The sequence below is a fragment of the Bos indicus genome, chromosome 28 (genome assembly GCF_029378745.1).
Source record: "Bos indicus isolate NIAB-ARS_2022 breed Sahiwal x Tharparkar chromosome 28, NIAB-ARS_B.indTharparkar_mat_pri_1.0, whole genome shotgun sequence".
Taxonomy (NCBI): domain Eukaryota; kingdom Metazoa; phylum Chordata; class Mammalia; order Artiodactyla; family Bovidae; genus Bos; species Bos indicus.
The window spans coordinates 81,553-153,641 of NC_091787.1; the positions used below are offsets into that span (position 1 = coordinate 81,553).

Sequence of the window (72,089 nt, forward strand, 5' to 3'; positions counted from 1 at the left end):
TGCGACGGGTATCTCTTGGAGCCCATTGAGTGGCCTAAAAGGAGTCAAGCCTCCTGTGGAGTTTTAAGAGAGGACTCGGGATTGCTCTCTAGGCCCTTCAGGAAAAGAAGGGCCTCATCTCGCGATGATGGGCGAATCTCATGGTTTTTTCAAGCTGCAGCGCGAGTGTGGGATTTCACACGAGTTACGACAGGGAACTCAGAGAGCTTCTCGTGTGGCCCCAGGGAAGTTCAGTTTCCATTTGAATTACGAGGGGTAGCGCGGCTTTGCTGTCGAGTCTCGGAAGGGGAATCGGTCCTCAAGACGCATTCAAGAAGGAATATCGCGGTGTTTCTCAAGTTTCGGCAGGAAACCCTGGGTTCTCTCGACTTGTGCCGGTGACCTCAAGGAGCTTCTCAGGGTGCCTATGAGAAGTCAGGGATACTGTGGAGTTGGGAGGGGCCTCTCGGGACTCCACTGGGTTTGGTGCAATGGAAGAGTGTCTCATTTCGAATTGGGGTGGGAACTCAGGTTTCCTCTGCATTTACACTTCGATCGCAGTGTCTCTGCAGAGTTGCAACAAGAGCATCAGGCCTCGTCTTGTGATGAGTTTCGAACTCCACTGGCCTCTCTAGCTGTTCACTGGGTGACAGGCCACTTGTCGAGTTGTATTTGGAACGTGCAGCTGTTTCTGGACGATGCAACTGGGGTGTCAATGCCCCTTCATATTGTGACTTCATCCTCAGGGTTACATTCGAAGAGGTGTCCAAGCATCGGTTTCTTATCAAGAGTGGACGGGGAAATCGGTGTCTTTTGGAATGTGGCATGACCCACGATGGTACGTCTCGAATTTCTTTGTGAGACCGGCCTCCTCCTGAAGTGTGACAGGAAGGTCGGGATCCCTTTCCAGACAAAGCAGGGGAATCAATCCTCATGTCGAGATTAGGAGGGGAGAAGGGGCTCAGATTAATTGGTGCTGGGAAACTCGGTGTTCCTCTTGAGTGAGACCGGTATGTCGGGGAACTTTTGGGGTTGCATCAAGGGTGTCAAGTACCATTTCGAATTTCAAGAGGGAACGTGGGATTTCTCTTCAGATGCTGCAGTGGGAAAGGGCCTCATCTCGCGATGACTGGGGATCCTCGTGGTTTTTCTCGAGTTTCAGCGGGATTCTCGAGTTACAACAGGGAACTCCCGGAGCCTCAAGTGTGGCCCCAGGGATGTCTAGTCTCCATTCGAGTTGTGACGGGGAGCTGGGGATTGCTCTCGATTCACTGCAGGGCAAATAGACCTCATCTAGGCATCTGTCCAGTAAGTCCGTGTTCCTCTCCAGTGGCGACAGGGATCTCGGGTTGCAGTCAAGATTCACCAGGTGAGTCAGGCCTCGTCTCGAGTGGAATAAAGAACTGCGCACTCCTTTCGAGTTGCGACGGGTATCTCTTGGAGCCCACTGAATGGCCTAAAGGGAGTCAAGCCTCCTGTGGAGTTTTGAGAGAGGACTTGGGATTGCTCTCTAGACACTGCAGGAAAAGAAGGGCCTCATCTCGCGATGATGAGGGAAGATTGTTTTTCTCGAGCTGTGGTGCAACTTGTGGTGTTTCTCTTGAGTTACGATGGGGAACTCAGGGAGCCTCTCGTGTGGCACCAGGGATGTCCCGTCTCCATTTGAGTTGAGACGCAGAGCGCAGCATTTTTCTCGAGTTACGACAGTGGAATCGGGCCTCAAGACACATTGAAGGGGGAATCTCGAGGTCTTTCTCGAGTTGTGGCAAGAAACTCTGGGTTCCCTCAACTTGTGAAGGTGACCTAGGGAGCTTCTCAGGGTACCTATGGGAAGTCAGGAATACTGTGGAGTTGGGAGGGGCCTCTCGGGACTCCACTGGGTTTGGTACAATGGAAGAGCACCTCATCTCGAGTTCAGACAGGAATCTCAGGTTTCCTCTCCTGTTCTTACGTGTGTCTCGGGCTGTGTATGCCATTTCAAACAGGGAATCAGGTCTGGACATGTGTTGAGGAAAGGAACTCTGCTTTCCTCTCAAGTTGTCAAAGGGGTTTCAGGCCTCCAGCAGACTTAAATTTGGGACCTGGGGCTCTTTACGGATTAGCAACTGGGGCATCAGAACTCCCTTCATGTTGAGTTGATTCTCGGCTGACATTCGAATCGGTGCAAGGAAATCAGGCCTGATCTCGAGTGGATGGGGAAATACGTAACTTTCAAATTGTGACAAGGCCCCCAGATTCCCCTCCAGTGTCAAGTAGATACCAGCCTCCTCTCAAGGTGCTATGGGGACATTGGCATTCCTTTCTAGGTCAAGCAGGGCAATCCACCCTCTTCTCGACTTGAGGTGGTGAAAACAGGGCTCCTCTTGATTTGTGGTGGGAAACTCAGCGTTCCTCTCGAGTGGGACAGGTATCTCGGGAATCTTCTGTAGTTTCATAAAGCGTGTCGAGGACCCTTTCAAGTTCCAAAGGAAACTTGGGCTTTCTTTAGAAATGCTGCAGCGTAAAAGGGCCTCCTCAATAGTGCTGGAGAGAATTTCGCAGTTTGTGTGGAGTTGTGGCAGGAAGCTTAGGGTTCCTCTCGAGTTGCGTGTCGACCTGGGGGACCGCTCGTGTCTCCTCAGGGAAGACAGATCTCCTTTGGTGTTTCGAGGGGCACCTCGGGATTCCTCGTGCATTGCTGCAGGGGTGAATAGGGCCTCAACTCTAGTTAAGGCGGGAACCTCAGGGTTCCTCTCCATTTCTGACTTCGATCTCAGGATCTCTGCAGAGTTGGAACAGGAGAGTCAGGCCTCGTCTTGTGTTGAAGAATGGAACTCTACTTGCCTGTCCAGTTGTTCACTGGTTGCTAGGCCACTTGTCGAGTTGTATTTGGAACCTGGGGATGATTCCGGACGATGCAACTTGGGTGTCAGTGCCCATTCGTGTTGTGACTTCATCCTCAGTTACATTCGAAGAGGTGCCCAAGAATCAGGTCTTTTCTTGAGTGGAAGGGGAAATCGGTTTCTTGTGGAATGTGGCATGACCCATGAGGCTTCGTCTCGAGTTTCAATGTGAGACCGGCCTCCTCCTGAGGGTGGACAGTAAGGTCGGGATACCTTTCAAGAAAGCAGGGTAATCCACCCTAATGTCGATATCAGGAGCGGAGAAGGGGCTCAGATTAAGTTGTGCCGGAAAACTCGGTGTTCCTGAGACCAGTATGTCGGGAAACTTTTTGAGTTGCATCAAAGGTGCCAAGTACCTTTTCGAATTTCAAGAGGGAACGTAGGATTTCTCATGACATGCTGCAGCGGGAAAGGGCCTCATTTCGTGATAACTGGGGAATCTCGTGGTTTTTTTCGAGCTGTGGTGAGACGTGTGAGGATTCTCTCGAGTTACGATGGGGAACTCAGGGAGCCTTTCGTGTGGTCCCATGGCAGTCAAATCTCCCTTCGATTTGCGAGCGGGAGTGTGGCATTGCTCTTGAGTCATGGCATGGAATTGGGCCTCAACACGAGTTGAAGGGAGAATCTCAAGTTCTTTCTCGAATTGCGACAGGAACCCCTGGATTCCCTTGACTTGTGCCGGTGACCTCAGGGAGCTTCTCAGGATGCTTATGGCAATTCAGGAATACTGTGCCATTTTGAGGGGTTTCTTAGGAGTCCACTGGGTTTGGTGCAATGGAAGAGGACCTCATCTTGAGTTGAGGCGGGAACCTCAGTGTTCCTCTCCACTTCTGACTTCGACCCAAATGTCCCTGCAGAGTTGGGGCAGGAGTGTCAGGCCTAGTCTTGTGTTGAGGAATGGAAATCCGCTTGCCTCTCCAGTTGTTCCCCAGGCTGCTTCAGGGAGGGCAGAGCACCAGGCTGATCTAAGAAACCAGAAACTCAGTCTCAGCCTCCCTCAGAAATGTCATCACTGACGTTGTTTTCTCATCACAACACGGGCTGTAGGGCCCAATGGGTCAGCCTGGACCCTCGTTCCAAGTTGACTAAGAAATCTCCATAACCCCCTAGCAGAAGCCCACTGCTCCCATTTCAACCTTTTCTGTCTTCCCCTGGGGCCATCAGGAACACATCTGATAAGTCTCTGGCCAGGGTTTCATAGAGGGATGAAGATAGCAGGTGCTGCTGATGGAGCAGGCCACCTGTCCAAGCCCTTATGATTCTAGAAGCCCCAGACACCTGCTGCACTATGACTACAAAAGCCATGAAAACAACCCAGTTATACTGTTTATGCCCTGCCTATCTCAGGTGGTTTGTAAAAGGTCAGATCCCGTATATTATATTCCCAATATCTCTTTCTAGGATTATTTCTAATTTATCTAAACTCTAATGTCTATGTCACTGTGTGCATCTTACAGGTAAATGTTGGATTTATAATGAGGAGAATGGAAAATAAAAAAGCAAGCAGTTAGACTCTTCAATTGACTGAAAGCTAAGCTACAGTTAAGATTTGTAAAAATGAGCTGCATGCTCCTTGGAAGAAAAATGTTGTTTAAAAAAGGAGAGAGTCACTGGTTCCCCTCCACCACTGGTTAAGCATATTATTGAGTTCTGGTGAAGAGACAATGCAGCTTCCCCATAAGCCCCCTCACTGAAAGTGCCCAGCATAGCACAGGCTTTACCTAAATGCACTTTGCTCTGTGAGAGCAAGTGAGAGCAAAGCTTATAAGTCTACTCATGGGAAGGGCTAATAACAGGAAAAAACTGGCACCAAAGATACCCTCCAGGCCCCTCTCCCATGGGGTAAGCACACACTCCCTCTGGGAACCCCCAGTGTGGCCAGCACAGCCAACCAGGGAGAAAGGAGCCACTGAGACACCCCTGTCATGGACGAGACACTGGGCGGGGTGGGGGGGGGGGGGTTGTGCACAAGGCATCTCCTGAGCCACAGAGCCTGACTACAACCCAGGCTGTCTGGCTGTCTATCTTGCCATTAAGTGGGGACACAGTGGCCCTGAGCACCCAGCCTGAACTAACAGCGTTCTCTGGTAGAGAGGCTGTCAGAGGGAAAACCAGAGCTGTGTTTGAAGGACAACTGCCAGGCCAGTGTATACAGTCCAGCCGAACTCTGGGGAGGATCTCTTCTAGTCTCAGCATCTTCCTTTGCCCCATCGACTGACAGTGTGCAAGGGATAGATGATGGTGGGGATGGAGGGAGGACAGGAAGGTGGATGCTGCTGTCACTGAATATGGACTTGGCCATCTTCCCAGTGTGGAGAGTCGTTGAGAGGCAACTGTGTGGCCTGAGAGCGACCCTACTGTTTATGAAAGAGCTCTTGAGCACTGCTGGCCACACACAAATCTCTACAAGCATGGGTGTCAATCTAATGCTCTGAGAACACAAACGAGTCTCAGTTTTATTAGTTGGAAGAATATGCTAATATTCAACCAGATAAGAACTTTAAAACAACAACAACAACAACCATGACTGTTAAACGTTTATAAACAGATGTTAGGATTCACTGTAGAACACTGACCTTTGGGCATGCAATGGGACTAAAGAGCCCTGTAACCTGGGAAGCAGGCCATTCCAGCTCATCACCATTCTAGCCCAGGGCTGCACACGCTGCCCAACCTGTCAACTACCATCCAGTTGCATCTTCTTTGGCTGCATTGAGGGTGAAGGCAGAGAGGACAGGACCCGGAAGTTTGCAGGCAGAATCTCTGCACACGCAGCAGCTAAGCCACGGACATCCGTTGGTCTGAATTTTTTCCTCCAACAAGGTGCCCTCCTACAGCTTTTATCATCATGCTTAGAAATTACAGGACAGAAAACAAGACAGAATTTAAAACAAAGGACAAAAAGCCATCAGCCCTTTAAAATGGCTGAGTTTGCTACTGCACTTTTGTCCACGTGTATTTGACCCCATTTGTGATGACTGTGTGACTGATATGCCCAAACTGGGAACAAAGGAGCGTGGCACAGGGTGGGGTAACACACGTACTGGAACCCTGACTGGACCCTAACTGGACCACCCTCGCTACCCGGGTGGACGTTCTTCCTGACAGTTAGCAGGTTTCGCTTCTCATCTTGGAGAAATTGTCTGTTGCTATATAATACAACACATTGTCATTTGCCATGGAAACATTTTCAAGCTGTAACTAGTTCCGTCTCACGCTGGGACAGAGACAATGGATGCTTCTTCAGGTGTCTGATTCTTCTTGTCAAACTCAAGTCTCCTTAAGGTCCAATGAAGAGAAGAACTATAGTGTGGGAGTAAATAAGTCATGGTTGTGTGTCAGAGGAAATTAATGTTTTGTGTGTTTTCAATACACTTATGAAACAGTCCCCCAAACGACCCTAGAATAGGGTAAGGCCATCCAGTTGCTCCCCAAAGCACAACTCACAGACACCATTCCTAAGCAGAAACCAATGTTTAATATGAAATATTTTTGAGGGGGAATAAAACTTAAATAGCAAAAAAAGAAAAAAGAAAAAAACCTAACCCACCCTCTATCTTACTAGTGAAGACACTAGTTTTTTTAATGACTCATTTGTTGATAAAATTTTAAGAGCAAAGATTAACTTGTAAAGTAAACTTATCTCCACATTTAGAAGAGATACCCTGACTATGAGAGGGTAACAGGCAGGAAGGCCAGGGTCTCCAAATGGAGGAAATAGCCTGCAAGTGTCAGACATTTTTATCTCTCTTAAGTGGCAGGAGGAAACAAACTAGGGATAGATTTTTTTTTTTCTTCTCTATACAAATTTAAAAGGAGGTTTCTCTTAAAATGTTGTGTTGCCATAATGACACCTGGTTTCACCTGAAGTTAACCAATGCCTTTTTCTTATGGGAATGTTTGTCTTAAGCTATGCTACTGTACTATGCATTTACCCCCAAACTGTCTTCAAGTCGGTTCCACCTCTTGACTCAGAACCTACTTGACAAACCAGTATGTTATACTCAGATACTGTTTCCCTAATCTATATAAATGAAACTATTTGTATGGTGGTCTGCCCTTCTTCAAGATTTAAGTTAATAATTTTATGGCCCAGGATAAACCATTTGGTGCCAAGATTATCCCAAAATACATCTTATGGGTGAGGGGCCTGGTACCATTCCGAATTTTAAGACATTCCTTTCTTTCATTACCAGACTGCTAGTGACTATATAACATCCAGCTGAAGACTAGCAGGGGGGTACTCTTCTGCCCCCTTCTGATGCTTATGTCAGAAACTTTCACTATGTCCTTTATAGTTTAATAAAACTTTATTACACAAAAGCTCTGAGTGATCAAGCCTCGTCCCTGGCCCCAGATTGAATTATTCTCCTCCGGGGGCCAAGAATCCCGGTGTCTTTGAGTGATTCAACAACAACCTTTCATCTACATGGCTCATACAAGTGTAATAAAATAATTTACATTAAGGCAACTTTAAAAATCATTAAGCTGAAAACTTACTTCATCGAACCTTCTGTCGGTTCCCATGAAGGACTTGATGCCCTTCTTCGGGCTTTGTGCAGCGAGTCCTGGCTGCTGGTGCTGCTGCTGGGGTTACCCCCAGGGCCATTCTGAGAGCCTGTCAAGCTTCAGGGAGAGAAAACAACCTTTAACTAGCGCCCTTATGCAAACACACACCCTCCACAAGACCTACTGATAGAAACGGGCACCTAGCAACACCTGTGCCTCAACCTCGCAGCAGACAGTGGAGTCTCCCTCATCAACCACACTCCTCATGAGCAATGCAGGCTCCAGGCCACAGACAACCACCCCAGGAAGCTGAGATTCTCTGCCTCGAGCTCTTCCCCGAGGAGGGCTTGACTCCAGGGCAGCTGGTGCAGAGAGCACTCCGACCCTCCATCAGGGTCTCTGCTCAGCAGGTGATGATGCTACAGGAGAAGGCGAGCTCCCAGGCTCTGGGCAGTTCCCCCTGCCTCCAGCAGGGTGACTGCCCCCAGCCATGGCAGGAGAGTGACCGTCACTGTGCAGGGCTGCTGGTCAGGTGACCACATGTGCCATCCATCAAGTGCTGCCTGGCTCAGGACGGGACCTCAGCAGGTGGCGGTCTGAATGAGGACAGTGTAAGTCATAGGAGGGGACAGAATCTCCTGAGAGGAGACTCCTGAGGAAAAGGGAGGGACCCTTAAGAGTGAACCTGAGAGGCATGGGGCCGTCACCGTCAGGAACTCTCCCTGGGCCAGGCAGACCGCTAGCAAGAGCAGGAACAAAGCTCCCACAGGAGTCAATCCAAAGAGAGGAGGTTTTCTAAAATCACTGAGGTCACTGAGCTCTTCTCCCCCAGCACCTGAAGTTCACCACTAAACACAGGCACCCAAAACCAGTGGGATTCCTTTACAATCATTCTTGCAACTCTTCCAAGAAAAGAGGCTCAGGGCTCCTGAAACTGATGACGAGGTGTGCAGGCCCCTTATTTGTGGGCGTCCCTGATGTCCTCCTGGCTGGCTGTGTGCAGCGCCCCCATGTGCAGCCGGTCCAGCCAAAGGGACCACGGCGAGGTGGGCGTCGAAGTTTCACATTTGATGGTGCTCTTGTCATCTCGTACCTCTTCCCATAAAGCTGGCAGCTGAGTAAGAGAGGTAAGTGTAAAATTGGCTAACAATAGACTGTGTCAAAAAAGCAATCTCACAGGATTTACATTATAACCAGAAACTTATTTGAAAATCTATTAGCTATGCTATCCACCAAGTACAAAAAAAAAAAAAAAAAAAAACTTGTTCTAGCTTAATGCCATCTTAAAGGACTGTCTTTCTCAAGAGAAGCGGGATCATAGGGCAGCAAGAGCACGTGACTGAGTGCAGAGACCCTGGACGGGAGCCACCCTGCAGCTGGGCTCCACCCTCCCTGGAATCCAGTGACCAGATGGCCCCACCAGGCAGGACAGCAGAGTGACGCCAGCACCGTGAACCCTGCATGGCATGAACTGCCCCAATGCAAGGACTGTGCTCGTTGCCAGATGCTGCTCAGAAGCACCACAGCTAGAGTAAGAAACCTCTCAGCAAATCCATCCAGTCCTTTCTGTTTGAAGGTGAAAAGGACATAGCTTGTGCCACCAGACAAGATCATTTGTAGTGATGATACTGGAACCCATGACAACAAGTGAAACACAGAAAAGGTATGCAATACATCCATGCGAACACCATGTGTCTGGCTCATATTTCTCGGTAACACACAGACTGGGGGCTACACACTGAAGTGTTTACACGCTGTTTGAGTGTAATTCGCTCACTGTGGTTTACATAAAGCACTCCTAGGTCTTCACTTAGAGATGATCTTCTAACAACCTAGAGTGGTGGGATAGGGAGGGAGATGAGAGGGGAGTTCAAAAGGGAGGTGATATATGGCTACCTATGGCTGATTCATGTTGAGGTTTGACAGAAAAGAACAGAATTCTGTAAAGCAATTATCCTTCAATTAAAAAATAAACTAATAAAAAAAAAAAAGATGATCTCTCCTGGACTCCCAATTTTTCCACTGGTCCTGGATGTGAAGACAGGAAAGACAGTGGTGGCAACTGTGTGGGGAATATATTAACCCCCTTTCAGGATCCAGACAGGTCTCTGTTATAAATTCAGGTTTGTGGTTAAGCCAGGGGAGGTTTTAGGAAACACGCATGGCAAGTATTTTTATAAACAATGAGTGCGTTGTTTTAACCAACTAACCTGTGCCTTTTTAGTGGGATTCTGTAAAGAATACTGATCCACTGCAGCCCCACAGGAGCTTGGTGACAACAAAGTAACTTAGTGAAAAATACAGCTGAACTCGGTTTAACAGCAGCTGGATAAATTCTGCACCCTCTCCTGATCTCTAACAACAACCCCCAGAAAAAAGAAGGCTAGAAATTATCCATAGAACTGAACAGGGATCAATCTCAAATTCAAGTTAAAATAAGCATTTATAAAAATCAGAAAACAACAAAGAACAGAGCAGGGAAGTGACACACCTGGGTTGACTATGGACTCAATGACTATGCCTCAAAGTCAGGGATCATGGCCACGCCCCTTCCTCTGGACCTCCTCCTGAGGAAGGTCTCAGGATCCTCAGCCGGGCGGCCATCCCCCAAAATGGCAGCCCGCCCCACTGGTGCCTACATGTCCTCACTTAACAGGAGGGCAAAGCAGGCACAAAGTGGGCAGGTGGCACACCCAGGTCACCAACCCCAGGATGACGGAGCTGCTCTGCTGTGCCCAGCAGAAGGCCTCCTGGGCACTGAGCTGCCTGAACTGGAGCACGGCCGCCCAAGTCCTGCGGGAAGGCCACAGGAGTGCTCGATCAGTGGACTGGTTCACGAGAGGGACAGGGAAGTCCAGCCCTCTGGGCACTGGACTCCAACAACAGGGGCTCATCCAAGTGACCCGAGGGGAGAGGCAGAGAGCACCCTCCTGATGCTCCCTCCATCAGGGATGCTGTGATGGACACAAGAGCCTCTGGAGGAAAGCAGGCTGGACAGCACCATGGTTAAGTGCCCAGAATCAAACCAGTCTGCACAGCACTGCTGGGTGTGTGAGCCTGGGCATGATGCCTGGCCTTACTAAGCCTCAGTGTCCATGTCTGTTGAAAGGGGATAACAGCATCCTGGTCCTCACCTAGGTGTCTGTGGGATGAGATGACAGACTCGGAAAGCACTCAAACAGCGCCTGGTGCACAGAGTCTCCTGCACACTGCTACTCCTATCATTAATTTGATTTCCCACGAATCTAACATCCATGGCTCTGATTCAATCATAAAAAAACAAACAAACAAACAAACAAAAAACACTAAGCAGAAATTCCATGGTGGTCCAGAGGTTAAGACTTGACACTTTCACTGCCAGGACACCAGTCTGATTCCTGGTTGGGGAACTAAGATCCCATAAGCTGTGCAGCATGGCCAAAAAATAAGTAAAACATTTTTTCAAAAAATAATAAATACTATGTCTATTATAAATAAGCATGAGATGATTCAAAGGCAAACACGTGGCAGAAAGGCAAACTGTCACAATTGTCCCAACGAATGACCTATTTCCAACAGAACCATCAGCATATTTTAATTGGTGGGTGAGTTTCAAAACTTCCATTAAAACGTCAATTATTCACCAGTCCATAACTATACAGTGTTCATTCATGTAACGCGATAAGGACTCTTTAATACTTCACAGAGAAACAAAGGCCTGCTAAATTACTAAATAGTTTACCTTTTGACGCTGCTTCCTCAAATCACTAGGCTGATAGATGCATGCAAAGAAGTGAAGAGAAACCAGATTTATTGCGATTTTGAAGCTAAAAATTCAAGAATCAGTATAGGCAAATACAGTAAAGCAAAAATGTTGGCAAACATATAAGTGAGATTAAGACTTAGAGAGGCCCTTGGCCTGCAAGGAGATTCAACCAATCCATTCTAAAGGAGATCAGTCCTGGGTGTTCATTGGAAGGACTGATGCTAAAGCTGAAACTTCAATACTTTGGTCACCTTATGCGAAGAGTTGACTCAGTGGAAAAGACCTGGACGCTGGGAGGGATTGGGAGCAGGAGGAGAAGGGGACAACAGAGGATGAGACGGCTGGATGGCATCACCGACTCGATGGACAATAGCTTGAGTGAACTCCGGGAGTTGGTGATGGACAGGGAGGCCTGGCGTGCTGCGACCATGGGGTCGCAAAGTGTCGGACACGACTGAGTGACTGAACTGAACTGAATTGATATTGCATGTGGGTTCTAATTATTGTTCATTCTTGCCAACATTTAATATTGTCATAGCAGACATTTTAATATTTTCAGGTTGGTGGATGAGTAGGGGTACTTCATTTGGTTATGAATTCAATTCCACTTTACTAATGTGGTTGAATTCCTATAATTTAGTTATTAGTCATTTGATTTGTCTTATTTATTTGTGAAGGGCCTATTCAGGTTTTTTTTTTTTTTTTTACCTATTTTTCTATTGGGTTTCTAATATTTTTTTATGAAGTATAATACATACTTCATTCATTATGCATTCTAAATAAAATGCCTTTGATGTATGTATCATGAATATTTTCTCCTAGGTTGTGGCTGATCTGTTTACTCAGTTGGTGATGTATTTAGGTGCAGACATTTCCTTATGTTTAATGAATCAATGTTTATCAAACTGTTTATTTACATAGTGAAGTGCTTCTAATGTCTTATTTAGGATCCACTTCTTACTTCCAAAATAATAAAGATATTCTCATATTTTATGTGCTAAATTACCACAAATTTCATACAGTATTATATTTTATATTCTACTTCTTCTATTTTCAATTTGGAGTTTTATTTTCTCTTTTTATATTGATTTTTAAATTTATTTCAAACTGAAAGTAAATTTTGATGGGGCATGACTATAAGCTAATTTTATATTTTGACTTATTGGTGTATATTTACCCCAGAAATACTTATTGAGAAATTCAATCATTTTAACACTGCTCTGTGGTGCCAGAATATTCATAAAGTAAATATCAGTATATCTATAGTGCTGTTTCTGGACTTTCTGTATGCTTCTAGGTGTTTTATAATCAGAACTACCCTTAACTAATAGGCTTTAACATCAAGTTGAGCAACTCCTAAAAAATTACTCTTTATCTTGCAGAGTGTTTAAGATATTCTTTATCTTTACCTTTTAAATCAGACTTTAGAATTATTCTTGTTTAGATTTAGTGTAGAAAAACAGTAGAATTGTAGATCTATTTGCAGAGAATGATAAGTTTGCATTCTCAAGTCTTCCAAATCATAAGATGCTACATTATTATGTTTATTTAGATCTACTTCATGTTTTACAATATTATATATATATATCATACTTTTTATAAAGTTCTCACATATATATTTTATTTTTTTTTATTTTTAAACTTTACATAATTGTATTAGTTTTGCCAAATATCAAAATGAATCCGCCACAGGTATACATGTGTATTAATCTGGATATGTGATAATTTTTCATACTATTTTAAATGTCATTTGTAAAATGTATATTGTTTTTCCATTAGGATTCAATGCATTTTGGCAACTCTAAAAATATCTCTAAATAATATTATAATTTATTTGTAGATTATTTTGGATTTTCAACATGCATATCATACAATCTCTAATTAAATGTTTTCTGGATATGTTGTTTTCAATGTTTTTCCTTTTATTTTTTTCTTGTGTTTGGTACACTAGCTGAAAACAGTACAATTTTAAATAAACAGTAAAAGTGGGTATCCTTGACTTCCTCATCTAATGAGAAAAGTATCAATACTTAACATTTCATGCTTAAAATGTTAAGCAAAATTATCTCATGTATTATTTTTTGTATGTGTCTGTTATATTTTGTTTTTTAGTGAGTGAATGGTGAATTTATCAAGCTAATTTTCCTCATTTAATTCCTTTAATATTTTGATATGGTAACATATTTTTTAAAAATTTCTGTGACTATTTTGTAATGTCAGGAAAGTTAGAACTAACGGCCACCATATGATATAATAAACTTCCTGTGAATTACAACCCAAAAAATAAAAATAAAAAAAAATTTCTGATCAAAATATGTGTTTTTTCCTGAGAAAATTACTATAACCATTATCTATTTATCTCTTTATAAGTTGATCAGTTTAATGTGTCAATGTTTTATGTATAATTTAAAATTCTATGATCATTAGTAAGACTGGTCTGTAATTTTCTTTTATTGGGCTTTACTTGTAAGTTTTTGCCATCAAGATTACATTTGTCTCTTAAAAATGGTAAGAGAATATTATTCAATTCAGTGAAAATTACGTAGAAATGAAAAAGAGAGTGTGATAGGGAGACACACAAAGATGGTATTCATATTAAAAAAAAAATAACTATAAGTTAATTGCTATTCAGTTCACTTCAGTTCTTCAGTAGTGTTCAACTGTTTGCGACCTGATAGACTGCAGCACACCAGGCCTCCCTGTCCATCACCAACTCCTGGAGCCTACTCAAACTCATGCCCATTGCATCTCTGATGCCATTCAACCATCTCATCCTCTGTCGTCCCCTTCTCCTCTGTCCCTCAATCTTTCCCTGCATCACGGTCTTTTCCAAGGTGTCATTTCTTCCCATCAGATGGCCAAGTATTGGAGTTCAGCACCAGTCCTTCCAATGAATATTCAGAACTGATTTCCTTTAGGATGGACTGGTTGGATCTCCATGCAGCCCAAAGAACTTCAAGAGTCTTCTCCAACATCACAGTTCAAAAACATGAATTATTCAATGCACAGCTTTCTTTATAGTCCAGCTCTCACATCCATACATGACCAGAGGAAAAACCAAAGCCTTGACTAGACAGACCGTTGTTGGCAAAGTAATGTCTCTGCTTTTGAATATGCTATATAGGTTGGTCATAATTTTCCTTCCAAGGAGTAAGTGTCTTTTAATTTCATGGCTGCAGTCACCATCTGCAGTGATTTTAGAGTCCAAAAAAATAAAGTCTGACACTGTTTCCACTGTTCCCCATCTATTTGCCATGAAGTGATGAGACCAGATGCCATGATCTTTGTTTTCTGAATGTTGAGCTTTAAGCCAAACTTTTCACTCTCCTCTTTCACTTTCATCAAGAGGCTCTTTAGTTCTTCTTCACTTTCTGCCATAAGGGTGGTGTCATCTGCATATCTGAGGTTATTGATATTTCTCCTGCAGTCTTGATTCCAGCTTGTGCTTCTTCCAGTCCAGCGTTTCTCATGATGTACTCTGCATATAAGTTAAATAAGCAGGGTGACAATATACAGCCTTCACATACTCCTTTTCCTATTTGGAACCAGTCCATTGTTCCATGTCCAGTTCTAACTGTTGCTTCCTGACCTGCATACAGGTTTCTCAAGAGGCAGGTCAGGTGGTCTGGTATTCCCATCTCTTTCAGAATTTTCCACAGTTTGTTGTGATCCACACAGTCAAAGGCTTTGGCATAGTCAATAAAGCAGATATAGATGTTTTTCTGGAATTCTCTTGCTTTTTCGATGATCTAGCGGATGTTGGCAATTTGATCTCTGGTTCCTCTGCCTTTTCTAAAACCAGCTTGAACATCAGGAAGTTCACGGTTCACATAAATATATATAATAGCAGTTATTAATATCTCTGAAAGAGTAACTTATTTATCTTTCATTTGAGGTTTTATTGTAGTCACTGTGTTTTCTTACTCAGTTCATGTATTTTTCTATAATTTTTTGAAGAAATCCATGAAATAGGCTATTGAGGCTCTATCTCCAGTGATTTAGAAGAAATTACCTTCTTGCAAATTGCCACATAAAAAAGTATTCAAGCTATTTTCTGGATGTGGGATATAAAAGGAAATAGCTCAAGAAATACTCTCTGTGGTCTAAATCCTCAAGGTCATGGAAGCATAAATAAGCCCTACATTTTGTTCATAGGAATCACATTCAGCTTCCAAATCTCTCTCTCTTTCTCTATCTCTCTGGCTTTTCCTTTCTCTTAGTTTTTCTGGATATTAAGAAAGAATTATATTCCAGCCCCATTACATTTTTGTGGGCTCCTGCTACATTGACCAACTCCTTCATATTTCACATGATATTTGAATTCAGAGTGGGAACTCCCCTGGAGACATGTAATAGTAGAAACAGGATCTTCAGGTGAGTTGGTTTCAGGTGGGATGTTCTATCGTGTTTCTTTTCTCTCCTTTGGGGAACTCTGAGATCCTGAAACCTCTAAAGTAGTGGACACTCTTTGTCAGTCTTTGTGTGGTGATGTCTCCCGAGTCCATTTTCCTGAAGGCTGAGCTTTGATCTCCTTCCCCTTCACTGGGGTATCATCCTGATTTTTGCTCTGAGGATATCCACACTGTGCTTAGCAGAATAGTCACAATGAAAATTTTAAAAATATTATAATGCCTGAGAATTCCTCAACACCTCAAAATTGAGTCAAAAGAAGGTAAGAAACATATGTATATAATAATAATGAACACCATAATATAAAATTCAATTTTTCTGACAGTAATGTCTGCAGGTATGTCAAGGGTGTAGGAAATATTGTTGAAGTGAAAAGGAAAAGTGTCTTTATGATAGCAATTTTCATGAAATGCTTTGTATATTGTTCAAGTGCTGTATCAGTATGTAAGAAAAGAAGAAATTACAGACATTATATTCTGAGAATACTGGCGATTAAAGAAGGTTGAAAATTTAAGAATATAGCTAGGGTAAGGCTTTAGGTAAAACTGAGCAGAGAAATTTAGGCTTGATAAATTAGTTAATAGGAAGAAATTAAAGTTTTTAAGAGTCAGAAACTGTCATAACAGATACAGTAATCAAGAAAAGAAGAAATTGGTTTTCTCATGGTGCAGGGTAGCAGCACAACAGGCAAGCTGGCTGAGCCTAGGTGACCATGAGATTAAAATGGATTAAAGACAATCTCTTTAACAAATGGTGCTGGGAAAACTGGTCAACCATTTGTAAAAGAATGAAACTAGAACACTTTCTAACACCATACACAAAAATAAACTCAAAATGAATTAAAGATCTAAATGTAAGACCAGAAACTATAAAATTCCTAGAGGAGAACATAGGCAAAACACTCTCCGACATACATCACAGCAGGATCCTCTGTGACCCACCTCCCAGAATATTGGAAATAAAAGAAAAAATAAACAAATGGGACCTAATTAAACTTAAAAGCTTCTGCACAACAAAGGAAACTATAAGCAAGGTGAAAAGACAGCCTTCAGAATGGGAGAAAATAATAGAAAATGAAGCAACTGACAACTAATCTCAAAAATATACAAGCAACTCCTACAGCTCAATTCCAGAAAAATAAACGACCCAATAAAAAAATAGGCCAAAGAACTAAATAGACATTTCTCCAAAGAAGACATACAGATGACTAACAAACACGTGAAAAGATGCTCAACATCACTCATTATCAGAGAAATGCAAATCAAACCACTATGAGGTACCATTTCATGCCAGTCAGAATGGTTTCGATCCCAAAGTCTACAAGAAATAAATGCCGGAGAGTGTGTGGAGAAAAGGGAACCCTCTTACACTGTTGGTGGGAATGCAAACTAGTACAGCCACTATGGAGAACAGTGTGGAGATTCCTTAAAAAACTGGAAATAGTACTGCCTTATGACCCAGCAATCCCACTGCTGAGCATACACACTGAGGAAACCAGAATTGAAAGAGACATGTGTACCCCAATGTTCATTGCAACACTGTTTATAATAGCCAGGACATGGAAGCAACCTAGATGCCCATCAGCAGATGAATGGCTAAGAAAGCAGTGGTACATATACACAATGGAGTATTACTCAGCCATTAAAAAGAATACATTTGAATACATTCTAATGAGGTGGATGAAACTGGAGCCTATTATACAGAGTGAAGTAAGCCAGAAAGAAAAACACCAATATAGTATACTAATGCATATATATGGAATTTAGAAAGATGGTAACAATAACCCTGTATACGAGACAGAAAAAGAGACACTGATGTATAGAACAGTCTTTTGGACTCTGTGGGAGAGGAAGAGGATGGGATGATTTGGGAGAATGGCATTGAAACCTGTATAATATCATATATGAAATGAGTCACCAGTCCAGGTTCGATGCATGATACTGGATGCTCGGGGCTGGTGCACTGAGACGACCCAGAGGGATGGTATGGGGTGGGAGGAGGGAGGAGGGTTCGGGATGGGGAACACATGTATACCTGTGGCAGATTCTTTTTGATATATGGCAAAACTAATGCAATATTATAAAGTTAAAAAATAAAATAAAGGAAAAAAAGAGACCAAAATAGTTTTACAAAGGAAAAAATAAATAAATAAAAATAAATAAATAGAATTGGATGATTATTAAGAATCAGATAATAATGAGAAAACAAAGGGGAAACGGAGACAATTTATTAAAGGATAGTGATTGATGAATTAACATGAACAGGGCCAAGAGGAAATTCAGAAAAAAAAAAGAGAGAGAGAGTTGAGCTATTCTTCAACATCACAAATTGTTCCTTCATTTTTGTTGCTGCCAACTTTGGACCTTGACCTGTTTCTTAGATTCTTTAAAATAATATGTGTTTAAAAATAATACCAATTATTCAGAGTGCTAAGAATTAAAAAGAATGAGGAGTGGAAAAGCTATATATTTTGAACTCCAGAACTGTCAAACTTTGTGCTAATTATATTAATCTCATTTCCTAACTTAATACTTATACACCTATAAAATATATATTATCATGTCACTATTATTGATAAAGAAGTTGAGGCTCATAAAATCTGAGTGATTCACTAAAGGTCACACAGTAAATGCCAAACCTTGGAACTGCATTTAAATCTATGTTTCCAACTCCTTCTTTCATTGTTCCAGTCTGTCTGTCACTAACTCTTTTCCACTTCCCACCCATTCCCTTTTCTGCATATAGGAAATACAGTTTTTGAGTGTCAAAAGTACCATTAAGCTATTCAAGAAATAATGAATTATTTCTCCCTTCTCATGGTCAGATAAAACTAAAATTGCATCTGTGTTTATGAGAGTCGAACTAATAGTCTTTATTAATCTGAATATTTCAGATGTGTGCTTGTTATTGGTTAGCTTATTTTAAAATCTTTGCTAAATAAATATGCTTCTGTTGTTATAAACTGCTTACCAGTAAAAGATGCTTTTGCTTTCTCAAAATAATGTATACAAATAATTGTATGACTCAAAGCAAGATTATCACCTGTAGTTTTAATCAAACTCAATATTCCTGTCACCAGAAGTTTTGAGGGTGATAATGTAACCACTTGTATTTATTACTGTATTCTCTGATTTTCTTGAGAAACATTATAGAATGTGGAATAGTTGAGCAAAATATATTTTAAGTTATCCTGTAATTCAGATATTCTGTAAGCATTTAATGCTATAATATTCCTAATAGAGATATTGATCAAAGAGTTTAAAAGACTATATTGAGAGCATCAGTGGCAATATGTGAGACAAACAATAAACAGTCAAACGGGAAAGAAAACAACAGTGAGGGCACTGCAAATTATAATACGGCGTAATTACTTTACCAGGTCACAGCATTGAACACAAAGCCAATAATTTCAGCATCAAACTGAAATCATTGGAAAACTTGAAGATAGAGCTTTATTTCCTTCAATGTCCATTTATGTTTTCCAAAATGTGAAAATTCTTGTGGTGACTCATGACCTCTGATCTTCAGTTTGATGATGATCTTCAGTTTGAACATAATGATGGAAGTACTACTGCCTCTAAAAATATTACTCCTCCTGCTTTTTAAAATAAATTTGAGTGCTGTGTTTTCATTTATTGTTATGTTACTCTCATTAAACAGAACAGACCTTCAGAATGATGGAACTGTGATAAACATGTTTTTCCATGACACTACAGAAAATATTTCTCTGACTCTAAACTAAATTCAATTCCTGTCACTCACTGTCACTCAAATCTAACTCATCACCAGCAGGCTGTGTTAATTCAAACAAGTTTCTTAACTCATATATGCTACCATTTCGTTTTGTAAAATATGAGACTGGTTGTTTTGAAATTCACAAGTCTTATTTAGTGGTCAAAACTAATGTACCAATATTTTAGCACAATGTCTGCCACACAATAAATGTGATATCCATGTATTGTCATCATTATCATTGTTATCATTTTATTATCACTATTTCATATTTTCTCCAACAACAGCTATGTGGTTTGCTGAAGGAAATAAGAGTGCTGGAGCCATGTTCACCCTCTTGGGCTTCTCAGAATATCCCGACCTCCAGGTTCCCTTGTTCCTGGTTTTCCTCATCGTCTATGCAGTCACCATGTTGGGGAATGTGGGCATGATCACCATAATCAGGATCAGTCCCAAACTCCACACCCTCATGTAATTTTTTCTCAGTCACTTGTCCTTTGTTGATTTCTGCTATTCCACCACAGTTACACCCAAACTCTTGGAGAATTTGGTGTGGAAAATAGAACCATCTCTTTCACAGGATGCATCATGCAATTCTTCTCAGCTTGTACGTTTGCAGTGGCAGAGGCATTCATGTTTGCAGTGATGGCCTATGACCAATTTGTGGCCATTTTTAAGCCTCTACTCTACACAGTGGGCATGTCCCCAGAGCTCTGTGCATCATTAGTGGCTGGTCCCTGCACGTGGGGTGTAGTCTCCTCCCTGACACTCACCTGTTCTTTCCAGACATTATCCTTCTGTGGGTCTAACATCATAAGTAATTTCCTCTGTGAGCACTCTGTCATTGTCTCCATCTCCTGCTCTGACCCCTTCATCAGCCAAGTGCTATTTTGCCATTGCCATATTCAATGAGGTGAGCAGCCTGGAAATTATCCTCACTACTTATATTTCTATTTTTGTCACTATCATAAAAATGCCCTCTGCTGGGATTTGCCAAAAGCCTTCTCTACTTGTGCCTCCCATCTGACCACCATCACCATGCTCCATGGGACTGTTCTGTTCCTTTATCGTGTGCCCAGCTCCAAAAACTCATGGCTTATGGTCAAAGCAGGTTATATATTTTATACAGTGGTGAGTTCCATGCTGAACCATCTGATCTATAGCCTCAGGAACAAAGATGTGAAAGAGAGTGTCAGGAAATTAATTTATCACTTAATACAATTTGGCTGAAGATTTGTATGTCCAAAAGAAATTTGATCTATTACAGTGTTGATTAAATCTTCTTGTAGAGACGATGACTCAAATTATGTAGTCAACTCGCTAGATCATAAATTTAGAGTCATAAATTGGCTATTTGATCTTTTAGTTTCTGTTCAACTCAGTGTCAAATAAAATAGCTATATATCATGTGTAAAATGATATGTGTTGTGGGTGTATGCAAAGTGAAACTGTGAGTTGTTCAGTCATGTCTGACTCTTTGCCACCCCACAGACTATAGCCTGACAGGTTCCTCTCTTCATGGAACTCTCCAGGAAAGAATAATGGAGTGGGTAGCCATTGCTTCTCCAGGGGATCTTCCTGACCCAGGGTTTGAACCTGGGTTTCCTGCATTTCAGGGAGGTTCTTTACCTTCAGAGCCACCATGGAAGTGCTGTGGGTGAATAGTGTCCCACAAATATCCATGTCACCCAGAACTCAGAATGTCACCTTATTTGAAAATAAGATCTTTGCAGATGTAATCAAGGTAAGAGTTAAGATGAGCTCAAAGTGAACTCCAAATCCAATGAGTGTCCTTGTAAAAGACAGAAAAAGATACACAGAGACACACAGGGAAGGAGGGTGTGTGAATTCTGCTTCTCTCTCTTTCCTCTTAAACCACACACAATTCTTAAAATAAAAAAAAAAAAACTCATTTTTAGTATTGTTGGTACATAACTGCTTCCTGGATGTTTGTAAACCTGCACTTTACACAGCTGTTGTGCCCCAGAAGCTGTGTTCCATCCTTCTGGCTGATGCTACAGCAGAGCGTAGACTATTTCTTACACTCATCCTTTCAGTTGTACTCCCTACTGTGAGTCCATCATAGTTAAAATATTTGATATGATCTGCGGATATTGAAGAATCCTTGCATCTCTGGGATAAAGCCCACTTGATCGAGACAGCAAAAGAGACACTGATGTATAGAACAGTCTTATGGACTCTGTGGGAGAGGGAGAGGGTGGGAAGATTTGGGAGAATGTCAATGAAACATGTAAAATATCATGTAGGAAACGAGTTGCCAGTCCAGGTTCGATGTACCATGCTGGATGCTTGGGGCTGGTGCACTGGGACGGCCCAGAGGGATGGTATGGGGAGGGAGGAGGGAGGAGGGTTCGGGATGGGGAACACATGTATACCTGTGGCAGACTCATTTTGATATTTGGCAAAACTAATACAATTATGTAAAGTTTAAAAATAAAATAAAATTAGAAAAAAAATATGGACAGAAACAATTGAAAAAAAAAATATTTGATATGAATAGTCTGCTGCCCTTTTAGATCTTGTTTTACTTTAGCCAATTCAATGAACTAAGAAAGTTCATAGTCATCATTTCCTAGCTTTCCCTCTGTCACTATTTTAAAGATACTTTCTACCTGTGGGCATCACAGAGTCCTGTCTACCTGTGTCCTCCACACATCATCATCCTTTCTCTCTATAGTATATGCATGCTGTGTGCTAAGTCACTTCATTCGTGTCTGACTCTTTGAGACCCTGGACTGTAGCCACCAGGCTCCTCTGCCCATGGGATTCTTGATGCAAGAATATTGGAGTGGGTCGCCATGCCCTCCTCCAGGGGATCTTCTGGACACAGGGATTGAACCCGAGTGGCTTATGTCTCCTGCAGGTACCTTATCACTAGCGCCACCTGGGAAGCCCCTCTATAGTATGTTCAGTTCCAAATTCTCATAAATAATTGTTCAAGTACAGTCTCTTTTATACCATGCTAGTCCTCATGCTGAACTCACTGACATAATATTTGAAATACAAAAACATGAAACACCTTGTAAATAAGTTAATAGGCTCCAAAATATTTTAGTGCTCAATCCAGCATTAATAAATATATTTCAATGAAATCATGTATGTGCGTATTCGACTATCACCTTCCAAGAAAGTTCTTTTCTGAAAACCTAACATAATGAGATAATCACTCCTTATTCCCTTAACTTGATTTATATTTTTCCTAGAAATTGATGATATGTTTAGTACATGCTACAATTTATTTGTCTCTTATTTCCTTCTCCCTGTATACACTCCAAGAGAGCAGAAATTTCTGGTATTATTATTGTATCTTATATCTTTAATGCGTAAAAAATTACCTAGAAACATGTTTGGCCTTCATTGAATACTTGTCAGATGAATAAAAGATGAAAAGAAATGAAAATTTCTGACTAAATAATAATTAGTAATAATAATTAATAACAATAATAATAATAATTAGCACTGTGCTCACCTAGGTAAGGGAGCTTCCCTGGTGGCTCAGATAGTAAAGAATCCTCCTGCAATGCAGAAGACCCAGGTTTGATCCCCAGATTGGGAAGATCCCCTGGAGAAGGAAATGGCAACCCACTCCAGTATGATTGTCTGGAGAATTCCATGGACAGAGTAGCCTGGCTATGGTCCATGTGGTCACAAAGAGATGGATAGAACTAAGTGATTAACACTTCACCTAGGTGATGTCTCTTTAATGAATATAGTTGTCACATGAAATTTAAAAAGGTAAAATAACATAAATAATACACTCAAAGATAAAAAATAGCCATACTTATATAAATGCTTCTATTGCTGAATACTGTACTCTGGAATATATTTCTTTGTCTAATTTTAAGTATTTAGTTGTAGTTGAATATTCTATAAACATTTGACTCTTGCAGTTTTCAGAACCACAGAAATGACACTTCCATTATCAAAAGTGTCTCATAATTAGGCCTTGAATGTAGTTTATTAAAATTGGCCACGTTCAGTTTAGGGATCTTGCCATTTCTAAGCTAATACAGATTTCAGAAAATCTGAAGTGTTTATTCAGTAATGTAGTTAATAGTTTAGATATATTAGTTCATTTGAATTACTTGGACCCAGAAATTCAAACTTGTAGGGTACTAGATATAATTGATAAGTAATATCCTTGATTAGGTTGATTCTGGTCCACCACAATTGGAGAAATTTGTTTATAACTTGGATTAAAAGCCAGAATGATACTGGATCATTCCACATATTTCTAGCTAAACTGCTTTGGGACACCTACTAAGTGATACTTGTGCTTATGGGAAAGCTTGAAATACTGATACTTGTAGTCCTGAAGTATAGCACCTCAAAAATATTTGGGTTCCAGAAAAATTGTATGATTCACAAGAAAATGTGTCTAAAATATGTAAAAACCCTTTAGAAAGTCTGTGAAAATCTCTCTTTAAGCTATTATACTTACTTGTTATGCTAATATTTCAATTAAAAATTCTTATAAAAGTTGGTCTCTCTTAAGGTAATGAACAAATTATGAATTCAGAGTAGGTAAATATTAAAAATCAAAATAAATGTACCATGTTAGAATTAAAGTATGTTCTATTGAAGCACATGGAAACATTATAAAGGAGCCTCAGAATGATAGAAAAAAAATTAAATATATTTAAGAAGCTGAAGATCAATATCTACAATCAGTATCTACTAAATATCAATATTACAATATCTATGACAAAATAATTAGGAAAATACAGTAAAGAAGTAATAAAACAGAAAATATGTGGAACAAATCATCTTGTTTTTCCTTGTGTATACAACAGGCTTTTTTTTTTTTTTTCCTGTATGTCATCACATGAAAAATCATAGCAAATCACTGCTCTGGAGAAACTCAAATGTATATGCACAAAAAGATGTTAAAAAACATTCAGCTGCATATAGATTGCAATAAAAAAAATAGAAATAGCCTTAATGGACATTAAAAAAATGGTATAGTCACACAATTAAATACTGTACAAGTTAAAACTATTGCATTAGAAAAGTATACCAGTTAGCATAAATATCATTCAACCTCATTTATATTCAAAAGTACAGTAAATACTATATATCTTGATTATAAATATTCACATAGGTACTACAAGATAAACAACATCATGGGCATGAAAATAACCAAATTATAGACGAAGCTACTCACCAATAAACTACCATCCTAAAGGAGAGAGGTCCTGGGTGTGCATTGGAAGGACTGATGTTGAGGCTGAAACTCCAGTACTTTGGCCACCTCATGTGAAGAGGTGACTCATTGGAAAAGACCCTGATGCTGGGAGGAATTGAGGGCAGGAGGACAAGGGGACAGCAGAGGATGAGATGGTTGGATGGCATCACCGACTCAATAGACATGAGTTTGGGTAAACTCCAGGAGTTGGTGATGGACAAGGAGGCCTGGCGTGCTGTAGTTCATGGGGTCGCAAAGAGTCAGACACGACTGAGGGACTGAACTGAATAGAACTGAACTGCCAGGAGGTTATGAAAGGATCTTTGATCTGTGATGTAGTGTGTTCTAAAAAAAATAAATAAGCAATGTTTTTTTGTTTTTGTTTTTGTTTTTTTTTTAGATCGAGCTCTCAGTGCTTCAGTGGGAAAGAAAAGTCACAATTGAAAGTCTCAGTGTTCTTTATTTCTTCCCCAAAGGAGATCATTAAAAGTACCAAAATATCTTTTCTTAGGAAGCAATTACTTTTTGATGTTCAGGGAGTTTGGAGTAGATAAAGCAACGTGTCTTCATATTTAGTTTTCTCGTTTATAACCAGTGTGACATAAATCTCTGGTGTAAATCCAAAACCATTTAGACATTCCACATGTAGAAGATTTAGAAATGCTGTGAATGGTAAATGGTTCTTATCCAATGATATATTGGTAAAGAAAAAAGCAGGCCCTAGAAAATTAAAAGATGAAACTGCTCTTTAACTGACCTTACTATTTAGTACTCTGAAATGTTTAACTCACGGAAAAAAATTAAAGTCTTAGCCAAAAGGCAGAGTCACCTTAAATTACAACATAATTATAATGATATTTTTTTCCAGAAGAGAAGCAGCTTATTTCCAAAGAAAATATACACATAGCCAAAAGATACACTAAGACATGTTCAACATCACTGATAATTAGGGAAATGCAAATTAAACCCCAAATGAAATATCACCTAACACTTTTTGGAGAAGGAAGTGGCAACCCACTCCAGTGTTCTTGCCTGGAGAATCCCAGGGACTGAGGAACCTGGTGGACTACCATCTAAGGAGTCACATAGAGTTGGACACGACTGAAGCGACTCAGCAGCAGCAACACCTTTTTAAGAATGGCTATTATCCAAAAACTAAACAGAAAGACAAAAACAAAAATAAGATAGGAGAGAAAATCCTAGCAAGAATTTGCTACTAGCAAAGAGAAAATAGAATCTTGGTGCACTGTTGGTGACTGTATAGAAAATGGTGCATAATAATGAACATACAACTACCATATGATTTGGTAATCTCACTTTTGAGCACATGTCCAAAGGAAATGAAATCAATTTATCTTGAAGATATATCTGCATCCTTACATTCATTGCAGCATTATTCACAATAGTCAAGACATGGAAACCATACAAGTATCATAAGTGTCCATTGACAAATGAAAGGATTAAGAATTTTAAGAGTATGTATAGTAATATATAATATTATTCAGGTATAGAAAACAAGGAAATCCTGCCATTTTCAACAACATGGATGAATCTTGAGGGCAATATGCTAAATAAAGTAAGACAAAGGAAGACAAATGCCATGTTGTCTCACTTATATATGGAATCAGGAAAAAATGACCTCATAGAAGCAGACTTTAATGGTGATTTGCAAGGGTTGGGGAAGAAATGGCAACCCACTCCAGTGTTCTTGCCTGGAGAATCCCAGGAACGGGGTAGCCTCGTGGGCTGCCATCTATGGGGTCGCACAGAGTCAGACACGAGTGAAGTGACTTAGCAGCAAGGGTTAGGGAGTGAGGGAAGCAGGGAGATACTGGTCTAAGGGTGCAATTTCCAGTTATAAGACAATAAGTTCGCCAGTCCAGGTTTGATGCATGAGACAGGGTGCTCAGGGATGGTGCACTGGAATGACCCTGAGTGGGAGTGAGGTTCAGGATGGGGAATGTGTGTGCATCCATGGCTGATTCATGTCAATGTATGGCAAAAACCATCACAATATTGTAAAGTAACTGGCCTCCAATTAAAATAAATAAATTAAAAATAAATAGTTTTTCAGAAAAAAAAGAACACAATAAGTTCTGAAGATCCAATGTACAGCATGGTGACTGTAGTTAAAAAATACTCTAGTGTATACTTGAAAGTTTCTAAAGAGTTGATCTTAATGCTCTCACCACACACACATTAGTAACTATGTGATATGACAGATATGCTAACTAACTTTATTGTAATGTTTCCCAATACATGTGTATATCAAATCATCCCATTGTACACACTAAAATTATATAGTGTTATAGGTTAATAAAGCTAGAAAATAGTATGCCTCAATAAAAGTGGGAAAGAGAAGAAAGTAGCAAATTTCATCTCTTTATTAAATGGAGAAGATGATACAAACAGGAGACAAAATTTTCAAATAAGTGCAGATACAGTAGAGGACTATAACAGCAGCAAAGTCCTGAGAGGCCAGGGTGGTTATTTCCTCATAACGAGTATCATTGTTCAATACTTTGTGTATCTTGGTGGAAGAAGAAGATAGATAAATACACACATGACAGTGTAAGCATATAAATACACAAATACATTCATATGCATACACACAAATACATACATACTTAAAAAGTCTTCTCAGGACAAAATTAGAGAATTACTGCGAGAGACTGAATAATAGCTCCCAAAGTCACTCAGGCTCTAAACTCTGGAATCTGTGACTGTGACCTATTACAAGGGGACTTTACAGCTGTGATAAGGACTTTGAGATAGGAAGATCATCGGAGTACTAAATATAAGGGTCTTTACAAGAGGCAGGTGGGGGAGATTTGTTACAGAGAAGATGACAATGTGACAATGCACCAGAGACTGGAGTGAGGCTGCTGCAAGTCAAGGAATGCCAGCAACCACCAGAAGCAGGAAAACGAGAAGGATGAATGGTTCCTGGAATCTCCAGAAAGAGCTGTGTACGTTCGCTGTCTCAAGCCCCATAAGACTCATTTTGGACTTCTTGCTAGCAAGATAATAATTATGAATTGTTATAGGCCACTAAATATGAGGCAAATTTTTAACAGTAACAATAGGAAACTAATAGAGTGATCTTTCTAAATATTGAACCTTTTAAGATGCATGATCAGAGGCTAAAAAAAAAAAAAAAAAATGACCACAACTTAATATGTTGATTAATCTCTTAGCCAAAGATATGGGGCAAGAATATCACAAGAAAATCAGAAATCTAGGACATTAGTACTTTCAAAGCAGCTCTGTATTATTTAGACTGACCTCACTCTAGGAAAATAATGAGAAAAAGGAGTCATGGTATGGATGCCTCTGAAGCTTTTTCTTAATCCTATAAGAGTAATGTTATAGGTTATACTTATAATATATTAGAGGAGAGCAATCTAGTTATTCTGGATGGAGTTACACCAGAGGAGAGTAAATTGTGCTGTTTGAGAAAAATTGACAGAGGCAAACCTAAATTCCTCTCTCATTTGTCAATCAAAACTGACAAAATTTTCTTGAAATATAAGATAAAGGCCTATATGAATGTCATTCAAAAATCACCTAGACTACTTTTCACAAACTGATTTACAAATAAAAGGGGTACAGTTTCACAGAACTGGCAAATTGTTGTGTGAGCTATATGGAAGGTGCATTGTGTTTAATGTATTAGATATTTTATACAAACAGATGAGGTAAGAGGTAAACAGTGAGTTCAGCCACAAAGACAGAGAGGCCAGGATAATGTCCTTGTCTGATTTCAATTGCGTGGAAATCAAATATTAATGATACCATTATCAGTTCAGTTCAGTCACTCAGGAATGTCTGACTCTGTGACCCCATGGACTGCAGCACGTCAGCCTTCCCTGTACATCACAGGTGATCCAATTACACACAGGATAAGTTCAGTTCAGTTGCTCAGTCGAGTCCTTCTGACCCCATGAGCCACATTATGCCGGGCCTCCCTGTCCATCATCAACTCCCGGAGTCCACCCAAACCCATGTCCATTGAGTTGGTGATGCCATTCAACCATCTTATCCTCTGATGTTCCCTTCTCCTCCTGCACTCAATCTTTCCCAGCATCAGGGTCTTTTCAAATGAGTCAGGTCTCTGAATCAAGTGGGAAGAGTATTGGTGTTTCAGCTTCGAAATGAGTCCTGCCAATGGACACCCAGGACTGATCTCCTTTAGGATGGACTGGTTGGATCTCCTTGCAGTCCAAGGGACTCTCAAGAGTCTTCTCCAGCACCACAGTTCAAAAGCATCAATTCTTTGGCACTCAGCTTTCCTTATAGTCCAACTCTCACATCCATACGTGATCACTGGAAAAACTATAGCCTTGACTAGAAGGACCTTTGTTGACAAAGTAATGTCTCTACTTTTTAATATGCTGTCTAGGTTGGTCATAACTTTCCTTCCAAGGAGTAAGCATCTTTTAATTTCATGGCTGCAATCACCATCTACAGTGATTTTGGAGCCCAGAAAAATAAAGTCAGCCACTTTTTCCACTGTTTCCCCATCTATTTGCCATGAAGTGATGGGACCAGATGCCATGATCTTAGTTTTCACTCTCCTCTTTTTCACTCTCCTCTTTCATTTTCATGAAGAGGCTCTTTAGTTCTTCTTCACTTTCTGCCATAAGGGTGGTGTCATCTGCATATCTGAGGTTATTGATATTTCTCCTGGAAATCTTGATTCCAGCTTGCACTTCCTCCAGCCCAGCATTTCTCATGATGTACTCTGCATAGAAGTTAAATAAGCAGGGTGACAATATACAGCCTTGATGTACACTTTTTCCTATTTGGAACCAGTCTGTTGTTCCATGTCCAGTTCTAACTGTCACTTCCTGACCTGCATACAGATTTTTCAAGAGGCAGGTCAGGTGGTCCAGTATTCCCATCTCTTTCAGAATTTTCCACAGTCTATCATGATCCACACAGTCAAAGTCTTTGGCATAGTCAATAAAGCAGAAATAGATGTTTTTCTGGAACTCTCTTGTTTTTTCAATGATCTAACACATGTTGGGAATTTGATCTCTGGTTCCTCTGCCTTTTCTAAAACCAGCTTGAACATCTGGAAGTGCATGGTTCATGTATTGCTGATATAGCTGACTGTGAATTGACTTGTGTCCTGTTCATTATAACTCAAATATGAAATATATCTCTGACAATATGCTTTCTAGGAAAGTAATGACAACACTGGGCATACCACATGTGAAAAAAAAAGTTGGAAAATTATATCTGAATCTTTTACATTTTTTGGTAAATGGTAATTAAATCCAAGAAAGAATAGATATTAAACATATACTCAAGAAACAGACAAACCAAATTGCAAAGAAAACTATGTATGTAAACTTCCAATTCTAGACATCATTTTGTGTGTGTGTGTATACATATACATATATATATATATATATATATATATATATATAGTGCGGGGAGCGAGCTCCGCCCCTGGCAAAGGTCATGAGGAAGGAGGCTTGGCATACGCAAAGGCGGGATCAAGCCTCAGGAGTCTCCCTGGAAATTCTCGAGCAATCTACCCCCAAAACCAGAGTCTGCCTACTTTCTGCTTTGTGCTTTCACCTACACCTCTGACTTTACGGGAGGCTGTCCCCCACTACCTCTCTGAAAAAAGAGTTAGCTTACAGCTCCAGTTAATAATTCCTGGGTGTGACAGTGTTTCAACCTACAAACTCCCTTGGAAGTCCTCTAGCTTGCCTGAATAGGTTTTTCCGGCCACATGTGATTGCTCAGAGCCTCCAAACTGTGAGAGGCATGAGATGTTCTGAACTGTCTAAATACAGATTCCTTTGAGCAGTCAAAAGATTGATTAGAAATTGTATTGGTGAAGGGATTTTCACTTGTTGGGCCAATATTTGCTGCTAAGTCTCCATGTCCCTTACCTGCTGTGTCCCTGGCAGTGTATTGATTAATATAATTGGTGTAAGTAGTAGCTTTAATGTTTGTAACCTGGGACCCTTGAGTTAATTCTTTTTCTTGTTATAGCCCATCACACCTTTGCTCTGTGTAGGAATGCAACTTTATCTAATGCTTTTTGGAGGCTGGCGCCTGACTTTAGAATAATCACCTTTAGAGAAAAAGGCCTCCGGGCCAGAAGATGATGCAAATCACCTAAACTTTTGCATATGATAAGTCTGCAGGAAGAAAGCCTGGCTTACTGCATGACTCTACTCCTTCCCCCATTATCCTCTATGCATAACTTAAGGTATAAAAACTACTTTGGAAAATAAAGTGCGGGCCTTGTTCACTGGAATTTGGTCTCCCCATGTCGTTCTTTCTTTCATCTTCTAGCTGAACTTTTCCTCTGAGGCAGGGAAGCTCGTCAAGCCTACTAATTTTGCCTGGGCTTCTAAGATCTGACCGGGGAGGCCTTAGTGTCTCCTCTCCTTCGGGAGAACGGGAGGACGCCTGCGGCCTTCGTAGGTGATGTAAATTCCCTGCTTTGGAATTTTATTCAGCCTCTTTTCTTCACTGAATTTCTTCACTGAGCTATCCTTATTTCACCACTCTATATCCTTAATAAACGTTTAATTAAGCAGTTGTTTCCTGATCCTCGCCAACGCCGTTCCCGCTTCGAATTCCCTGGATCAGCCGGGGCTGGTCCCCGGCAAGTGGCGCCAGAACAGGCTAATTCGAAGGTAGGTACCTCAGAAAAAGTGTTGAGAAAGTGTTGAATTGAAAAAGTGTTGAGAAAGTGTTGAATTTACAGGACGGATAGGCCGCCACCCAGGGTGCCGCGGACCCCCCAGTAGGACAGACAGGGCGAGTAGTGGTGGGAAGTGTTAAAGGGGTTTGAGAGAAAACCCGGTTTTTATTGAAAGTGTCAAAGGGGTTTGAGAGAAAACCCGGTTTCTAGAGTTAAAAGGCCAAAGAAAAGCCTGATCTTTTAAAAGCTAAAAGCTTTGTCTTCTATTATACTTAATTTTCTGACATGGGTAACACTGAAACTAAGAATGGCAACTCTTTATACAAGTAATCTTGAAACTGTTAAAGAGGCTACTGTTAATTTAGATACTTGGGTGAAGGTAAAAAACAACTAAAAACTTATCCTATAAATATGATTAAAAATGTTCTGGACCCTCATCATGAGGCTGTGGGATAGCCTATGGGAGAGGCTATAGCGGTGGATGGTAGTGGGTCTCCACCTTCTGCGCAGATCATATTTTCTGCCATTGACGAAGAAAAGGAGGGAGACTGTGCTCTACCTCCTGAGGAAGGAGAGGGCTTACAGGACGCTGCGGCCGGGCACCCTGGAGAGCCCCCTCCCCCTCTACACAAACCTTTAAAACTTTATCCAACAATTTCTGATTTAAGGCGACTACTCCACCTCCGCTTGCACCTCCCAGGGCCTAAAAATTCCCCAGTTTACATCCAAAGTCTCCCAGAGCATTGCATAAGGCTGAAAAAGATAAAAAAGATTTCTTTTAAACAAAGGAGCCTTTAAAAAAAAATACACAATATACAGAGCCTGCTCCTTGCAGAAAACCCCCTCAGGGGGGGCTCACCCAAGCGAAAAAAGAAAAAGAAAAAAAAAGTGAAAAAGAAAAAAGGAAAGAAAATAGAGAAAGATCTAAAGATAGAGAAAGAGCTAAAGAGTGAAAAGGAGAGGAACGGAGAATGAAGGAATCAGGGAACGCAGCAAGATAGAGAAAGAAAGTTAAAAAAGGAGATAACAGAGAAAAAGATAGGGAGAAAGGGAAAAAAAAAAGATTAGGGAAGAGAAGAGGGTAAAGGGAAAGACACGAAGGAAAGAGAAGGGTAGCGAAAAAGGAAGGGGGAGAGAAAAGTGAGAAAAGCAGGAAGAGAGGAAAAGAGAGAGAGAGAGAGACTGTAAGAGACGCTGAGACCAGGTGCCCTGGCGAGCTCCCCCTCCCCCCCACCCTCCCTGCGCAAACCTTAAAAAAAAAAAAAAACTTATCCACCACTTTCTGATTTAAGGCCATTGCTGCCGCCTCCGTTTGCACCTTCCAGGGCCCAAGAGTTCCCCACTTTGCCCCCAAAGCCTCTCAAAGTGTTGCCTAAGCCTGAGGAAGATAAAAAGTTTTTTGAACAGTGGAGATTTTAAAACAGACTGCGTGCACAATATGCAGTGCTCCTTCACCCAGGCTAAGAAAAAAGCGGACGGTAAAGGGATTTAGCAACAATATTAACCCCTGATATGCCGGTTGCTCCGATTCCAATGGGAGTGGCTGGCCCCCTGCCTGAGGGCATTGTAGGACTTGTGCTAGGGTGTAGCTCGCTTTCTTTTCAAGAAATTTCGGTGGTATATGGTGTGGTAGATTCTGATTATATTGGAGACATTATAGTTTTGATCTCGCCGCTTACCAAAACTGTGCAAATTAATAAAGGTCAAAGAATAACACAGTTTTTGCTTTTACCTTATCAGGCAGGAAAAAACTTGACTTCTCAAGCTAAGAGCCACAGAGCGTTTAGATCTAGTGATCCAGCCTTTTGGGTGCAGGAAATTACAGCTCCAAGGCCTTTAAAAGATCTTTTAATTCAAGAAAATAAAATGTCAGGGCTATTAGACACAGGAACAGACGTCTGTTAACATTGCTGGGAAAGACTGCCCCAGATCCTGGCCAACACATACTACTGAAAATGAGTTGAGATTAGAGAAAGTGGTATGTGGGATGGGAATGCTGTAGAGAAAAAGGTGAGGGAGAGTTTAAAACCTTGAAGAGTAGTGAGTTCCCCATTGCTGAAGTATTCAAGCAAAGATTAGATGGTTGCTTGTCATCTAAAAGGCTATAGACCAGATTTAGTTTACAAAACGATAACTGGAGAAGCTTATAAACATGTTGTGCAACACCTCTTTACTTGCTTCTCATATTTAGGTCTGCCAAAAGTTTTAAAAACTGATAATGCCCCTTTGAAGCTGCGGAGAGATTGTTTGCTAACTTTAAATGATTTCCAAAAATTATTAGGGGACATTAACTGGATACGCCCTCATTTAAAACTGACTACTGCAGATTTAAAGCCTTTATTTGATTGCTTAAAAATTGATCCTAATTCCAGTTCTAAGAGAAAGTTGACTAATGAGACAGAGTTAGCTCTTGTTGAAGTGTATGAGACTTTAAATGATCAGTTAATTAGGATTAATATTACCAAAAGATGAGATTAAAGTATTCTTGCCATAAAACATACACCTACAGGGTGCTTGTGACAAAAAGGCCCATTGGTTCCATCTACCAGTGACCCCAAGAAAAATAGTTTTATCTTATCCCAGCTTGGTGGCACAATTAATTATAAAAGGAGGGGAAAAAAAAAGTGTGGAACTTTTTAGAAAAGAAGTAGCAAATATAATAATTTCACTCAATAAGGATCAACTGCAAGTCTTTTACAAAGTAGTGATGATTGGCAAGTTGCCCTGATAGATTTCAGGGGTCAAATTTTGTTTCATTTGCCCTCAAGCCTCCACAGTAGTTAAAAGTTCAAAAATGTTAGATTGGCAGTTTGAGGATACCTGTGGAACTTTCCAACCCTATGTAGTTCCTATGCTCCCCTTTACCCTATGGGGGAGGGACGTGCTGTCTCAAATAGGAGATACTCAGAGAAGGGTTTTCTCAATTTCTTAGTTATCAACAGGAGGTACAATTAACAATACTTTATATATTGTTATAAATACGTAATATAAATATATTTGCCTAATTACAGTTTGCCTAATTAGATATGGGTATAAATAAAATATAATAAAGGTATACCTAATTCTATTTATAGATCTATACTTAATTAATTTGTATATAAATTAGTATGTATACTATATATGCATATTATATATATACTGTATAATTAAATATATATTGCAGTAATGTAATGTGTGTGGCTGATATTAATTGGTATGGATTGATGTGCTGTAATGATATATGTTCTGTATACTGTATAAATATATATGTGTGACATGTATTATTACAGTACATTGGTTTGTGTTGGTTGGTATTAGCTGTGTACGTGTTGTATTGCTGTAATATATATTAATTAACATTAATTATAAAGATTAATTCAAGTATATTATGTCAATAAGTCTATACTTGTTGCCATATATAAATACATTTTGCATTTAGGTATATCTGTATATCAAAATGAGATAAGGAGGTTATACATTTATTATTTAAATTTATAGAGACCTAAACTAAACATTAGACCTAAATTAACATATCTCTAAATTTATGTTGTTAAAATGTAAATTTAAAAAATTTTAAAAATTAAATTGACAACTGCTTGACAATTCCTTTGCCATAAAACCCCCCTCCCCATAGGTGTAATTGGGGTAACCAGACAAAAAATTGGTTTTATAGCAAAACGGCCCCCTAGAGTGGGTCCATCTTCCCGCTCAAACTAAAAATGTAGTGGCTTCTTATCCAGGATTGATAGCTACTTTGATATTAAAGCAAAAAAGCGGAGCATTGAAATTGTAATTCCATATAATGAGGAACAACTTGGTGCTCTTCTAATGTTTGATGACAATCTCCTATTCCAAATGCTCAGATAGTTTTTACTGATGGGTCAGCAAACGGTAAAGCCTCCATAGTTACTAAAAATCACCAAAAAGTTTTAGAAACACAGGAAACTTCAGCTCAAAGAGCTGAAATAACAATAGTCATAAAGGCTTTTGCTATGTTTGCAGATGAGGAATTTAACCTTTATTCTGATTCTCAGTATATTGTCAGGTTGTTTCCACACATTGAAACTGCGGTTTTTGTCTGAAAATAAAACTACCATATTTCATTTTTTAACTAAATTACAGCAACAAATTTGGAAAAGAAATAAAATATTTTTCATTGGACACATTCGGGCTCATTCCAGATTGCCCGGCCCTTAAAATGCCTTTAATAATTTGGCTAAATTGTTAACCAGAAATACAGTGGCTTCTGTGATTGAGGAGGCCAGAGCCTCTCATTCACTTCATCAATACACTACTGCTTTAAGATATCAATTCCAAATTCCCAGAGAGACTGCTTGAGAAATTGTGCGTTCTTGCTTATATTGCCCCACTGTTTATAATAGGTCTACCTATGGGAATTAATCCTCGCGGTCTCAAACCTAACGTACTCTGGCAAATGGATCTAACTCATGTTTCTTCATTTGGAAAACTGTCCTTTGTTATTTAACTGTAGACACCTTTTCTCATTTTATTATTGCAACTGCTCGTGCCGGAGAGGCAGTTAAAGATGTAATACAACATCTCTTTACTTGTTTTTCATATTTGGGCCTACCAAAATCTTTGAAAACTGACAATGCTCCTGCTTATACTTCTAAGTCTTTTCAGGAATTTTGTATAAAGTTTCAAATTAAACATAATACAGGCGTCCCTTATAATCCCCAGGGACAGGCCATTGTTGAAAGAGCACATTAAACATTAAAAATCCAAATTCAAAAACTAAAAGAAGGGGAGTTTAAGTATCTTTCTCCCCATCAAATCTTGCAACATGCTCTTTTCGTAATAAATATTTGCTCTTTTCGTAATAAATATTCTAAATACTGATCTGGCTGGAACTACTGCAATGCTTCGTCATTGGTGCCTGGAGCAATTGAATGCAAAACCATTAGTTAAATGGAAGGACCTCCTCTCCGGACAATGGAAGGGTCCTGACCCATTATTAACTAGCGGTCGAGGATGTGCTTGCATTTTTCCACAGGATGCAGATTCTCCAATTTAGATCCAAGACAGGTTGATTCGCCCTGTTGCAGACCCCCAGACATCCAGTTCCCCCATTGCTTCGATCACAAAAGAGGAGTCCGCCGGAAGGGGAGGCAAGATAAACATCGAGATCCTGGCACGACCGACGGGGCTGCTGCAGCGCGAACTCCAACCAGAAAATAATTCTACTTTATTCTGTTTTGGCTTGTCTACCCTCTCCTTATGTTTTTTCTCTTTACCAATGATTCTGGAAAACTTAATGTACATGTGACTTTCACTGGTGGACCCAATGTAGTGACTTGTGAACAATGCATGCTCTCATCTTGTTTAAACCCTCAATGTAATGTTTGCTCTTTGGTAGTGTTACAATGTCCACCTTATCTTATGATGTAACCACTTATTGATATAACTATAGTCTTGCTGTGTTACAACAACTACAAGATTTAATGTGATCATGACGATTTGTGGGTACTTATTTTAGGAATATCAGCTTTAATAGCAGCAATTACTTCTGTTACTGTGGCAGCAATATCATTGACTCAACAAGTGCATACTGCCCAATATGTTGATGCTATGTCTAAAAATGTCTCTTTAAGTCTAGTAACACAGGAAGTTATAGATAGAAAATTGGAGATGAGAGTAGACGCCTTAGAAGAGGCAATAATGCATATTGGGACTGAGTTACAGGCTTTAAAAGTGAAAATGGCTCTGTCATGCCACGCTGATTACCGGTGGATATGCGTGACATCCTTAAAGGTAAACGAGACAGATTATGAATGGGAAAAAATCAAAAAACATATCTCAGGTGTTTGCAACAGCTCTGACATTGGCCTGGACTTAGGGAAATTTCATAATCAAATACAGACCCTGGAACACTGTCGACTGGATTTTACCACCGCTGGAGCAGCTAATGACTTATTTCCCACCTTCTCTAACTTTACTTCTGGAAAAAACATTCTGTCTAATATCTTTAGTTCTAATTTTGCTTCTCATAATCAGTCTTCCTTGTATTGTCAGGATTCTTTGGCAGAACATTCAAAAGCTCGCGACTGAGCTGCATCTGGCTGTTTTAAGAAATAAAAAAGGGGGAGATGGTGGGGAGCGAGCTCCGCCCCTGGCAAAGGTCATGAGGAAGGAGGCTTGGCATACGCAAAGGCGGGATCAAGCCTCAGGAGTCTCCCTGGAAATTCTCGAGCAATCTACCCCCCAAACCAGAGTCTGCCTACTTTCTGCTTTGTGCTTTCACCTACACCTCTGACTTTACGGGAGGCTGTCCCCCACTACCTCTCTGAAAAAAGAGTTAGCTTACAGCTCCAGTTAATAATTCCTGGGTGTGACAGTGTTTCAACCTACAAACTCCCTTGGAAGTCCTCTAGCTTGCCTGAATAGGTTTTTCCGGCCACATGTGATTGCTCAGAGCCTCCAAACTGTGAGAGGCATGATATGTTCTAAACTGTCTAAATACAGATTCCTTTGAGCAGTCAAAAGATTGATTAGAAATTGTATTGGTGAAGGGATTTTCACTTGTTGGGCCAATATTTGCTGCTAAGTCTCCATGTCCCTTACCTGCTGTGTCCCTGGCAGTGTATTGATTAATATAATTGGTGTAAGTAGTAGCTTTAATGTTTGTAACCTGGGACCCTTGAGTTAATTCTTTTTCTTGTTATAGCCCATCACACCTTTGCTCTGTGTAGGAATGCAACTTTATCTAATGCTTTTTGGAGGCTGGCGCCTGACTTTAGAATAATCACCTTTAGAGAAAAAGGCCTCCGGGCCAGAAGATGATGCAAATCACCTAAACTTTTGCATATGATAAGTCTGCAGGAAGAAAGCCTGGCTTACTGCATGACTCTACCCCTTCCCCCATTATCCTCTATGCATAACTTAAGGTATAAAAACTACTTTGGAAAATAAAGTGCGGGCCTTGTTCACTGGAATTTGGTCTCCCCATGTCGTTCTTTCTTTCATCTTCTAGCTGAACTTTTCCTCTGAGGCAGGGAAGCTCGTCAAGCCTACTAATTTTGCCTGGGCTTCTAAGATCTGACCGGGGAGGCCTTAGTGTCTCCTCTCCTTCGGGAGAACGGGAGGACGCCTGCGGCCTTCGTAGGTGACGTAAATTCCCTGCTTTGGAATTTTATTCAGCCTCTTTTCTTCACTGAATTTCTTCGCTGAGCTATCCTTATTTCACCACTCTTTATATCCTTAATAAACGTTTAATTAAGCAGTTGTTTCCTGATCCTCGCCAACGCCGTCCCCGCTTCGAATTCCCTGGATCAGCCGGGGCTGGTCCCCGGCAATATAGCTCTTTTCCCTAAGCTTCAATTTCATGCCATTCATTCCAGGGGCATTTTAGTTACATGGAAACAAAGCCCAGCAGCCAATTTCAAGCTGCACTTTTTTGTGTAATTCCAAAAAATTTCTAGTCATTAAAAATGGTACAAGACCTGCCATTTGCCTTAATGATCTGTTGTGATGCTTGTGAAGAAAATGTTGCTAGTGGTCCTCCAGGGTTTGAGTCCCCAGAGCTACAGACTCAGATATAAGAGCCTTGGTCTCCCGGTTATACTCAGCCCACAGAGAAACAGGATGATGGAGACCTGCTTGTCTGTTGCAGGCAAGTTTTTAAAGTTATTTTTGACACAGTAAAAATATTATTTTCTTGAAATGGTAACTGATGTCTTCTTTTCACTTTTCTTTTTATGTTAAACCACTGTAAATGCTGGCCAATTCCGAGTCCAATAATATTAAAGAAATAAATTAACAATCGTGCTTCAAGACCACTGACAACTATTTCACAAATAAGAGAATAAACTTGCTACTGGGAAATGGACATTTATACATAATTATTTATGTGTAGTTTAAATTGGTATATAAACTTTTACAAAAATGAGAAGTAGTTAATTCTGAGAGAACTCTTATCTGATAAATCTTGAGACCCTTAAGAGACGTGTATACAATGTCTAGGCCTGTGATAGAAGTTAAGCCATAAGCTATAAATCCTGATAAAGTGTACACTCCACTTAGAATTCAAACGAACCATCATCCTCCTCAGCAGTGAAGCTGTCCCAGGAAAGGAGTATCCTTTGCTGAACGAAACGTGCTAAAGTGGGATTGCTATGCTCTCTTCTTAGATGTCTCTATTATTTTTATTGATACTTAGAATACAAACATATTATCTTCAAGGCTTTAATTGATTTGTGTATGCATGCAAAATACAGTAACAATATGTGTTGTTCTTTGAGGCAAACATCTCACATTTTTCTTAGACAGTTTCACTTGCTTATGCATTCATGTGAAAATATTTTTATCAGTTATGTGTATACTATGCTTCTAACTGATCAGTGAATGTACTCACTTCAATGTTTTAAGTATTCCTTAGGAAAATACCAGCTGCAATGGATATGCAAAAACAGTTCAGAGACTCAGTTGGATTGGTAGATCCATCCACAGTAGTTATCTAAATAAGGAATGTTGCAAATGGAAAAAGTTAGAACTAATAACTCTTTTCATTTTACTTTGTCCATCATAGAATGTCATATGATTTTCACTTATTTCTGTAAATCTCCTCTTTGTCAAGAAAAACTCCCTTCTCCCATCCTTTCTTTTCAAGGGCATTATAGTGATGACTGCAAGAAATCTGAGTCTGGAGACAACGTTTGCTCTCTTGGGTTTCACAGATTACCCAGAGCTTCAGATTCCTCTCTTCCTAGTGTTTCTGATCATGTACATTATCACTGTGGTAGGAAATCTGGGCATGATGGTAATCATCAAAATTAACCCTAAGTTTCACAACCCCATGTACTTTTTCCTTAGTCATCTTTCTTTTGTTGATTTTTGTTACTCTTCCATTGTTACTCCCAAGCTGCTCGAGAACTTGGTCATGGCTGATAAGAGCATCTTCTATACTAGCTGCATGCTGCAGTACTTCCTGTCCTGCACTGCTGTGGTGACTGAGTCCTTCCTGTTGGCAGTGATGGCCTATGACCGCTTTGTGGCCATCTGTAACCCTCTGCTTTACACAGTGGTCATGTCACAGAGGCTGTGTGCCCTGCTGGTGTCTGGGTCATATCTCTGGGGCATGTTTGGTCCATTGGTACTCCTTTGCTATGCCCTTCAATTAAGCTTTTCTGGACATACAGTGATCAATCACTTTTTCTGTGAATACACTGCTCTCATTGCTGTCTCAAGCTCCAATACACACATCCCCCACCTGCTGCTCTTTACCTTTGCCACCTTCAATGAGGTGAGTACACTTCTGATCATCCTCACTTCCTATGTCTTTATTTTTGTCACTGTGCTAAACATCCGTTCTGCCAGTGGACGTCGCAAAGCTTTCTCCACATGTGCGTCTCACCTGACTGCCATTACCATCTTCCATGGGACAATCCTTTCTCTCTACTGTGTGCCCAATTCCAAGAACTCTCGACAAACTGTCAAGGTGGCCTCTGTGTTCTATACAGTGGTCAACCCCATGCTGAACCCTCTGATCTACAGCCTGAGAAATAAAGATGTGAAGGATGCCTTCCAAAAATTAAAAGACACAAAAGCCTCATTTCACTGAACCAATGTCCAAAGAAGTCTTCAATCTTCATTAACAATGGGAAAAGAGCATTCCAAGATGTGTAGCATATATTTACATGAGGTATTTATAGATGACTAAGATATTAATCTATTAAACTGTTCCCCATAAATATAAAATTTTGACAAAGGAACATTCTTTCTTTCTTCCTGCAATACCTAAAATAGTACTTGTCTCTAGGTAAGCCTGTAATAAACATGTTTAAACATGAATGAATAAATGAATGAGTAATTATGTATCCTCATTATGTACTTAGTATTAAATTCTGGTTGTTATATAATAATTACACATGCCTGCTAATGCTGCTGCATGCTGCTGCTGCTGCTAAGTCACTTCAGTCGTGTCCTACTCTGTGCAACCCCATAGATGGCAGCCCATCAGGCTCCCCCTTCCCTGGGGTTCTCCAGGCAAGAATACTGGAGTGGGTTGCCATTGCCTCTCCAATGCATGAAAGTGAAAAGTGAAAGTGAAGTCGCTCAGTTGTGTCTGACTCTTAGCGACTGCATGGACTGCAACCTACCAGGCTCCTCCATCCATGGGATTTTCCAGGCAAGAGTACTGGAGTGGGGTGACATTGCCTTATCCACATAGAATAAATTTGATTAAAACAATGAAATTTGAAAGTTAGAAAATTTAACATATTGTTGATATCATTCCACCTTTCTAATATTCTTCTAAAATGTTGTTTTATGTGGTGTAAATACAGTTCATCAAACAGAACTGCATATTTATCTTACTCAATTTATGACTAATGACTATGAAATAATTTTTTATATTTAAATCAATTATTTAAAACACCTGCCATGTATATAAGTTTAAGATAAACAAATATGCAAAGCAGCTTTTCTGTGAATGTGTTTCCCAGTTATATAAACGGTCACTGCCGATGATGCTCTTTATAGATTTTGGTTTTGTGTTTTTGTCATGAGACTCCCTTCTTCAGTTTCATTCAGTTCAGTCACTCAGTCATGTCTGACTCTTTGCAACCCCATGAACAGCAGCACACCAGGCCTCCCTGTCCATCACCAACACCCAGAGTCCACCCAAACCCATGTCCATTGAGTCAGTGATGCCACCCAACCATCTCATCCTCTGCCATCCCCTACTCCTGCCCTCAATCTTTCCCATCATCAGGGTATTTTCAAATGAGTCAGGTCCTTGCATCAGGTGGCCAAAGTACTGGAGTTTCAGCTTCAACATCAGTCCTACCAATGTACACCCAAGACAGATCTCTTTTAGGATGAACTGGTTGGATCTCTTTGCAGTCAATGGGACTCTCAAGTCCCCAACACCACAGTTCACAAGCATCAATTTTTCAGCACTCAGCTTTCTTTACAGTCCAACTCTCACATCCATACATGACCAGTGGAAAAAACCATATTTTTGACTAGATGGACCTTTTTTGGCAAAGTAATGTCTCTGCTTTATAATATGCTGTCTAAGGTTGGTCATAACTTTCCTTCCAAGGAGTAAGTGTCTTTTAATTTCATGGCTGCAATCACCATCTGCAGTGATTTTGGAGCCCAGAAAAATAAAGTCAGCCACTATTTCCACTGTTTCCCCATCTATTTGCCATGAAGTGATGGGACCAGATGCCATGATCTTAATTTTCTGAATGTTGAACTTTAAGCCAACATTTTCACTCTCCTCTTTCATTTTCATCAAGAGGCTCTTTAGTTCTTCTTTATTTTCTGCTGTAAGGGTGGTGTAATCTGCATATCTGAGGTTAGTGATATTTCTCCCTGCAATCTTGATTCTACCTTGTGCTTCCTCCAGCCCAGCGTTTCTCATGATGCTATCTGCATATAAGTTAAATAAGCAGGGTTACAATATACCACCTTGACAATATACAGCCTTCTTCAGATGATGCATTTTGTGGAAACAAGTTTAGGGTGTATTAAGAATTTCAAATAAAATGACAATCAATTAATATTCAATTTCAAGACATCACTGTATTGGGTAAAACACATTTAGTGTAATAATTTTCCGTGAACATATATATATATATAAAATTATATATTTATTTACATTTATGTGTCAGAGAGAAATAAGAAGTCAAACTGTAAGTTTGAAGAGTATCCCTTAAAACACAGTTTAGGCTTCTTGGAAAGTAATATTCCACAATGTTCTTGTATTTTAGGTTTTGGAAAATTGATTTTGTGTTTCTAATTGAGGTAGTTCAAGAGTGTTATGTGAATGGAAAAGAAGAATCTTTGCTTCTGAAAAAAAGGACATAAAAGGAATAGTTAGAGTGCCAGATAGAAAGAAGATACAGAAACACTCCTCAAACTCAGGAACTTATCAGATGGATCCGTTTAGGGAAGGCCATATAAATTGTCGAGAATTTGGAAACCAATTACCTGCAACTAATTATATTCAAGGAATTCTTGAAACATATTGTATATCCAAAGACACAAACCACAGCCTGTCCTTTGAACAGTGTTGGTTTAGGGAGACATCATTCATACAGTTAGAGAAGGAGCAGACCTGGGAGAGATCTTTCAGGCAAACCCATTAAATGGTCTCTGCACTGAGCAGGAGAGATGCCATTCAGAACCATGCAGGACCTCTGCTCTTCCACACAGGGTCACGTGGATGGCAGAAACCCAAATGCCGCATGCAGGCTCATCCTATCAGGGATTGCACTTATGATTTTGTGCAAGTGACAGCTGTCTTTGCCTCAGGCACCTTCTTAGTAAAGGTACATAACTGTACTTACCTAACAAATTTAATAAAAATCAAAAGTGTTCATAATTGTATTCAGAACATGCAAAGTATGTGTGATCAGCTATTATTCTCAGGAAAGGAGACTCAATATTCTTACCCTTCTCTGATATTTGGCAAAACTCTGGTGTGATTTCAGACACTAAGCCCTCAAGAAAGAAGATTTTGTATATGACAGGCAAAGTTTAGAAGTCCTATTATATTCATAATAACAATGTAGATCCTGGTGAACAGAGCAATGTTTGAATGCAGCCTATGGTGGTCTGCAGTTCATCATGACCTCTGGAGTTAATCATGTTTGATTATATTGATAATAACATGTACCCACTTGGGATAGTTTTATCCCTCTTTTATCTCATAAAACTCATTAATTATATTTGAGCCCCAAGATGATGTTGCTTTCTTGACATTCTGCTGAAGGCCTTCAGAGGTCAATGATTCAGAAGCTTAAGGAACATTGGCCCCAGAAATAGATACAAATAAAAACATAAAATCTGTATCATTTCACCACATACGATCTTCAGAAACAAAAGAAGCAATGTGTATCCCTCAGGTTCGTTGGTAGGTTGACACCCTGATTTGGGGGCAGTTGGAGAGCAGTGATACTGATTTATTTTTAAGCTTCTGTATTTAGTTCTGTCTTAGAGGGTGTTTTAAGAAATGTCATGTTGCAGACACTACTTTATGAAAGTATTTAAAGTTTTGGAGGAACTGTCTCAAAGAGAAATGACAGCAATTTAATCTGCAAAACCAAATATAATAGCTATTAGTGTAAGAGGAAAACGAGTGTGAACAAAGTGGGTAGAGTGCTTGATTTCTCCCACCTTTGCACTTCCTTCTCTGTCACATTAACTCCCTCCAGAGAGCCTGGGAAAGACCTCAGGGAGATTCTCCGGACAGTCACTCAGAGGCCGAGAGTGGCAGTGAGGGGTCCTCAGGACTGTTTTTGTTGTTGTTGTTGTTGTTGTTGTTTAGTCGTTCAGTTGTGTCTGACCCTTTTGAGGCCCCGTGGACTGTAGCTCTCCAAGCCCCTTTGTCCATGGGATTCCCCAGGCAAGACTACTGAAGCAGGTTGCCATTTCCTCCTCCAGGGGATTTTCCTGGCCCAGAGACTGGACATGTGTCTCTATGTCTCCTGCATTGCAGGCAGATTCTTTACTGCTGAGCCACCAGTGAAGTCCCATAACTGTCCATGGAAGAACAGAAACATGAGACCAACCTCTGAAGCAGACACGAGAGGAACAGAGGTGTCTCTCCATAGCAGGTTTCTTATCCCTGGTACAAATGACATTTTGAGTTTTAGTCCAGAGCCTCTTTGATCCAAGATAAACCAATACATGCCTCTAAAGCATTTAAAATTACCAAAGGTCAGGAGGGAGAGGAAATGAATATGTTCTTATCCTCTGTTGGCATTTTCTATGTAACACATGCCTTATCTTTTCTTTAAAAAATCCCACCTTCCTTCTCCAATGCAACCGATAAGATTCTCCATTGCTTTTTCTTTGTAAAAATTTGTTATAAAATAGTTATGCTTCATTGATGTTGTAATGCTTTGATATATGATGAAATTTATGTACATATATAATATTTTTGCATTTGTCACTTGCCACTTCTCATGGTCATTAATAAAGTCCTTAACAATTCTTCAAAAAGCTGCATAATTTATACATACATACATATATATGGATATATAGTATAAATATGAAACTATGGATATATAGTATAACTATGGATATATAGTATAAATATGAAACTCTAGCATATATATATAATGTTAGTCACTCAGTTGTGTACAACTCTTAGCAACTCCATGGACTGTAACCCCACAGGCTCCTCTGCTCACGGAATTCTCTAGGCAAAAATACTGGAGTAGGTAGCCATTCCCTTCTCCAGGGGATCTTCACAACTCAGGGATGGAATCTGGACCTCCCACATTGCAGGCTGATTCTCTACCATCTGAGCCACTAGGGAAGTCCTGTATATAAATGTATACCATAACTTTGATATTTCTTTGAGATTTACACTGTATTTCTAAGTTTTGATTTGATAAATAAGCAGCAGCAAGCATTTCTGTTAATTTTATATTCACATCTTTGTTGTCCCTGGTGGCTCAGATGGTAAAGAGTCTGCCTGCAGTGGGGAGACCCAGCTTAGATCTCTGAGTGGGGAAGATCCCCTGGAGAAGGTAATGGCAACCCACTTCAGTATTCTTGCCTGAAGAATCCCATAGACAGAAAAGTCTCGTCCATGGGGTAGCAAAGATTCAGGCACGACTGAGAGATTAACACTTTCTCTTTCCTTGTTTAGAGCTTCAAATAAATATAAAGCAGTGAATTTGCATAGTAAATTGTATAGTGTAATTAATAAAATCACTACACTAATTTTATAGGACAGTATACATTATCATGTCTTTTTTAAGAGAGGCAAAACTGAATCAAGGATGATATAATACAGAATAACCATTAATATTTGACTCCATACCCAGTAAATTAGGAACATGGACAAGGAAAACTGCACTTCTGTGACAGACTTCACCCTCCTTGGATTCTCAAATGCCCCTGAGCTCAGAGTCTTCCTCTTCCTGCTGTTTTTTTCCATCTATGGAGACACAGTTTTGGGAAACCTGGGCATGATTGTTCTCATTCAGGTCAGCTCTGGACACCACATGCCCATGTACTTTTTCCTCAGCCACTTGTCCTTTGTGGATTTCTGTTATTCCACTACCATCATGCCGAAGATGCTAGCTAACATCTTAAATGAAGACAGAGCCACTTCCTTCCTGGAATGTGCTGTGCAATTATACCTGTTTTGCACATTTGTGGTAACTGAAGTCATTCTGCTGGCAGTGATGGCTTATGACCATTTTGTGGCCATCTGAGACCCACTGCTCTACATGGTCACCGTGTCCTGAAATCTCTGCATGGAGTTGGTGTCTTGTTGCTATTTCAATGGTACTGTATGTTCTGTGATTCACTTGTGTTTTGCTCTTCAGATCCTGCTGGGAGCCAGCGTGAAGAACTCCGCCCACGGTAAAGGTCATGAGGAAGGAGGCTCGGCATATGCAAAGGAGGGATCGAGCCTCAGGAGTCCACTGGAAATTCTCAAGCATCTACCCCCAAAACCAGAGTCTGCCTACTTTACTGCTTTGTGCTCTCACCTACACCTCTGACTTTACGAGGGGTGGGGGGGGGGGCTGTCCCCCACCACCTCTCTCTGAAAAAGAGTTAACTTACAGCTCCAGTTAATAAAGTTCCTGGGCGTGACAAGAGTGTTTCAACCTACAAACTCCTTTGGAAGTCCTCTAGCCTGCCTGAACAGGTTCTTCCCACCATGAGAGGCATGAGATGTTCTAAACTTTCTAAATACAGATTCCTTTGAGCAGTTAAAAGATTGATTAGAAATTGTATTGGTGAAGGTTTTTTCACTTGTTGGGCCAATGTTTGCTGCTAAGTTTCCATATCCCTTACCTACTGTGTACCTGAGAGTGTTTTGATTAATATAATTGGTGTATAGGAATGTAAGTCGTAACTTTAATGTCTGTAACCTTGGACCCTTGAGTTAATTCTTTTCTTGTTATAGCCCACCACACCTTTGCCCTATAGGTATGCAACTTTATCTAATATTTTCGGAGGGTGGTGCCTGACTTTAGAATAATCACCTTTAGAGAAAAATACGTTTTCTGAAGAAAGAGTCATAAAATGTTAACAGGCCTCCTGGCCAGAAGATGATGTAAATCACCTAAACTATTCCATATGATGTTTGCAGGAAGAAAGCCTGGCTTCGATTAGGATCAAGGACTGCTGTCCTTGCATGACTCTACCCCTTCCCCCATAATCCTCTATGCACAACTTAAGGTATAAAAACTACTTTGGAAAATAAAGTGCAGGCCTTGTTCACCAAAACTTGGTCTCCCCATGCCGTTCTTTCTCTCACCTTCTGGCTGAATTTCCATCTGCAACGTGGAGGCTCGTCAAGCCTACTAATTTTGCCTGGGCTTCTAAGATCTGACCGGGGACACCTTAGTGTATCCTCTCCTTCGGGAGAATGGGAGGACGCCTGTGGCCTACGTAGGTGATGCAAATTCCTTGTCTTGGAATTTTATTAGCTTTCCACGTAAACCAAGTTATTCAGCCTCTTTTCTCCACTGAATTTTCTCACTGAGCTATCCTTATTTAACTACTCTTTATATCTTTAATTCTATCATATTCTGATCTCTGAAGCTGTCTCCCCTTCGAATTCCCTGGATCCACCTGGGCTGGACCCCGACAAGATCCCATCCTACAGATCAAATGTGATCAACCACTTCTTTTGTGATCTTCCGCCTCTCTTGTCTCTTGCTTGCTCTCATGTCACCATGAATCAATTGGTGCTATACATTGTGGCCAATTTCAATGAGGTTATCACCATTGTGGTCATCCTCACATCCTACTTGTTTATTCTCATCATCATCCTGAGGATGCTTTCTGCAGAGGGAAGGTGTAAAGCCTTTTCCACCTGTGCTTCCCACCTTGCTGCCATCACTGTCTTTCATGGAACAGTCCTTTTCATTTATTGCCAGCCCCAATCTGGCAACAGCATGGATACTGATGAAGTGGCCACAGTGTTCTCCATTGTAGTGATCCCCATGCTGAACCCCCTGATCTACAGTCTGAGGAACAAGGATGTGAAAGAAGCTCTCAGAAAAGTGGTGAGCTCCAAAATATTTTCCCAGAGTATATTTTCCTAGCAGGACTCAGGCTTCCAAATCGGAGGCAGGTGAAAGGGTGATGATGTGCTGTAATGTTGGAAAGGGTGAACAGAAGTGGTTAGCTATGAATGAGTCTTTTTGACTCATTTTTCTTTGTACATTGTATCCTGTCAATTTGAGTTGAATATCAAAATTCAGTCTGCTTCCTTGCTCTTGTTCAATCTAAAATTATTTCAATGGTTCTAGGCAATGGACTGTTAAAACACACATTTAGTTTGCTGTAAAACTTTCATAAGCTTATTAAAGAACTCACATTTTATTTCACTATCCATTATGGAAATTATGGTTTATTTCAAAATTGAACGGCTTTTATTTTGCAGTGAAGAGCACATGTTTGATTTTATGCACAAATGAGCATATTCTTAAATTCTATTCCACTACAGTAGCTTGTTTAATTCCTTTAAAGTTTTTGTATGAAACACACATTCTAAGCAGAACTATCTTTCAAATTAGAGGAATTAGACATTGTTCAGGATATTTTTGTCATACAGAAAATTATAATTTATAATTCTAACATCAAGAGCTTATAATTCAGTGTTTCTTTGTTAGCTTCCTTTGAATTTTTTAGGTGATTAGGCAATATTTAGCTGAGAAATACATGAATTGAGAAGAAAACAGGCAAGCAATAAGAAAAACACTAGTTTTATTGCATATTTTGTCTGTGTCATTGTATGTGATTTTAGACAAATCTAGACTATTTTGGGGGGGGGGCCTCCCAAATCACTGCAGATGGTGACTGCAGCCATGAAATTAAGACACTTACTCCTTGGAAGGAAAGTTATGACCAACCTAGATAGCATATTCAAAAGCAGAGACATTATTTTGACAACAAAGTAGTCAAAGTCCGTCTAGTCAAGACTATGGTTTTTCCAGTGGTCATGTATGGATGTGAGAGTTGGACTGTGAAGAAAGCTGAGTGCCAAAGAATTGATGCTTTTGAACTGTGGTGTTGGAGAAGACTCTTGAGAGTCCCTTGGACTGCAAGGGGATCCAACCAGTCCATTCTAAAGGAGATCAGCCCTGAGTGTTCTTTGGAAGGAATGATGCTAAAGCTGAAACTCCAGTACTTTGGCCACCTCATGTGATGAGTTGACTCATTGGAAAACACTCTGATGCTGGGAGGGATTGGGGGCAGGAGGAGAAGGGGATGACAGAGGATGAGATGGCTGGATGGCATCACCGACTCGATGGACGTGAGTTTGAGTGAACTCAGGGAGTTGGTGATGGACAGGGAGGCCTGGCATGCTGCAATTCATGGGGTCACAAAGAGTCAGAAACGACTGAGCGACTGAACTGAACTGAACCATATATATATATATATATATATGTGTGTGTGTGTGTATATATATATAAACATCAAATTTATACCTTACATATATATAAATTCTGTTTGTAAATTATACCTTGGTAAATCTAAAAGAAATTAAAAGCATAAAACAATTCATTTACAAAAGAAAAATGTTTGCTATGCAATCTAGATAACTTTTGCTATGATGTCATTATCCAACAGTTTTGGAGTCTCTGAGAATGATAATGGGACTTAGTGAGAAGGTGACAGTTAAACTTTTGATTTACTTTCATATACAACACTTCTAAGCTGCTATTGATTTTTCCTCATGTTTTCAAGAAATATAAATTGCATCAGAAAACAATAATTAGCTTTAATTGCTTGTTTTGAACCTCTGAAGAGGAAGGCAAGGGATTCTCTCTAGGGCCTTGTGCCACAGGGAGTGAAGGAGACATAAGGGTCTCAGCCTTACCAGTAAATCAACAAGTCCTCTGGAGGGCAGAGGGGGGCTGCCTTTCCCACAGTCCTATGTAGGGTATCTAATAGATACCTTAGCTTCAGTTATTTCTTCATGAGGGAAATCACTTGGGGGGAATTTTGAGTCACTGAAAACATTACATATCAGGAACAGAAGTGCATACTGTCCAGAAAGATATGTAGAAGGGCCTGGCTTAACTGAACTCCTTCATAGCAGTGTCCTGAACAAGTGTTTCCAGGGAGTGAAGACAGAGGGCCCCTGAGACTCTTTGGTGCATGTCTCTCTGCTTCTGCCAATTTGGGGTAGAACTGTGCAAGGGAGAATAGGCAGGTATTTAACCAAAATTGAATTTAAAAGAATTAAAAGGTAACTTCTGGAAAAATAGAATCAACAAGGTTGCTCTAAATAGGATTTTAAGGCATGGAAAATACAAGTGCTAACTCAGAAGACCACAAACAAAAACAATGGGAAGAAATTGTAAGGATAAATATTTTAGATACCATGCTTCCCAGGATTGACGATAATACAGGTGGCTTATATAATAGTATTTGGGAGATGAGGAAATAGATATTTAATTGCATATAAGTTAACTTGAAAGACATGAAAATCTACCAGAATCGAGTGAAAGATTGCCAGTGGTTTATTCACTCCCCCTTACCTCCCAAGGGGACAATAGACAATATCTGGAGGTATTTTTGGTGTCAAAATGCAGGGACTAGGGGTGAAGGTACTATCATCTAGTGGACAGAGGCCAGAGAAGCTGCACAGGATAGCTCCCCATTAAAAAAAAAAATCACTGATACAGAATTTTATCATAGTGAGAACTGACATGGAAAAATTGCCTTCTGATTGTTACTTAAATATACTTGTGAAAATAGTATGGTGGCTTTTCATAGTATAAAAATTAAATATATGCTCCGATAATCCAGAAACCCTGCTTCTGAATATTTATTTATTTAATTCAAATATTTATTTAATTCAAAAGAATTAAAATGATTATTTCAAAGAGATATTAGCATTCCCTTGTTCATTGCAGAGCTATTCACAATAACAAAGATTAGAAATAATCTAAATGTCTATGGACCAAAAAGTGGATCAAGAAAATGTGGCATGTACATAAAAATGGCATAAAAAAAGAAATTATGCAGTAAATTACCACATGGATGACAGTGTGCTTAGTGAAATATGGCAGTCACAGACAGACAAATACTGTATGACTCCACTTTTATGTTCATAGAGTCAAAAAGTAGAATGATAGATGTCCGAGGCAAGAGGAGGGGAAAACAGGAAGTTACAAATCAATGCACATAAAATATCAATTAAGCAAGTTAAATGGGTTCTAGAGGTATACTGTACAAAAATCATATTAGTAGTCAACAATACTGTATTGTACATTTAAAATATCTTAAATTGGTAGGTCTTATGTGCAATGTTCTTACCACAATAAAATAAAAATAAATATTAGTACAATATGATCACTAAAATCTAAATTTTACTTGGATTCCATCAGTTTTTTTCCCTTTATTTATTTATTCCATCCCTTTTCCCCTCTTTATTTTCTTGGACCCAATCCAGGTACCACACTGTACTGTCATCATGTCTCCCTAATGTCTGATCTGTGACAAATTTTGACTCTTTCCTTTTTTTTGGCTTCAATAATTTTAAGGAGTATGGATGAGGTATCCTGTAGAATGCTTGAAGATATAGGTTTGCCTAATAATTTTCTCACAGTAAGATGAGATAATAGATTCTGTGGAAAGAATGTCACAGAGGTGAAGTTTCTCATCACATCATGTCAGGGGATAAATGATGCCCACACTGCACCACTGGAGATGCTCACCTTTATCTTTTACTTCAGGTAATGTTGGTGATAGTTACTAAACTTGACTGATAGGTTTGAAATGGAGTTGAGTTAATAAAAATTATTTCTACTGTGTTCATTTTCCGTATTTAAATTTTATAGTCCTTGGTTTGTACAATGAATAAGTGGTATTTCAATAATTCAATAAACAGAAGTAATTAATGGAATGGATGTGGTGGTGCAATCGAACAGAACAGTTATTTTAAAGGGATCAGTTCATTGTCCAAACTAAATATTTAACTTTGTAAATATCTCTCCTTTAACTCTCAATGAATCATGATGATCTAAATGCTGGACCTTCATACTTCTCCCATATGTTAGAGTAAAATTATGGAGGAACAACATTATGCCTGGCATATTATAGTCCTTCAATTAATATTTAATAAGGATTTCATCTATAATTGCACAATTTTTATAATTGTGAAAAAGTATCAGTGTGAGGAAGGGTCTGAGAGAAGTGATTTTAACCTACATTTCATGTGAAATGCCCCTAACGTTGCTCCAGATTTATAGAACACAAGAAAGAATTCCATAAGGGAATTGTGATTAATTTTAATTATTTCAAGGCTTTAAGAGAATGAGGCAACAGACAGTCTCTAGGGTTTATACCTCATAGATTGTGACTCTAGATACAAGACTATATCCATCACTCCCAACCAGGAGAGATCCTACTTTCACCCATCAGCAGGTATCATGGGAAGCTTCTGTGAAACACAGGAGCTCAAACTGGTACTCTGTGATGACCCGGGAGAAGGCACTGGAGGGAAGGGGGTATATCTGTATATATCCCTTCCAACCAAAAGTAAATTCAAAAATAAGATTCTAAACAAAAGTTAATATTATTTTCTAAGTAGGGTATTAGAAAAAAAGTGTGAGGGAAAATTTACCATTTAGACATAGAGAGTCCTTGAGTAATACTGAGCCACTGTGAAAGTTACCAATCTGAAATGTAAAGGAAAAGGAAGTAGACTCAGCCTACAGAGCTTTGCGTAAGAACTGGCTCAGCTGAGCCCTTAAAACAACATGGCTTTCCTGGTGGAACAGTGGTAAAGAATCTGCTGCCAATGCAAGAGATGCAAGAGACTTGGGTTTGATCCCTGGGTTAGGAACATCCCCTGGAGTATGAAATGGTAACCCACTTCAGTATTCTTGCCTGGAAAAAATTCCATGAGCAAAGGAGTCTGGTGAGCTACATGCAGTCCATGGGTTCACGAGAGTCTGAAGCAATGGAGTGACTGAACACAAACAAGTGCCTGGAATGGAGGGTTAGAAGAGCTCTGAGAATCTGTGGAAGGTACATTGTCTGGTTTCTACAAACTTTTGAAGGAGTAGTCAAATTGAAATAAAGACAAATATTTAGCAAAAAATAAGCAGAGGTTAAACAAATGCTAGTGAAAGAAAAGTAAAAGGCACTATTTTTAATTAGGTATGTAAAGCAGCCTTGAGAGCAAAAATTAAACAAAATAGAGAAGAAAGATATAGGAAAGATATTAGCTGTCATATTTCTTAAATGCAAAGAAACTCATCAGCAATTTAAAAATAATATTTGGGTCACAAAATCCATTGCATGAAATAAAACATTAGTTTAATATTAATTTTCAAGTGGCTTAGACAAATCAGCTATATTTAGAATGTCTAGCTTTGTGATAGATTGTCTTTTGAGGTTGTCTTTTTTAAAATTTATACTCAGATTTATGAGTATAGGAAGACATAGGGATCTTGAGTGTCTCAGTTTTGCCTGTGATCTGGCATCACTGCTGAGCCATATAAAATCTATTTCTTCAGTTATGGGACTAGAGACAACCTTATCAGAAATGATAGAGAAAAGTCCTGGTATGATAGGGTCTACAAGGTGTAGGTCACCAATTGTGCATGCCGTTGTGTACTATTCTTTGTGACTCCATGGACTATATAGCCAACCCGACTCTGTCCACATAATTTTCCACTCAAGGATACTGGAGTGGGTTGCCATTTCCTCCACCAGAGGATCTTCCTAACCCAGGGATTGAACCTGCATCTCTTTTGTCTCTTACATTGGCAGGTGGATTCTTTACCACTATCACTTGAGAAGTCATTGGTCGCCAATTAGAGAAATACAAATATTTTCTATTAGCATTTTCTCATGAAATATCATCACACTGCAGTACTACCTTAAATGTTTGATATTTCTCTTTTACAGGTAATATAGGGACAGAATAAATGTCTTTATTTATGGACATTTCTATGTTAGAATCTTTAGTAGTGTTACATTTTTCTCAACTTCCTTTCTCATCTCACCTGCTTATGCCTTCTAGTATAGCTCTCTGATATGTACATTTTCATTGGACAATTTCCCATAGATTTAAGATCACTCACTTCAGTTCAGTTCAGTCACTCATTCATGTCTGACTCCGTGATCCCATGAATTGCAGCACACCAGGCCTCCCTGTCCATCACCAACTCCCTGAGTTCACTCAAACTCACATCCATTGAGTTGGTGATGCCATCCAGCCATCTCATCCTCTGTCATCCCCTTTTCCTCCTGCCCCCAATCCCTCCCAACATCAGAGTGTTTTCCAATGAGTCAACTCTTCACATGAGGTGGCCAAAGTACTGGAGTTTCAGCTTTAGCATCATTCCTTCCAAAGAACACTCAGGGCTGATCTCCTTCAGAATGGACTGGTTGGATCTCCTTGCAGTCCAAGGGACTCTCAAGAGTCTTCTCCAACACCACAGTTCAAAAGCATCAATTCTTCAGCATTCAGCCTTCTTCAAAGTCCAACTCTCATATCCATACATGACCACAGGAAAAACCATAGCCTTGACTAGACGAACCTTTGTTGGCAAAATAATTCACTGCTTTTGAATATGCTATCTAGGTTGGTCATAATTTTCCTTCCAAGGAGTAAGCGTCTTTTAATTTCATGACTGCAGTCACCATCTGCAGCTATTTTGGAGCCCCCAAAAAATAAAGTCTGACACTTTTTCTACTGTTTCCCCATCTATTTCCCATGAAGTGACGGGACCAGATGCCATGATTTTCATTTTCTGAGTGTTGAGCTTTAATCCAACTTTTTCACTCTCCTTTTTCATTTTCATCAGGAGGCTTTTTAGTTCCTCTTCACTTTCTGCCATAAGGGTGGTGTCATCTGCATATCTGAGGTTATTGACTTTTTTTTCCGGCAATCTTGATTTCAGCTTGTGCTTCTTCCATCTCAGCCTTTCTCATGATGTACTCTGCATATAAGTTAACTAGTTTGTCATAATTTGGAACATGATTATGAATAAATGGAGCATCTTAGTACTAAGACATTGAACATAGATTCTCTTTTAGACAAGTGGAAAATGTCTGGGAGTCTGGATTAAGATTCCAGTCACAGATGTGTAGATTGATCCTTATTTTCATGTCACAGGTAAAGTCAAGGATTTCTGTCTTCTGCCTTGTCATGTCTTTGGTAAAGAAATAGAGTGCTGCTAAGTCACTTCAGTCGTGTCCAACTCTGTGCGACCCCACAGACTGCAGCCCACCAGGCTCCCCCATCTCTGGGATTATCCAGGCAGGAACACTGGAGTGGGTTGCCATTGCCTTCTCCTGTAACTGCATCAGTTCAGTTCAGTCGCTCAGTCATGTCCAACTCATGTCTTGACTCTGTCTCTTACTAGGAAAAATATAACAGTCTCTCAATTTTTAAATTTTTCATCTAAAATTTCAGGCAAAACAATTGTATTACACAGATGAAAATACAGTATAGGTGTCATGTGGCATACCTAGTGTAATCTTAATAAATTTAATTTCATCTTTGTTTTTTATACCAAGAGAAACAGAGTCAAGTTTAGTGTCTTTGACCCAAAATTCATGTTCTTCAAATTTACAGCATTTAACATTTTTTTAACATTTTATTTTATACTCAGATATAGCCTTTTAACAAACAATGTTGTGATACTTTCAGGTGAAAAGTGAAGGGACTCAGATATATATATATATACACACATGTGTCCTTTCACCCGCAGACACTTCTCCTATCAAGGCTGCCACATAACAGTGAGAAGAGTTCCATGTGCTATATCCTTGTTGGCTATACATTTTAAATGTAACAGAATGTACATATCCATCCCAACCACTCTAACTATCCTTCCCCCAATCCTTCTCCAAGCCCAGCATTCACAAATTTTACAGCATTCACTCTTCATTAATCTAAATGTATCTTTAAAATCCAATCTCTGCAGGCACACTATATAACTCTACTATTATAATAATGCTCAATAAGAAATATTTTAGATTTCATGATCTTGGAGACTGTGTCCTTGACATCCTTATTTCTCAGACTGTAGATCAGGGGATTCAACATGGGGCTAACCACTGTGTAAAACACAGACACCACTTTGACTGTGTGCCTGGAGGTTGCGAAGTTGGGCTCGGAGTAGAGGAAGAGGATGGTGCTGGGGAAGATGCTGATGGTGGTCAGGCAGGAGGAACAGGTGGAGAAGGCTTTGCGGTGACCACAGGCTGAAGGCATTTTGAGGATGGTAACAACAATAAACACATAAGACAGGAGAATGACGAAGAGTGAGCTGACCTCATTAAAGGTGGAGAAAATAAAAAGCCGTGACTTGTTGAAATAAGTATCAGAGCAAGAGAGGGAAAGCAGGGAGGAGAACTCACAGAAGTGATTGATTGTGTTGAAACCTCAAAATGATAATTTGGTAACAGAACATGTGAATGTCAAGGAGTAAGCTACACCCCAGGCATAAGATCCAACCCACTAACATCACACAGAGTCTCGGGGACATGGCCACCATGTAGAGCAGAGGGTTGCAGATGGCCACGAAGCGGTCATTGGCCATCACAACTAATAACAAGGACTCAGTCACCACAATGGTACAGAAGAAAAAGAATTGTATTACACAACCTACAAATGAAATGGTTCTGTCTTCTACCATGAGGTTCACCATGGTCTTGGGAGCAATGATGGGGGAATAAGAAAAGTCAATATCTCACTTTTGCCTGAATAATTTAAACACCCTTCTTCTCTGCTCAATATGTCTAAACAAATTTCTCAATGCCCACTTTTTAATAGATGAGAATATTTGGAAGTATTAACAGTAAATGGGAATAGAAACTCTGTCAGAAATTGTGCTGGAATAGTACTGACATGTCGATCTTTCATTCAATTTTTTAAAATGATCTTTCACCAAATTTTTCAAAGTAACACTTTAAACAAAATTAGATTGTCTTCCAGTTTGCTTAAGGCTAAATTTTTGGAGATTCTGTCTTTCAAAAGGACTTTTTTTTTTTTTTTTTACCCTGTGTGATATATTTCAAGCATGATCCCAATTCTCCACTTAACTAGGCATGCCCACATTTTCCTTTTCTTCTGATCAAATGGTCAAATCAATTCCTCCATTAAAAAAAATTAGGCTACTTTTGTTAGTGATTTTGGCTAACATAAGGTTCTTGAAGTGAAATATTGTGTCAGTTACAAGAAAGTCCTGTAGCGATGTCAAAATCCCTTGGAATTTGCACAAACTCTTAGAATAGAAGTTATGTGAACAAGCACAGATTAGCGTATTGGTAAATAAGCAATATAGGTCACAACACTATCCCATGAAACAGCATCTAGCCAACCTCCAGACTGATGTATGAGCTCTCTTAGATCACCAAGCCTAACAAGCTAATAACACACATAAACATACCAGCTTCCCTGATAGATCAGTTGGTAAAGAATCTTCTTGCAATGCAGGAGACCCTGGTTTGATTCCTGGGTCGTGAAGATTCGCTGGAGAAGGGACAGGCTACCCACTTCAGTATTCTTGGGCTTCCCTTGTGCCTAAGCTCGTAAAGAATCCACTGCAGTGTGGGAGACCTGTGTTCGATCCCTGGGTTGGGAAGATCCCCTGGAGGAGGGAAAGGCTACCCTCTCCAGTATTCTGGCCTGGAGAACTCCATAAGATGGCAAACATGGAGAAGTCCATGGGATCGCAGAGTTGGGCATGACTGAGAGACTTTCACAAACATACTAGCGAAGAGCAGTCACCTCTGGATCAGATCATCAGAACTGCCTGAGTGACTTATGTAACTGTGATTCAGTTACATAAGTAACTATAAACAGCTGTGTAACAATAAACAGCTCTTTTTAACTCCTATGTTTTGGAGTAGTTTGTTGTGCTGTCTTAAAATACAACTGATTTTAATTCATGATGCAGCCACAATCACCTTCCCAAGTCTTATCATATAGAAATTCAACATTTCTGCTTTCCTTCTGCTTGGAAGCAGCTCAGTTAAAATGTACAATTAAAAAATTTAGAAAATTTGACATATTGTTGGTGTCATTGAATCTTTTGATGAAATGATTCACTCAAACAATATGGTCTTATGTTATATAAATACAGGTTATCAAAAACTTAGATCTTATTATTTGTAGTACTTAACTTATCAATACCTATAAAATAAATTTCAGTTAAATATTTATATTTAAATCAATTTTAAGAAAAGTTTCTGCTTTGTCTTTAAGATAGATATGCAAAGCAGTTTTCTATGAGTGGGTTGCATAGATAATATAAACATCACTGCAAATAATGTTGTCTTTTTAGTCTTTCTGCCATGAGACTCTCTCCAGGGAGATGCATTTTGTGGCAACGCTTTCAGAGTATAATAAGAACAATGACAAAAAAATGATGCTAATGAGATATCATCATGAATTTACTATATATAATAGTAATGAGTTTTATATATAATACCAAAACATCACTGTACTGGCTAAAATACATGTCCAATGCCCGTATTTTCTGAGAAAAGAAAGTTATATAATCTAGAAGGAAACAAGAAGTCATACCATGGGCTTGAAATGTCTTCAGCTCAGTCCAGTTCAGTCACTCAGTCGTGTCCGACTCTTTGCGACCCCATTAATTGCAGCACGCCAGGCCTCCCTGTCCATCACCAACTCCCAGAGTTCAGTCAAACTCATGGCCATCAAGTCAGTGATGCCATCCAGCCATCTCACCCTCTGTCGTCCCCTTCTCCTCCTGCCCCCAATCCCTCCCAGCATCAGAGTGTTTTCCAATGAGTCAACTCTTTGCATGAGGTGGCCAAAGTACTGAAGTTTCAGCTTTAGCATCATTCCTTCCAAAGAACACTCAGGACCGATCTCCTTTAGAATGGACTGGATCTCCTTGCAGTCCAAGGGACTCTCAAGAGTCTTCTCCAACACCACAGTTCAAAAGCATCAATTCTTCGGCACTCAGCTTTCTTCACAGTCCAACTCTCACATCCATACATGACCACTGGAAAAACCATAGCCTTGACTAGACAGACCTGTGTTGGCAAAGTAATGTCTCTGCTTTTGAAATGTCTTAATTCAAACAAATTTCAGGCTTCATGGAACACAGCATTTCACAGTGTTCTTATGTTTTAGATTTTGGAAGTTTGCTATTAGTTTTTTAATTAGGGTAATTCTCACAATAATATGTGAATGGATAACAGGAATCTTTACTTTTGAAAAGTGAAACAAAAGGAATAGTGAAAGTACTGGGTGGAATGGAGAGGCAGAAACACTCCACAATCTCAGGAAATTGTCAGATGAATCAATTTTAGGGAAACACATGAAAGCTGTTGAGAATTTGGAAATCAATTTACTTGGTACTATTTAGAGTCATGGAGTTTGTGAATGTTTGTTATATCCAGGAGCACAAACCACATTGAATCGTTCTAACCCTGTTGGTTTAGGAAAAGATTACATGGGCAGAGAAGCAGCAGACCTGGGAGAGACCCTGCAGGCAGACACATAAACAGACTCTGCAGTGAGTAGGGTCTGCATCCAGCACCGTCCATCAGCTCTGCTCTTCCTCACAGAGCCATATGGTTGCAGAAACCAAAATGCAACACATATGCTCATTCTATCAGTGATTCCATTATGACTTTGTGCAAGTGACAACTGCCTGTCTCTCAACGCCACGTTAACAAAGCTGCATAACTGTACTTAAAAAGAAATGTGTTAACAGTTATGTTCAGAACAGTACCTAACACATAGAAAGTGGTGAGTAAGTGTGAGCAGTTGCTATTATTCTCAACAAAGGAGATTCATTGTTCCCACCCCTTTCTGGTATTTGGTAGGATGCTGTTGTGTCTTTAGACCCTATGTCCTCCAGAAAGGAGCTTTGAGTGTAAGACTGGCAGAGTTTATAAGACTCATTCACATATGTCATAATGGCAACATTATCTGGTTCATAGTGCAATGTTTGGATGAGGCATACAACACTCTAATTTATCATAAACTCTGAAAGGAGTCATGTTGTCTTACAATAACATTTACCAACTCAGGAGAGTTTCCCCCCTCTTTTTACATCTTATGAAAGCCATTCATTGTTTGAGTCCCAAGACGATGTTGTTTTCCTGATATCTGTTTGAGATCCCACAGAGATAAATGACTGGTTCTGGCATCTCAAGGGACGTGAGCCCCCTGGATACACAGGCATGAAAACATAAAGCCTGTGACACTTTCCCTCATCGCATCCTCAGAAACATGGGGAGCAATACTTATCAACAGGTTGGTTGGACTATGTTTTGGGTAGGAGTGGACTGAATGATATTTCCTGATGTCTGGAAACTTCTCTGTTTATTTTCTAATGAGGCTGATTTATTATTAGCTACGTGTCAGAGAAGGAGGAATTGTAGAAGAGGGAAATTACATCAGAATTAATTTTTAAAAGTCTGTATTTGGAGAGTGTTTTAACAAATGCCAATTTTGGAGAACTCTATGAAAGTGTTTTCCCTTTACCTACTGAAAAATGATCTCGACAGGAAATGGGAGCAATTCGATCTGTAGAATGAAATATCTTGTAATGGCTATTAGTGTAACAGAGGAAAGAGTGTGAGCCAGTTGGGGAACATGCTTGATTCCTCTCCCCTTCCCTCTTCTTCTCTCACATTAACTCCATCCACAGAACCTGGGAAAGATAGCAGGGAGATTCTCCTGAGAGTCACCCTGATGCTGAGAGTGGTGGTGAGGGGTCCTCAGGACTGCGGATGGAGGAGCAGAGGCATGTGAACCACCTCTGAAGCAGACAGGAGAGCCAGTAGTTTGATCTTGTGCCAAGGCCATGTATCGCTACAACAGTTTTCTCAAATGTGATACTGTTAACATTTGGGGCCAGATTATATTTTGGGTTTTGCTTATGTTGTGGGTGTGTGAGGAGGTTGGGAATGGGGAAGGAGATGCCGCCCTGTGCCTGCAAACTGTTTAGCAGCATCTGTAGTCTGCCCTCTAGATGTCAGGAGCACCCCTTCCTGTTGTGACAGCCAACTGTAACTCCAGACATTGACAAATGTACAACAGGGATCAACATCACTCCTGCTCTATAAGTAATCAGCAGCCAAATTTTTATCTTTAAAACTTAAAAAAGCAGGAAAAGGTTTTCAAAATTGTTTACTACTTCAAAATCAGAAAAGGCAACTCACTTATTACTGGCCATTTAAGAGAACAATGCATGTCATCAGAATTATTATTTGTATTCAGACCAGGATTCCTTAATTCACATATCGTTTACCTCTTTCAAGTTATTTGAAGAATAAGGAAAAATCTGGCTGTGCTGACTTTTAGTCCAGATTCCCTTTCCTCTAGGAATAAGTAGTAGGTGCTACTAAGTCATTTTATTGTTACTTAGGATCAGGAGAGAGAATAAATAAGCATGGTCTTACCCTTTGTTGGCATTTTCTACATATCAAAGGGTTTGAATATATCTCTCCTTTATTTAAAAAAAGTAGGCAAATTTCTGAATGCACTTTTAAAGCAATTGGAGTAAAATATTGGTAAAAATATTTATGTTTCTTGGATGGTTTGAGAATTAAATATGACTATGACATGTATAGATATACTGTATTATATCTTTGTGATCTGGTTTTCTATTTTTAACTTGCCATTTTCTTAGTCACTTTTCAGGTCATTGAAAGCTCTTTTGAAACCTGCATAATTTCCCATAACATACATGTAGCACCACTTTTACCCTGCTCTTTGACATTTTGTTTCTAAGTTCCTATCATAAATAATAGTGCAATGTGGCAATAAAAACTTGTGTTAATTTAATATTCACAAATTTTATATCTTGAATATATTAGTGAATTCATTTGGCAAATAGGTATTAGAAGGCTTCAGTCACAGTTCAGAAAGTTTAGACCTAAGTAACAATTCCTTGAACAATGACTAACATTGTATACCATAATTTAAAAATCATTAGGCTAATTGTATAGAAAAAGCATGCTAAAAGAGAGTATAAAATTCACTTTTCTATTTAAAGGGTAATAATAAAAACATGATGCTTGTGTGTTAATAATCTTAAATAAGCATACTTCTCATCATTTCATCAAAAGAAAGAAAGAAATTTCCTGTGTAGTGTTAAAAAAAAAAATCCCCAGAGATCCCAGTATTTCAATAACTGATTAAAAAGTCTACAGATAAAAAAAAAGATATTTAAATTTCAAATATGGCTAACTAAATAACATTTGATGTCTTTCTAATGATTCGGTTCCAAGCTAAAAATTGTGTAGATCTAGTTTAAATAAACACATAGGTTTTCATGGATGTGAATTATTTCATGTGATCTGTGAATATAAATGTGAGCTCTGCTCTATGCATTTGTGGGCTACTATATCTGAACTTTTCCTAAGCTTCAAAATATCAATGTTTTATTTCTTTACTGAAAAAACTTGACTATCTTATTTATTCTCATGCCCTTTTTAGTAGCTAATTGGGAGTGATCCAATGAAGAATAACTATTAATATTTTTCTGCAACCATGGTAAAGTGAGGACATGGATGAGGAAAACTGCACTGCTGTGACAGACTTCATCCTCCTTGGATTCTCAGATGCCCCTGAGCTCAGAGTCTTCCTTTTCCTGCTGTTTCTTTCCATCTATGGAGTCACAGTTTGGGGAAACCTGGGCATGATTGCCCTGATTCAGGTCAGCTCTAGACTCCACACCCCCCATGTACTTTTTCCTTAGCCACTTGTCCTTTGTGGATTTCTGTTACTCCATGATCAGCACACCAAAGATGATAGCTAACATCTTAAAAGAAGACAAAGTTATTTCCTTCCTGGAACTCACTGTGCAATTCTACCTGTTTTGCACATCTGTGGTAACTGAAGTCATTCTGCTGGCAGTGATGGCCTATGACCGCTTTGTGGCCATTTGTGACCCACTGCTCTACATGGTCACCATGTCCCGAAATCTCTGCATGGAGTTGGTGTCTTGTTGCTATCTCAATGGTACTGTATGTTCTGTGATTCACTTGTGTTTAGATCTTCAGATCCCATCCTACAGATCAAATGTGATCAACCATTTCTTTTGTGATATTCCCCTTCTGTTGTCTCTTGCTTGCTCTGATGTCACTGTGAATCAATTTGTGCTATACACTGTGGCCACTTTCAGTGAGATCATTACAAGCGTGATCATCCTTATCTCTTACCTGTTTTTTCTCATCACCATCCTGAGGATACACTCAGCAGAGGAAAGGTGCAAAGCCTTTTACACCTGTGCCTCCCACCTCGCTGCCATTGCTGTCTTACAGGGAACAATCCTTATCATTTATTGCTGGCCCCACTCTGGAAACAGCATGGACATTGACAGAGTGGCCACAGTGTTCTACACTGTAGTGATCCCCATACTGAACCCCCTGATCTATAGTCTGAGGAACAAAGATGTGAAAGAAGCTCTCAGAAAAGTGGTGAGCTCCAAAATATTTTCCTAGTGGGACTCTAAGTCCCAAATCAGAGGCTGGCAGAAGGGTGAAATGGTGGACTCAGTGTTTGAAGTGGAAGATCAGTCAAGAAGAGGGTGCCTTGGAGTGAGTCTTTTTGACTCACTTATCCCTGATTCAATGGACATAAGTCTGAGCAAACTGCAAGAGATAGGGAAGGACAGGAAAGCCTGATGAGCTGCAACCCGTGGGATCACAAGTATTGAACATGACTTAGTGACTGAACAACAATCTTTGTACCTTGTCAACTTATAAGAATAGAATTGAACTTATTTCAAAATTTGCAGCCTACTTCTTTGCTTTGATCGACCTACAATGTTTTAAATGGGTTTGGGTAATGGGCTGTTAAGACACACATATTTAGTTTGCTGTAAAACTTTTATTATCAGACCCACCTCAGATTGTCAGGCATTAAATCCTGGAATTTGAGGACCCTTGCTTTATCAGATGCATGCATTGCAAATATTTCCTCCCACTCTGCTGCCTCTTCTCTCTGTTGATCATTTATTTTGTTGTGCAGAGGTTTTGACAAACACGTGGTGGCAATGGTGTGAGGTGTTAACAATGTGGCACACCTCAGCTCACCCGGAGCTATCCTTGCTTTAGAGCTGTGAGTCATACACACCAGATAATTAATTTCTTTTAGTTATCTTTCCTTATGAACAAGACTTCTTCCTTAGACTAACATTTCTGGTAAGATCATCTCTACTTCTCAAACCTAGAACCAACTGGTTCTAGATGTTTCAGCATTAAAGGCAAGAGGTCCCACATAACAGTGAGAACTCTTGATGGCTCTGTGTGTTCAGATATCCAAGGATTTAAGGATTAATCAGAAGGAAATCTTCCCAAGTCAATTCTTATTGTTATAAATTATTTATTGATTATAATTTTCAGAGTTTCTCAGGCTTGGTACTATTGATATTTTGTGTTGGATTTTTATTTTTATAGGGAGCTACCCTGTGCATGCTACCATGTATAGCAGCATCTCTGACCTCTGTCCAATCACTCTAGTACATTCACTATGACAATCAAAAACACCTCTAGATATTGTCAAATGTCCATGTGGGGGGAGGGGAGGTTCATAATCATCTGTAGTTGAGAAATATTGCCTTATTTCCTTGTAGATTTTCAGGTTCTTCTGTCTGAATTATGTCCAAATTAAACATTTAGTTTCTTATCTCCCAAATGATGCTATTGTATAGTTTAAACAATCTGTATTATTTTTGAATCTGGAATGCACTGGTATCTAAAATCTTTATCCTTGTAATTTCTTCCTTTTTTTTTTTTTTTTCTTTTTTCTCTTGTGAGTAAGCATTTGTTTTTCCCATGCTCTAAAATCTGATTTGGAGCTGAACCTTTTGATTCTTTGTCTCCAGAGGTTCATTTTATCCTTAATTTAGTTTTGTTTAAATACCTACCTCTGTTCCCTTGAAAAATTCTTCCAAAAACTCACAGAATTAGAGAGACATGTACCTGAAAACTCTAAGAGACCCTCTGCTTCCCCACTCCCAGGAAACACTTGTTCAGGACACTACTACAAAGGAGCTCAGCTAAGCCAGGCCCCCTCTACAAAGCTTGCTAGAAAATATGCACTTCCTGTTCCTGATACTTAATGTTGGCAGTGACTCTAAATTTCCCCCAAAAGACTTTTTCTCATGAAAGAACGAGAGAACCTAAGGTATCTTTGGAGAAGGCAGTGGCAACCCACTTCAGTACTCTTGCCTGGAGAATCCCATGGATGGAGGAGCATGGTAGGCTGAAGTCCATGGGGTCGCTAAGAGTCGGACATGACTGGGTGACTTAACTTTCATTTTTCACTTTCATGCACTGGAGAAGGAAATGGCAACCCACTCTAGTATTCTTGCATGGAGAATCCCAGGGACAGAGGAGCCTGTTGGGTACTGTCTATGGGGTCACACAGAGTTGGACACGACTGATGTGACTTAGCAGCAGCTGCAGCAAGGTATCTTTTAGATACATTACATGGTAAAGAATATCCATATCTTCTCAGACCTACAGATGGACCTGCTGGTGGAAAAGGCATCCCACCTTCCAGCCTCTGGAGGTCTCAGTAGTTTGGGGAAGAGGTTGAGATATGTCTCTCCACTCCTTGTGGCACAAGAGCCTGGAGAAAATCACTTGCCTTATTCTTCAGAGGCCTCAAAGCATGCAATTATAATTAATTATTGCTTCCTCATGTAATTCTATTTTCTTGGAAAAGCTGAAGAAACATTAACAGCGGCTTTAGAAACATTTATGTATGAAAGTTAAAAGCTTAAGTGTCTTCTCCCCATGCTCCATAATCATTCCCATAGACTCCAAAAATGTTGGGTAATAAAAAGTCACATCAAAATTTATCTTTGTTATTTAATAAATATTTATCTTTTTAAAGTATACTTCTAATTTTATTTTTTTTAGATTTATTGAGGTATAATTGACAAAAACAAATTGTACAGATCTAAGGAGTATAATTGATGTTTATATATATATATATATATATATATATATATATATATAGTGAAATAATCACAGTCGAGATAATTAGTAAATTAGCAATTAGCAATTACTTTATGTCTTATAATTTTCTTTTATTTTTTTCTTCATGTTGAAAACAGTTAAATTCTACTCTCTTATCACATTTCAAGTATAAATTGTACTGTTAATTGCAATTATATTGTTGCACATTTTAAAAATTTATTCATCTTTCATAACTGAAACTTTGTCCCCTTGACAAACATCTCTTCATTGTCCTCTCTTACAAGCCTTAACGCTGTGTGGGTACCCTTAAAATCTAAGAGGGTTTGTCATGTTGTGTTTTTACCACAATAAAATAAAAAAAAATAAATATAGGTAAACTATTATTTTGATAAAGTAAATTTTATTGCATTTTATCAGTTTCTTGCTCCCCTCACCACTAATGCCACCTTTCTTGTCTAGAATCCAGTCTAGGTACCATATTGCATTAAGTCATCATGTCTTCCAAATCTCCTCGGTCTGTGATGCTTCTTCAATTTTCTTTTTCTTGGGTCTTACAATTCTAAGGGATACTGGTGAGGTATCCTGTAGAATACTTTCAAATATGGACTTTTCTAATGATTTTTTCACATTGGTTTGAGGGAAGGAATATCACAGAAGTAAAGCTTCTCTCATCACATCATACCAGGGGATAAATGAGAGCCACATTAAACCACTATGGTGATGGTCACCTTTTTCTTTTACTTTAGGTAGTCAGGTAATATCAGTCACATTTCTCTAAAGTTTTACAATGCAAGCTTTACAATGTAGTTGAGTTGATAACAATTATTTCTAGAGTGTTTTTCCTTTTTAAATTATATAATTCATGTTTTCTTCAAGAAATAAGTGTTATTTCAATAATTCAATATCTAAAAGTAATTAATGGAGTGGACGTGGTGATGTAATAAAAGATGTTTAAAAGGGACTAGATCATTTTCCTAACTTAATATTTAAGCTTGTAAATATTTCTGCTTTAAGTCAATATCATGAAGAAATCTTCATTCTAATGCCATTTGATTAAAGTGAAAGTCTGGAAGAAGAGGGTTATGCATGGCATATTGTAGTCATTCAATTAATATTTGATAATGCTGACTTCTATAATTACATACTTTTGATAAGTGAAAAATAGCATTGGAGTGATGAAGAATCTGTGAGGAGTAAGTTAAACAAATAAATTTTCATATGAAATGCCCTTGAAGCCATCCTGAAGGTGACGGAGGAATAGGACAGAGAGACCACTTTCTCCCCCACAAATTCAACAAAAGAACATTTAAACGCTGAGTAAATTCCACAAAACAACTTCTGAATGTCATCAGAGGACATCAGGCACTCAAAAAAGCAGCCCATTGTCTTCAACAGGAGGTAGGAAAAAATATAAAAGACAAAAAGAGAGACAAAAGAGGTAGGGATGGAGCTCCATCCCAGAAAGGGAGCCTTAAAAAGAGAGAAGTTTCCAAACACCAGGAAACACTCTCACTGCTGAATCTGTGGCGAGCCTTGGAACCACAGAGGGCAACATAACTGGGAGGAAAAAATAAATAAATAAATAATTAAACCTCACAGATTACGTGCCCAACGGTAACTCCCCCAGTGGAGAAGCAGGGCAGACGCCTGCACCCGACACTAGAAAGTGGGAACTGGGCAGGGAGGTGAATGCCCTGAGGGCAATCTGAGGGAACTAACTTGGGTTAGCAAACCAGGCTGTGGGATAGCTACTACATGAAAAGCCCTAACCTAAGACACCACCAGGCCCGCTCACAGGACAAAGGACTGAACAGAGCTAGCTGGCTGCAGGCAGGCCCATCCCCCTCCAGTGACAGGCCACGAGTGCAGCCAGAGCTGGAAGGAGGCAATCACAGCCCCAGAGAGGCATTATCTACCAAACTGCAAGCAGGCTTCTTTGATAACTAAGACTTCTTGGGGTTCTACACCCAGAAAACCAAACAGCATGGATGGGGGAGGCGATAAGTCACAGCGACCATGCTCGCCAAACACCTCATCACCTGAGGTGAGACCCAAGTGAGTCTGCACTTCTGAGGACTACCTGAGTGCCTGAACCGAGCGGCTTAGACCTGGGAGGTGCATGCAGCCCAGGGCCAGCCTCGGATGGTTCCCAGCAGAGCAACCTAGAGCCTGAGCAGTGTGGGCAGGGAGGGCACACGTGTCATGAGTGGGGGCAGACCCAGTGTGGCTGAGACACTGCGAGCACATGCCAGTGTTATTTGTTTGCAGCGTCCCTCCCTCCCCACAGCACGACTGAACAAGTGAGCCTAAAAAAGTGTCCACCACCACCTGCTTGTGTCATGGTGGAAATCAGACATTGAAGAGACCAGCAAACAGAAGAAGCTAAAACAGAGGGAACCGCCTTGGAAGTGACAGGTGCAATAGATTAAAACCCTGTAGTTAGTACTGACTACATAGGAAGGGGCCTATAGATCTTGAGAAATATGTGCCGGACCAAGGAACTATCCGAAAATGAACTGACCCCACACTGCCCACAACAACACCAGAGAAAGTCCTAGATATATTTTTACTATCATTTTTTAATATTTTTAAAATTTTAAGTCCTCTAAAAAGGAAACAGCAACCCACTCCAGTATTCATGCCTGGAAAATCCCATGGACTGAGGAGCCTGGTGGGTTACAATCCATGGGGTCGCAAAGAGTAAGACATGACTGAGCGACTTCTGTGTTGTATGTATTACTCCTTTAATTTTCATCTTTATAACCTACTATTACTTTGCAAAAAAACGAGACCCTATTTTTTAAAGCAAACTTCATATTAAAAGATGCTTACTCCTTGGAAGGAAAGTTATGACCAACCTAGATAGCATATTCAAAAGCAGAGACATTACTTTGCCAACAAAGGTTCGTCTAGTCAAGGCTATGGTTTTTCCTGTGGTCATGTATGGATGTGAGAGTTGGACTGTGAAGAAGGCTGAGCACCGAAGAATTGGTGCTTTTGAACTGTGGTCTTGGAGAAGACTCTTGAGAGTCCCTTGGACTACAAGGAGATCCAACCAGTCCATTCTGAAGGAGATCAGCCCTGGGATTTCTTTGGAAGAAATGATGCTAAAGCTGAAACTCCAGTACTTTGGCCACCTCATGCAAAGAGTTGACTCATTGGAAAAGACTCTGATGCTGGGAGGGATTGGGGGCAAGAGAAGGGGACGACAGAGGATGAGATGGGTGGATGGCATCACTGAGTCGATGGACGTGAGTCTGGGTGAACTCCGGGAGTTGGTGATGGACAGGGAGGCCTGGCGTCCTGTGATTCATGGGGTCACAAAGAGTCAGACAGGACTGAGCAACTGATCTGATCTGATATATAATTTTTGTAACTTTGGTTTTTTTTTTTTTTCTTTTCTTTAATATTGTATTTTTGAAAATCCAACTGCTACTCTAGAGTTTTAATCTTTGCTTTTTGGTATTTGTTATCAATTTTGTACCTTTAAGAACCCAATCTTCAGTACTCGTTTTTACTTGGGAGTGAGATTATTGGCTTGACTGCTCTCTCCCCCTTTGGATTCTCCTTTTTCTCCACCAGTTTGCCTCTATCTCCTCCCTCCTCCTTCTCTTCTCTACCCAACTCTGTGAATATCTGTGTGTTCTGGATGGTGGAGAACACTTAGGAAACTGATTACTGGCTGGATCTGTCTCTCTCCTTTTGATTCCCCCCTTTATCCTCCTGGCCACCTCTGTCTCCTTCCTCCCTCTTCTCTTCTCTGTATAACTCCGTCAACATCTCTGAGCAGTCCAGACTGTGGATCACACATAAGGAAGTGATTACCGGCTAGCTTGCTCTCTCCTCTTTTGATTCCACCTTATCTCATTCGGGTTACCTCTAACTCCATTCTCCCTCTTCTCTTCTCCATGTAACTCTGTGAACCTCTCTGGGTGTCCCTCACTGTGGAGAAACTTTTCATCTTTAACCTAGATGTTTTATCAATGGTGCTGTTTATATGGAGAAGTCTTGAGGCTACTGTAAAAATAAGACTGAAAACCAGAAGCAGGAGGCTTAAGTCCAAATCCTGAGAACACCAGAGAACTCCTGACTCCAGGGAACATTAATCGACAGGAGCTCATCAAATGCCTCCATATCTACACTGAAACCAAGCACCACCCAAAGGCCAACAAGTTCCAGAGCAAGACATACCACACAAATTCTCCAACATCACAGTAACACAGCCCTGAGCTTCAATATACAGGCTGCCCAAAGTTACACCAAACCCATTGACATCTCATAACTCATTACTGGAGACTTCATTGCACTCCAGAGAGAAGAAATCCAGCTCCACCCACCAAACACGGACACAAGCTTCCCTAACCAGGAAACCTTGACAAGCCACCAGTACAACCCCACCCACAGCAAGGAAACTCCACAATAAAGAGAACTCCACAAACTGCCAGAATACAGAAAGGCCATCCCAAACACAGCAATAAAAACAGGATGAAGAGACAGAGGAATACCCAGCAGGTAAAGGAACAGGATAAATGCCCACCAAACCAAACAAAGGAGGAAGAGATAGGGAATCTACCTGATAAAGAATTCCGAATAATGATAGTGAAAATGATCCAAAATCTTGAAATCAAAATGGAATCACAGATAAATAGCCTGGAGACAAGGATTAGGAAGAGGCAAAAAAGGTTTAACAAGGACCTAGAATAAATAAAAAAAGAGTCAATATATAATGAATAATGCAATGCAATGCAATGCTGCTAAGTAGCTTCAGTCGTGTCCGACTCTGTGTGACCCCATAGACGGCAGCCCACCAGGCTCTCCCATCCCTGGGATTCTCCAGGCAAGAACACTGGAGTGGGTTGCCATTTCCTTCTCCAATGCATGAAAGTGAAAAGTGAAAGTGAAGTCACTCAGTCGTGTCTGACTCTTAGCGACCCCATGGATTGTAGCCTGCCAGGCTCCTGCATCCATGGGATTTTCCAGGCAAGAGTACTGGAGTGGGATGCCATTGCCTTCTCCTGAATAAGGTGATAAATGAGATCAAAAACACTCTGGAGGAAACAAATAGTAGAATAACAGAGGCAGAAGATAGGATTAGTGAAGTAGAAGATAGAATGGTAGAAATAAATATATCAGAGAGGGAAAAAGAAAAATGAATTAAAAGAAACATTAAAGGACAATCTCAGAGACCTCCAGGACAATGTTAAATGCCCCAATATTCGAATCATAGGAGTCCCAGAAGAAGAAGACAAAAAGAAAGACCATGAGAAAATACTTGAGGAGATAATAGTTGAAAACTTCCCTAAAATGGGGAATGAAATAATCACCCAAGTCCAAGAAAACCAGAGTCCCAAACAGGATAAACCCAAGGTGAAACACCCCAAGACACATATTAATTAAATTAACAAAGATCAAACACAAAGAACAAATATTAAAAGCAGCAAGGGAAAAACAACAAATGACACACAAAGGGATTCCCATAAGGATAACAGCTGATCTTTCAATAGAAACTCTTCAGGCCCAAAGGGAATGGCAAGACATACTTAAAGGGATTAAAGAAAATAACCTACAGCCCAGATTACTGTACCCAGTAAGGCTCTATTTCAAATATGAAGGAGAAATCAAAAGCTTTACAGACAAGCAAAAGCTGAGAGCATTCAGCTCCACCAAACCAGCTCTCCAACAAATGCTAAAGAATCTTCTCTAGACAGGAAACACAAAAAGGGTGTATATAAACTCAAACCCCAAACAATAAAGTAAATGGCAATGGGATCATACTTACCAATAATTACCTTAAACGTAAATGGGTTGAATGTCCCAACTAAAAGACAAAGACTGGCTGAATGGATACAAAAACAAGACCCCTATATATGTTGTCTACAAGAGACCCACCTCAAAACAGGGGACACATACAGACTGAAAGTGAAGGGCTGGAAAAAGATATTCCAAGCAAATAGAGACAAAAAGAAAGCAGGAGTAGCAATACTCATATCAGATAAAATAGACTTTAAAACAAAGGCTGTGAAAAGAGACACAAAAGGACACTACATAATGATTAAAGGATCAATCCAAGAAGAA

General features: G+C 39.8%; 2 protein-coding genes and 3 pseudogenes across 2 annotated transcripts; 4 read left to right on the top strand and 1 right to left on the bottom strand.

The window, feature by feature from the left end:
* The first annotated feature begins 19,546 nt into the window (after positions 1–19,546).
* Positions 19,547–20,487, top strand: LOC139180313 (olfactory receptor 5D13-like; annotated as a pseudogene).
* Positions 20,488–20,899: 412 nt separating this feature from the next.
* Positions 20,900–40,692, top strand: LOC139180314 (olfactory receptor 5D14). The gene is made up of 3 exons (XM_070781796.1): positions 20,900–21,001; positions 31,030–31,128; positions 39,742–40,692. Exons 1-3 carry the CDS (start codon positions 20,900–20,902, stop codon positions 40,690–40,692), a joined length of 1,152 nt encoding a protein of 383 aa, XP_070637897.1.
* A 5,239-nt stretch (positions 40,693–45,931) lies between these two features.
* Positions 45,932–48,160, top strand: LOC139180315 (olfactory receptor 5L1-like; annotated as a pseudogene).
* Positions 48,161–56,019: 7,859 nt separating this feature from the next.
* On the bottom strand, positions 56,020–61,494 carry LOC139180316 (olfactory receptor 5D18-like; annotated as a pseudogene).
* A 1,096-nt stretch (positions 61,495–62,590) lies between these two features.
* On the top strand, positions 62,591–63,527 carry LOC139180406 (olfactory receptor 5L2-like). Its single transcript, XM_070782158.1, is given in 2 exon segments — positions 62,591–62,761; positions 62,763–63,527. Coding segments are annotated over 2 exon segments (936 nt in total).
* The last annotated feature ends 8,562 nt before the right edge of the window (positions 63,528–72,089 follow it).

Excerpts from the sequence above, each read along its gene's own strand:
- LOC139180314 (XM_070781796.1), top strand. The coding sequence starts at position 20,900 with ATGGAAGTGCTGTGGGTGAATAGTGTCCCACAAATATCCATGTCACCC. Across the intron at positions 21,002-31,029 it reads TCTTTGCAGATGTAATCAAG|TTGTTTCCTGATCCTCGCCA; the intron begins GTAAGAGTTAAG and ends TTAATTAAGCAG. Across the intron at positions 31,129-39,741 it reads CAGAACAGGCTAATTCGAAG|GGCATTATAGTGATGACTGC; the intron begins GTAGGTACCTCA and ends TTTCTTTTCAAG.